General features: G+C 37.0%; 1 protein-coding gene and 1 long non-coding RNA gene across 2 annotated transcripts; one reads left to right on the top strand and one right to left on the bottom strand.

Moving 5' to 3' along the window:
- Window positions 1–27438: 27438 nt before the first annotated feature.
- Window positions 27439–39722, top strand: LOC103098254 (uncharacterized). Its single transcript, XR_457850.3, has 3 exons — window positions 27439–29854; window positions 31268–31681; window positions 32189–39722. It is a non-coding gene; the product is annotated as an uncharacterized LOC103098254 (long non-coding RNA).
- A 2246-nt stretch (window positions 39723–41968) lies between these two features.
- On the bottom strand, window positions 41969–61277 carry SMIM23 (small integral membrane protein 23). Its single transcript, XM_007474005.3, has 4 exons — window positions 61137–61277; window positions 56156–56207; window positions 55853–55920; window positions 41969–42328 (listed from the first exon to the last, which is right to left on the bottom strand). The coding sequence occupies exons 1-4, from the start codon at window positions 61221–61223 to the stop codon at window positions 42116–42118; spliced, it is 420 nt and encodes a 139-aa protein (XP_007474067.1). The 5' UTR covers window positions 61224–61277; the 3' UTR covers window positions 41969–42115.
- Between the last annotated feature and the right edge of the window lie 10812 nt (window positions 61278–72089).

The following is a 72089-nucleotide window of genomic DNA, read 5'->3' as shown; positions in this document are numbered from 1 at the left end:
GCTTAGAGTAGCTAAGTCTTTCACAGTTGACTATCATACGATATTGCTGTTACTGTGTACAACGCTCTCCCACTTTTTATTCAAGAAGCATTTATAAAACAAAATTGTACACACACAAAAATTGAGAAAATGGAAAAAGTTTACCATGCATCAAGTCAATCCAAGAAAGCAGGAGTTGCCATCATGCTATCAAAGCAAAAATAAACATTAAGACCAGTAAAAAATAAGCAAAATATATTATGCTGAAAGGAATCATAAATAACTATCTAATATCAGTAATTATCTTATTAACTACAAATATTTTAGCATCCCAATTCATTTTTAAAATATTTAATTTTATTTAATTAATTAATTAAGAATATTTTTCTGTGGTTACAAGATTCATGTTCTTTTCTTCCCCTCTCCCACCCTCCTCCTGTAGCTGATGCCCAATTCCACTAGGTTTTATATGTGTCAATGAACAAGACCCATTTCCATATTATTGATAATTGCAGTATGGTAATGGTTTAGAGTCAATGCTCCAATCATATCGCCATCAACCAATGTGATCAAACAGTTGTTTTTCTTCTGTGTTTCTACTCCCACAGTTCTTCCTCTGAATGTGGACAGTATTCTTTCTCATAAGTCCCTTAAAATTGTCCTGGATCATTGCATTGATGCTAGTAGAGAAGTCCATTACATTCGATTGTGCCACAGTTTATCAGTCTCTGTGTACATTGTTCTCCTGGTTCTGCTCCTTTTACTCTGCATCAATTCCTGGAGGTTGTTGCAGTTCACATGGAATTCCTCCACTTTATTATTCCTTTGAGCACAATGTATTCCATCACTAACATATACCACAATTTGTTCAGCCATTCTCCAATTGAAGGGCATCCCCTCATTTTCCATTTTTTGCCACCACAAAGAGCACACCTATGAATATTCTTGTATAAGTCTTTTTCCCTATTATTTCTTTGGGGCATAAACCCAGTAGTGCTATGGCTGGATCAAAGGGCAGGCATTCTTTTAGTGCCCTTTGGAGCATCCCAATTCATAAAGGAAACATATGAGCTTCAAGTAGATGTTGTTAGCAATACAATATTGAAAAGGAGACCAGTATTCTTCTAACAATTTTGAATAATAAGTTTTGGATAAGTCACATAGAAAGATAAAAGCAAAATGTGAACCTGAACAAATTTCTGAAGGAACTAGAATTAAAAGACATATTGTCTTTTAAATGGAACAGCAAAAGAAAATACATATTTCTCTGCACCATATGGAATTTTCAAAAAACTGACCAGGTTCTAGGGCATAGAGATATTGCAAACAATTGTTTAAAGGCAGAAATTGTTAATACACCCTTTATAAATTATAGTGCAATGAGAATAGAAATTAGTTTAGGGACACAAAAAATATATATACAACCCCCCCAAAGATACAGACCTAGTGAAATCCTAAATAGCAAGTGAGTCAAAGAATAAATCACAGAAATAGCTAATAACTATGTAAAATAAAATAACAATGATGAAACAACATATCTATATTTCTAAAGCAGCCCTCAGAGGGAAAAATTATATACTTATAATCATGTGAAATAGCAAAAGAGGATTAATGAACTCAATATACATTTTAAAAGTTAGAAAAAATTATAAAATCAATAATTAAATATAATTTATATGGTAAAAATTAAAATAAATGAATAAAATTAGAAAAATGAGAATAAACAAAAAACCTAAAATAAACACAGAAATGGAGATATTAAAAATCAAATATCTGGGCTTAATTTGTCGGCATCTGTTCTTCACAGAGGTGAACTTGGCAGAAAATAAGGGTTGACAAATGTTATTTCCCTTTCAGGTAGAGATCTCTCTTCCTCTCTGGGTTTAATAGAACACCAGAGAAAGATGAAACACTGAAAGAAAAATATAGGCCAAATATCATTATGAATGCTGACTCAAAAATTCAAAGCAAAATCCTATCAGACTATAGAGATTTTGTCAAGAAACCATTCACTATGATCAAGTAGGATTCATACTGGAGGTCACACATCAGGAAAATAATCAACATAATTAATCATATTAAAAACCCAAACATCCCAAACCACATGATCATCTCAATAGATTCAGAAAATGACAAAAGTACAACATTCTTATTCTAAAAACCCTATGAAGTATAGATGTAGAGAACCTTTTAAAAATATCATTAAGAAATATCTGTCTAAAACCAAAGGCAAGCATCATATGCAAAAGGGGTAAACAGAACAATTTCCAATAAATCTGGAAGTGAAGTAAGGATGCCCACTTTTCCCACTTTTTTATATCATTCTCGAAATGTTAGTAATAGCACTGAGACAAGAGAAAGGAATTAAAGGCTTAGAGACAGGTAAAAAGGAGATAAAATTATTCCTGTTTGCTGATGATATGTTGGTTTACTTGGAAAACCCCAGGGAATCAGCAGATACGAGACAGTTAGTTACTTCAGCAAAACCATAGGCTAAAAATAAATCCTCAAAAATCAACAGGATTTTAATATAATAAAAAAACACAAGGAACAACAAGAAAGGAAATCTTTTTTAAAAGCATTTTTGATTCATTTAAGTGTTTTTCCATGGTTACAATTCATGTACTTTCCCCACCCTTTCCCCCCTCACCTCCCAGAGCTGACAATCAATTCTACTGGATTATATGTGTATTATCACTCAATACCTATTTCCATATTATTCATTTTTGTAATAATCTTTTAAAAACCAACACCCATATAAACAACTGAAAAATCAAATGTTTTCTTTCTGCATCTCTATTCCCACAGTTCTTTCTCATAATGTGGGCAGCATTCCTTCTCATAAGCCCCTTAGGATTGTCCTGGATCATTGCATTGCTATCAATAGCAAAGTTGATGACATATGATCATCCCACAATATTTCAGTCTCTGTGTACAGTGTTCTGCTCATTTCACTCTGCATCAGTTCATGGAGTTCTTTCCAGCTTGTATGGAAATCAAGCAGCTTATTGTTTCTTATTGCACAATAATATTCCATCACTATCATATACCAGAATTTGTTCAACCATTCCCCACTTGAGGGACATCCCCTCATTTACCATTTTTTTTTGCCACCACAAAGAGCATGGCTATGAATATTTTTGTACAAACATTTTTCATTATTATCTCTTTGGGGTACAAACTGTAGCATTTAAAATAGTTGACTGCCATAAACTGTGGCAGTTAAAAGAGTGGGAGCCATAAACTATAATAATTAAAATTGTTGATGTCATAAACTGTAGTGAGTTAAAATGGTGGAAGATATAAATTGTGATAGAAATAAGAGAGAGTGAGTAAATTTGACCACAGAAAATATGTTTCACTACAGTGTCTTGGTTTTTAAATAAAATATAAGGTGGTCGCCAGGGAATATATTCCCAAATTATGAATATGCCCAAGTCAACAGGGTTTTATAGGGAATTTAATTAATAATACAATGAGGAATTAAAGAAAAGGAGAAGGAGAGAGGAAAGGAATTAATGAGAAAAGAATAGGTCGGCTCAGTGCAGGCCTGGCCAACCCAGGCCTAAGCCTTAGGAGAGAAACCAGTCAGTTATCACTCACCACAAGATTTGTCTTAAGCAAGGATGTCTGGGGAACAGAGTCTCCCCAGAGGGAGTTGCAGCCAGAGTCAGCCTCCCAAGGGACTTCTTCTCAAGAGATCTTCAAAGGGCCTCCTCCAAAAGGATCTATCTCCAAGGATCCAAGGATCTCCAAGCCTCCTCTTGCTCAAGAGATTCCTTTTCTTATATAGGGTTTTTTTTCCTATGTCACCTCCCCTAAGTTCTTCCATCTACCAATCACTGTAGATGCTTTCTAAAAGACAGCCCATCTGAATTCCAGTTAAGTCAACTAATCCCCTCAGTAAGTCTGAACCAGAGAAAACACAGCTGAGTCTACTAATCCCATCAAGAGAAAACCTGCCCGACCTTTTTAGGTACCTAGCATCCCATTGTATCAATTCTAAAAAACAGGCATGGCTCAAAGAACTCCCTGCCTCATCATAAGCATGGATCCAAGTACTTTCATTGTTTAGCAAGGAGTTTTCTCCTCTAAAGCAGTCTTTGGTATGGGTGGAGTAGAGGTCCTCCCATTTCTGATCCTGGCGAGTTCTCACATCAAAATGGGGAATGTTTCCAGTAGGGAATTTGTTCCAATGGAGGATTCCTCAATGTGGAAATTTTTAACATTCACAAGTCTGAGAAATTTCAAGATTTACAAAACCCAGCAGTGGTATGGCTGGATCAAAGGCTAGTTAGTTATTCTTTTAAAGCCCTTTGGGCATAATTCCAAATTGCCTTCCAGAATGGTTGGATCAATTCACAAGTCTACCAGCAGTGTATTAGTGTCCCAATTTTGTCACACCCCCTCCAACATTTATTATTTTCCTTTACTTTGAAAGAGAAATTTCATTGGAAATAACTACACAATGTATAAAACATCAGAGGATTAACCTCCTAAAGCATGTAAAAGACTTTTATGGATCAGTAACAAAGCAGTCCCTAAAAACATAAAGAAGAGCCTAAATATATGGAGGAATATTCAGTGCTTGTAGAAAGGTCTTGCCAATATAATAAATGACTATAGAATCCAAAGTACTTTATGCTTTTAATGCTGTATCATTTAAATGGCCATGGGGAATACTTTATTGAACTTGATTTAAAAAGTAACAAAATTCATTTGGAAAAGCAGATGATTTAGGATGTCAAGGAAAATTATTATTTTTCCATTTGAATTAGTTTATCTAGTCAATTTAGAACATTATTCCTTGGTTACAATAATCACATTATTTCCCTCCCTCCCCTGCAACCACCCTTCCCACAGCCCTCGCACAATTTCATTGGGTATTACTTGTGTCCTTGATCAGAACCTATTTCCATGTTGTTGATGTTTGCACTAGGATGTTCATTTAGAGTCTACATCCCCAACCATATCCCTTTGACCCATGTAATCAAGCAGTTGTTTTTCTTCGGTGTTTTTACTCCCACAGTGTTTCCTCTGAATGTAGATAGTGGTTTTTCTCATAGATTCCTCCAAGTTGTTCAGGATCGCTGCATTGCTACTAATGGAGAAGTCTATTACATTTGATTGTACCACAGTGTATCAGTCTCTGTGTACAATGTTTTCCTGGTTCTGCTCCTTTTGCTCTGCATCACTTCCTGGAGGTTGTTCCAGTCTCCATGGAATTCCTCCACTTTATTATTCCTTTTAGCACAATAGTATTCCATCACCAACAGATACCACAATTTGTTCAGCCATTCCCCAATTGAAGGGCATCCCCTCATTTTCCAATTTTTGGCCACCACAAAGAGTGCAGCTATGAATATTCTTGTACAAGTCTTTTTCTCCATTATCTCTCTGGGGTACAAACCCAGCAGTGCTATGGCTGGATCAAAGGGCAGATAGTCTTTTAGCGCCCTTTGGGCATAGTTCCAAATTGCCCTCTAGAATGGTTGGATCAATTCATAACTCCACCAGCAATGAATTAGTGTCCCTACTTTGCCACATCCCCTCCAGCATTCATTACTTTCCACAGCTGTCATGTTAGCCAATCTTCTAGGTGTGATGTGATACCTCAGAGTTGTTTTGATTTGCATCTCTCTGATTATAAGAGATGTAGAACACTTTTTCATGTGCTTATTAATAGTTTTGATTTCTTTCAGTGAGAACTGCCTGTTCATGTCCCTTGCCCATTTATCAATTGGAGAATGGCTTGATTTTTTGTACAATTGATTTAGCTCTTTGTAAATTTGAGTAATTAGACCTTTGTCAGAGGTTTTTATGAAGATTGTTTCCCAATTTGTTGTTTTCCTTCTGATTTTAGTTACATTGGTTTTGTTTGTACAAACACTTTTTAATTTGATGTATTCCAAATTATTTATTTTGCATTTTGTAACACTTTCTAAGTCTTGCTTGGTTTTAAAAACTTTCCCTTCCCAAAGGTCTGACATGTATACTATTCTGTGTTCGCCTAATTTGCTTATAGTTTCCTTCTTTATGTTCAAGTTATTCAACCATTTTAAATTTATCTTGGTGTAGGGTGTGAGGTGTTGATCTAAACCTAATCTTTCCCACAATGTCCTCCAATTTTCCAGCAGTTTTTGTGAAATAGTGGATTTTTGTCCCAAAAGCTGGGATCTGTGGGTTTGTCATATACTGTCTTGCTGAGGTCACTTACCCCAAGTCTATTCCACTGATCCTCCTTTCTGTCTCTTAGCCAGTGCCAAATTGTTTTGATGACTGCTGCTTTATAATATAGTCTGAGATCTGGGACTGCAAGGCCCCCTTCCTTTGCATTTTTTTTTCATTATTTCCCTGGATATCCTTGATCCTTTATTCTTCCAAATGAACTTTGTTATGTTTTTTTCTAAATCAGTAAAAAAAATTTTTGGAAGTTCAATGGGTATGGCACTAAATAGATAAATGAGTTTGGGTAGAATGGTCATTTTTATTATATTGGCTCGTCCTACCCATGAGCAGTTAATGTTTTTCCAATTGTTCAAGTCTAGTTTTAGTTGTGTGGAGAGGGTTTTGTAATTGTGTTCATGTAGTTCCTGTGTTTCTCTCGGCAGATAGATTCCTAAGTATTTTATTTTGTCCAAGGTGATTTTGAATTGGATTTCTCTTTCTAGTTCTTGCTGCTGAGCTGTGTTGGAAATATATAGAAATGCTGATGACTTATGCGGGTTTATTTTGTATCCTGCAATTTTGCTAAAGTTGTTGATAATTTCGATTAGCTTTTTGGTTGAATCTCTAGGATTCTTTAAGTAGACCATCATGTCATCCGTAAAGAGTGATAACTTGGTCTCCTCCTTGCCTATTTTGATGCCTTCAATTTCTTTTTCATCTCTAATTGCTACTGCTAGTGTGTCTAGTACAATGCCAAATAATAGAGGTGATAATGGGCATCCTTGTTTCACTCCCGATCTTATTGGGAATGCATCTAGTTTATCCCCATTGCAGATGATATTAGTTGATGGTTTTAGATATATACTGTTTATTATTTTAAGGAACGACCCTTCTTTTCCTATGATTTCTAGTGTTTTTAATAGGAATGAGTGTTGTATTTTTATCAAAGGCTTTTTCTGCGTCTATTGAAATAATCATGTGATTTTTGTTGGTCTGCTTGTTGATGTGGTCAATTATGTGTATGGTTTTCCTAATATTGAACCAGCCCTGTATCCCTGGTATAAATCCTACTTGATCATGGTGGATGACCCTTCTGATCACTTGCTGGAGTCTTTTTGCTAGTATCCTATTTAAGATTTTTGCATCTATATTCATTAGGGAGATTGGTCTGTAATTTTCTTTCTCTGTTTTTGGCCTGCCTGGTTTTGGAATTAGTACCATGTTTGTGTCATAAAAGGAATTTGGTAGAACTCCCTCTTTGCTTATTATGTCAAATAGTTTGTATAGTATTGGGGTTAGCTGTTCTTTGAATGTTTGATAGAATTCACTGGTGAATCCATCAGGCCTTGCAGATTTTTTCTTAGGAAGTTCTTTGATGGCCTGTTGGATTTCTTTTTCTGATATGGGATTATTTAAGAAATCTATTTCTTCTTCTGTTAGTCTAGGCAATTTATATTTTTATAAATATTCATCCATATCACCTAGGTTGGTATATTTATTGCCATATAGTTGGGCAAAGTAGTTTTTAATGATTGCCTTAATTTCCTCTTCATTGGAGGTGAGGTCCCCCTTTTCATCCTTGATGCTGTTAATTTGCCTTTCTTCTTTCCTTTTTTAAATTAGATTGACCAGTACCTTGTCTATTTTGTCTGTTTTTTTTCAAAGTACCAGCTTCTAGTCTTGTTTATTAGTTCAATAGTTCTATCACTTTCTATTTTATTAATTTCTCCCTTAATTTTTAGGATCTCTAGTTTGGTTTTCTTCTGGGGGTTTTTAATTTGTTTGCTCTCAAGGTTTTTGATTTGCATTTCCAATTCATTGATCTCTGCCCTCCCTAATTTGTTAATATATGCACTCAAGGATATGAATTTTCCTCTAAGTACTGCTTTGGCTGCATCCCATAAAGTTTGAAAGGATGTCTCACCATTGTCATTTTCCTCAATGAAATTATTAATTGTTTCTATGATTTCTTCTCTAACTAACCAATTTTGGAGTATCATGTTATTTAATATCCAATTAATTTTTGATTTGGCCCTCCATGTACCCTTACTGATCAATATTTTTATTACCTTATGATCTGAAAAGGTTGTATTTATTATTTTTGCTTTTCTGCATTTGAATGCCATGTTTCTGTGACCTAGTGTATGATCTATTTTTGTGAATGTGCCATGTGGTGCTGAGAAGGTTTATTCCTTTTTGTCCCTATCTATTTTTCTCCATATGTCTATTAACTCTAATTTTTCTAAGATTTCATTCACCTCTTTTACCTCTTTCTTATTTATTTTTTTGGTTTGATTTATCTAAATTTGATAGTGGTTGGTTCAAGACTCCCACTAATATGGTTTTACTGTCTATTTTCTCCTTCAATTCTCCTAGTTTCTCCATTAGAAATTTGGATGCTATATCATTTGGTGCATACATGTTGATTAGTGACATTTCCTCACTGTCTATACTCCCTTTTAACAGAATATATTTACCTTCCCTATCCATTTTGATCTGGTCTATTTTTGCTTTGGCTTTGTCAGATATCATGATTGGAACTCCTGCCCTCTTTCTATCAGTTGAGGCCCAAAAGGTCTTACTCCATCCTTTAATTCTAACCTTGTGAGTATCAACCCGCCTCATATGTGTTTCTTGAAGACAACATATGGTAGGGTTTTGGGTTCTAATCCAATCTGCTATTTGTCTATGTTTTATGGGTGAGTTCATCCCATTCACATTCAAAGTTATGATTGTCACTTCTGGATTCCCTGGCATTTTTATATCTTCCCTTAGTTCTAACCTTTCTTCTTTAGCTATAACCTTTTGAACCAGTGATTTACTTTAGGTCAGCCCCCCTAGTCCCCTCCCTTGATATGCTTCCCTTTCTAGCCCCTCCCTTTTTATGCTCCCTTCCCCTCCCCCCTCTCCTTCCCTCCCTTTTTATACTCCCTCCCCCTCCCCCTCCTTAATTTTCCTTTCTTTCTTACCCTGTTGGATAATATAGAATTCAGGATCCCAATGGATCTAGATGTTCTTCCCTCTCAGAGTTGATTTCACTGAGAGTAAGGTTTAAGTAATACCACTTCATGCTCTCTTCCTTCCTTCTCATATGAGAGTTCTTCCCCTCCCCTTCCCATGTGTGTCATTGTATGGGAAAGATTATTCTTTTTAGTTCCCCCCGCATTTCTTTAAGTAAATCTTAGTATCATCAATGATTCCCCCCTCCCTTTTTCTTTCTTTGACCCCCCTTTCACCAAATCTTCATGATGCCCCAAACTTTCCCTATGCATGATTCTTCTAACTACTATTATGATGCATACAATTTTTGAGAGTTACACAATACATTTTCCTCACATATTAATATATACAATTTGATGTAAATGTAGTCCTTATAGAAGAGAGTTTGACTTAAAGAAAAAGATAAGATTTATCTCCTTTTCCCTTTCTTTCATATTTACCTTTTCATGTTTCTCTTGCTTTCTGTGATTGGATGTCAAATTTTCCACTAAGTTCTGGTCTTTTCTTAGCAAATGCTTGGAAAGCTTCTATTTTGTTGAATGCCCATACTTTCCCCTGGAAGTATACAGTCAGTTTTGATGGGTAATTGATTCTTGGTTGGAGACCCAGCTCTCTTGCCTTTCTAAATATCGTGTTCCATGCTTTGCGGTCTCTTAGCATGTTAGCCACTAAATCATGTGTGATCCTTATAGGAGCCCCTCTATATCTGAAGCTCCTCTTCTTGGCTTCTTGTAGGATTTTCTCCTGTGTTTGGAAGCTCTTGAATTTGGTGATTACATTCCTGGGGATTGTCTTTTGAGGATTTAGTATAGAGGGTGTTCTATGAACCCTTTCTATTTCAATTTTTCCCCCTTGCTCCAGAACATGTGGACATTTTTTTTCTATAATCTCCTGTAGTATAGCATCGAGGTTTTTGTTTATCTCTGGTTTTTCGGTTAGACCAATAATTCTCACATTGTCTCTTCTTCCTCTGTTTTCCTGGTCTGTGACCTTATCAGTGAGATTTTTTTTTTAAACCCTTACCTTCCATCTTGGAATTAATACTGTGTATTGGCTCCAAGGCAGAAGAGTGGTAAGGGCTAGACAATGGGGGTCAAGTGACTTGCCCAGGGTCACACAGCTGGGAAGTGTCTGAGGTCAGATTTGAACCTAGGACCTCCCGTCTCTAGGCCTAGCTCTCAACACACTGAGCTACCCAGCTGCCCCCTATCAGTGAGATATTTTATGTTTTCTTCTAATTCATTAATTTTTAGGCTTTGCTTTATTAATTCTTGCTGTTTTTCAAGCTCACTGTCTTCCAGTTGCTTATTTCTGGTCTTTAGGGACTGGATTTGTTTTTCAGCTTGATCTACCTTTTTGTAGAGACTTCCAGCTCTTTCTCCAATTGTGAAGTCTTGTCTATCAGACTGCTGATCTCTTTCTCCCATTTTTCTTTCCAGAAGGTTTCCATCTCTTGGATAAACTCCAATTTGAGTTCTTCCAGAGCTTGTGGATAATTTCCATTTTGGGAGGCCTGTTTTGATTTTGTTTGGATTTCATCCTCTTTCTCTTCTTTTCCTTGGGTACTCCCATCATAAAAGTTTTCAATAGTCACTTTTTTCCCTTTCTTCTTGGAGGCTTGATTTTGGGCCGTGTGAGCCATTCTTTTGGTGGTTTTATTCCCTTTTCCTTTTTGGTCTGGGGTCTGGGTGATATGGGCGGATTTTATATGAATTTAGGTTCCCTCAGACTAGTTCTTCCCAGTCTCTGAGGTTCCTTAGAGTGCCGGCCCCTATGCTCAGCACAACCACCCCTGTGTTCCGTGTGCCAGCCCCTGTGTTCAGTGCGCCTGCCCCCGTGCTCTGTGGTCTCTTCTCGCCCGTGCCACTAAAGGGTAGAACTCTGGTATTCCCTGTCAGGTTCCAGGGAGCCTGGATTGCCCCCCCCCACTACAGCGAGGGGAAATGTTTTGGCCTTAGGCAGTTTTTACACTCTCGAGACTCCTCACTGTTCCCAGTTTGCAGGGGACCTGCAGTCTATGTGCTCTCCAGTTCCCAGGGTTCTCCCGAGAAACTGCCCTGAGAGGTTGTTTCCTAGCAGTCTTTAGATCCAAAGGACCCTAGTGTTCCCCCCAGACAGAGACATTCCTCACTCACTCACTGTCCCAGTGAACGCTCTGATACCCTACTCTGGTTTGGAGGGGGGGTGGGGGGGGAAGGGCAGCTCAGTTCACGTTTTTGTGCAAGCTTTTCCTCCTTCTTATAGTGTGGAATTGTTCAAATCCCACGTACCTTCATTTTTGTGGGGTACTGGAGAGTCCTTCCGTTCTTCCAAAGGTGATTTGATGCTCTTTTGAGGTAGTCTATTTCACTCAGTGCCGGGGAGAGGAAGCGATTCGCGTCTAGATTGCAGCCATGTTTACCCGGAAGTGTACGAAAACTTTTTAATTTGATGTAATCAAAATTATTGATTTTACATTTTTTGATTTTTTTAATCTCTTGTTTGGTTTTAAAGTCTTTCCTTTCCCAAAGATCCGACAAGTATACTATTCTGTGTTCACCTAATTTGCTTATAGTTTCCTTCTTTATATTCAGGTCATTCACCCATTCTGAGTTAATCTTGGTGTAGGGTGTGAGATGTTGATCCAAACCTAGTCTCTCCCATACTCTCTTCCAATTTTCCCTGCAGTTTTTTTTATCAAATAGTGGGTTTTGATCTCCAAAACTGGGATCTTTGGGCTTATCATAGACTGTCTTGCTGAGGTTATTTACCGCAAATCTATTTCACTGATCCCCCTTTTTGTCTCTTAGCCAGTACCAAATTGTTTTGATGAGAACTGCTTTATAGTATAGTTTGAGATCTGGGACTGCAAGTCCTCTTTCCTTTGCATTTTTCCCCCATGATTTCCCTGGATATTCTTGCTCTTTTGTTCTTCCAAATGAACTTTGTTATGGTTTTTTCTAATTCAGTAAAAAAGTTTTTTGGTAGTTCAATGGGTATGGCACTAAATAAGTAAATTAATTTGGGCAGGATTGTCATTTTTATTATGTTAGCTCATCCCACCTATGAGCAATCAATGTTTTTCCAATTGTTTAGATCTAGTTTTAATTGTGTGGAGAGTGTTTTGTAGTTGTGTTCATATAGTTTCTGTGTTTCTCTCGGCAGATAGATTCCTAAATTTTATATTTTCTGGGGTGATTTTAAATGGAATTTCCCTTTCTAATTCTTGCTGCTGAACTGGGTTGGAGATATATAGAAATGCTGATGACTTATGTGGATTTATTTTGTATCCTGCAACTTTGCTAAAGTTGTTGATTATTTCGAGTAATTTTTTGGTTGATTCTCTAGGATTCTTTAAGTAGACCATCATATCATCTGCAAAGAGTGTTACCTTGGCCTCCTCATTGACAATTTTAATACCTTCAATTTCTTTTTCTTCTCTAATTGCTACTGCTAGTGTTTCTAGTATAATGTTAAATAATAGAGTTGATAATGGGCATCCTTGTTTCATTTCTGATCTTATTGGGAAGGCTTCTAGTTTGTCCCCATTGCAGATGATGTTTGCTGATGGTTTTAGATATATACTATTTATTATTTTTAGGAAAGGCCCTTCTATTCCTATGATTTCTAGTGTTTTCAATAGGAATGGGTGTTGTATTTTATCAAAGGCTTTTTCTACATCTATTGAGATAATCATGTGATTTCTGTTGGTATGCTTGTTAATATGGTCAATTATGTGTATGGTTTTCCTAATATTGAACCATCCTTGCATTCCTTATATGAATCCTACCTGATCATAGTGAAAAACCCTTGTGATTACTTGGTGGAGTCTTTTTCCTAGTATCCTATTTAGGATTTTTGCCTCTATATTCATTAAGGAGATTGGTCTATAGTTTTCTTTCTCTGTTTTTGGCCTGCCTGGCTTTGGGATCAGTACCATATTTGTGCCATAAAGTGAATTTGGTAGAATTCCTTCTTTGCTTATTCTGTCAAATAGTCTGTTTAATATTGGGATTAGTTGTTCTTTGAATGTTTGATAGAATTCATTTGTGAATCCATCTGGACCTGAGGATTTTTCTTAGGGAGTTCTTTGATGGTTTGTTCAATTTCTTTTTCTGATATGGGGTTGTTTAGGTAATTTATTTCTTCCTCTGTTAGTCTAGGTAATTTATATTTTTGTAAGTATTCATCCATATCACCTAGATTGCCATATTTGTTGCCATATAATTGGGCATAATAGTTTTTAATGATTGCCTTAATTTCCTCTTCCTTAGAGGTGAGGTCTCCCTTTTCATCTTCGTTACTGTCAATTTGCCTTTCTTCTTTCCTTTTTTTAAATTAGACTGACCAGTACTTTGTCTATTTTATTTGTTTTTTCAAAGTACCAGCTTCTAGTCTTATTTATTAAATTGATAGTTCTTTGACTTTTAATTTTATTAATTTCTCCTTTGATTTTTAGGATCTCTTATTTAGTCTCCATCTAAAGATTTTTAATTTCTTTGCTTTCTAGTTTTTTAATTTGCATGCCCAATTCATTGACTTCTGCCCTCTTTAATTTGTTAATATGTGAACTCAAGGATATATATTTCCCCCTGAGTACTGCTTTGGCTACATCCCATAGGTTTAGAAAGGCTGTCTTATCATTGTCATTTTCTTCAATGAAATCATTAATTGTTTCTATGATTTGTTCTTTAACTAACCGGTTTTGGAGAATCATATTGTTTAATTTCTAATTAATTTTTGATTTTCCTCTCCATGTACCATTACTAATTATTATTTTCATTGCATTGTGACCTGAGAAGGTTGCATTTATTATTTCTGCTCTTTTCTACTTGTTTGTAATGTTTTTATGCCCTAATACATGGTCAGTTTTTGTGAATGTACCATGTGCTGCTGAAAAGAAGGTGTATTCCTTTTTGTCCTTATTTATTTTTCTCCAAATATCTACCAATTCTAAGTTTTCCAAGATTTCATTCACTTCTCTTATCTCTTTCTTATTTATTTTTTCATTTGATTTATCTAGGTTAGATAGAGGAAGATTCAGGTCTCCCACTAGTATAGTTTTTCTATCTATTTCATCGTTAAGCTCCACTAGTTTCTCCTTTAGAAATTTGGATGCTATGCCATTTGGTGCATATATGTTGAGTACTGAAATTTCCTCATTGTCTATACTGCCTTTTATCAGGATGCAATTACCTTCCCTATCTCTTTTGACTAGATCTATTTTTACTTTGGCTTTGTCAGATATCATGATTGCTATTCCTACCTTCTTTTTATCAGTTGATGCCCAATAGATTTGGCTCTATCCTCTTACTTTCACCCTATGTGTATCTACCTTCCTCATGTGTGTTTCTTGTAAACAGCAGATGGTAGGGTTTTGGATTCTAATCCACTCTGCTATTCGCTTATGTTTTATGGGTGAGTTGATTCCATTCACATTCAGAGTTACGATTACCAGCTGTGTATTTCCCAGCATTTGATTTCTACTCCTAATCCTGCCTTTTCTTCTTTCACTATTTCCTTCTACACCAATGTTTGTTTTTAATCAGTCCTGCTAGTTCCCATCCTTATTTTACTTCCCTTTCTACCCCTCTCCCTTCTTCTCCCACCTTATTTTCTTTGCAGTCTTTTTAAAACTCAGTGGACAGAGAGCCAGGACTGGAGATAAGAGGTCTTGTGTTAAAATTTGACATTAGACACTTCCTATTTGGGTGACCCTGGACAAGTCACTTAATCTCAGTTGCTTAGCCCTTCCCACTTTTTTTTTGTCTTGGAACCAATTCCTAGTATTGATTCAAAGATGGAAGGTAAGGGTTTTATTTTTTAAAGGAATTTTAACTATTACCTTAAAAATAGCTGGAATTAATACCCAATACACAAAATTCTGCAATTTAATTAGCATGGAGAAACTTCTAATTAAGAAGCTTTTTTCAGTGTTTATGCCTCAACTGCCTATGACTCAGTAAACAAATATTAGAAAGCTATGGAAGATTAAGTAACTTGCTCCAAGATACCTATCTAATAAATGTCAGAAGTGGGATCATAACTCAGGGGACTCCAAGCTTGATGGAGAAAAATAGTCCATAGAATCAGGAGTAGAACCCAGAGAAAAATGGAGAAGCAAGCATGGCTGATCTGGACACTTTCCTTGAAATAGAGTTTTCAGTAGGATCTGGCCAATCAGAGGAAAGGGTCTCCAGGGATGGAGGGATATTTCAGGGTGAGAAGTCTGCTGAGTCATAATGGACCAAGAACAGCAAAGGACCAGGAGCAGAACCCAGAGAAGAATGAAGGAGTGAACCTTTCTCTCTGTCACTTTGATCTTTCTGTCTTCCTTTCAATTTTGGTGGAGAATTGAGAAAAAAAGCCCGATTTATATTAAGATATTTACATGTAATAAATACTTTTGATATACTTCTAAGTTCATTTTAAATGTGTGTACCATGGTTCTCTGCAAAGAGGGAAACACATTTCTGTTTCATCTTTGAAACAATCACCAGCACTGTGCTACCCAGAGCTCACATAACCAAGACAGTGTGATGCTGTAAAAAAATGTACTAGGCTGGGCATCAGGGCTTGAGTCACAGCTTTGCTATAGATTATGTCAAGTAGGACAATCATTTGACCTCTCTGCACCTCGAGCTTCCTCATCTTTCAAATGAGAGAGTTGGATGTGATGGTCTTTAGGGCTCCTTCCAATTCTAAATAAAATTCTGATTCTTTAGGAATCAGAATCAGGAAACAGAAAACATCTCTGGCATTTTTTTTTTATCATTGAACTCACTCAACATTCACATGTTATGGGACACCAGGAATGGAGTTATGACACCTGTACATGTTGATAGGAGATTTAGGAAATACCTTTCTCTAGACTTTTTTAAAAAATCCTTACTTTCCATTATAGAGTCCATACTGTGTATTGATTCCAAAGCAGAAAAGTGGTAAGGGCTAGGCAAAGAGGGTTAAGTGATTTGTCCAGGGTTGCACAGCTAGGAAGTGTCTGAGACCAGGTTTGAACCCAGGACCTCCCATGTCTAGGTCTGGCTCTCAATCCACAGAGCCATCTAGCTGCCCCATATTTTCTTTCTTTTAAAAAATAAAACATAAACAAAACAAAAAAACACTTTCTCTTTTAATATCAGTTCTAATTCAGAAGAGTGGCAAGGACTAGATAATTGGGGTTTAGTAACTTGCCCAGGGATACATAGCTAAGAAGTATCTGAGGTCAAATTTGAACCCAGATCCTCCTGACTCCAAGCCTTGTGCTCTATCTAACTACCTGACTGTCCCTTTAGACTTTTTTCCTAAAGAATCACAGAATTTTATTTAGAATTGGAAGGAGCCCTAAAGACCATCACATCCAACTCTCTCATTTGAAAGATGAGGAAGCTCGAGGTGCAGAGAGGTCAAATGATTGTCCTACTTGACATAATCTATAGCAAAGCTGTGACTCAAGCCCTGATGCCCAGCCTAGTACATTTTTTACAGCATCACACTGTCTTGGTTATGTGACCACTGGGTAGCACAGTGCTGGTGATTGTTTCAAAGATGAAACAGAAATGTGTTTCCTTCTTTGCAAAGAACCATGGTACACACAAATCAGCTTGTCATTCTGGGCTATAGAATGATACAGAGGCAAGAGGTCTGGCTATGGGGTCAGAGAACTTGGCTTTAATCTTGGTCCCAAGCACTTTATCTCTCTGAATCTCGGTCTCCTCTGTAAAATAAGGGTTGAAGTAGATGGCTTCTAAGGTCCCTTCCAGTTCCATTCTCCTCCATGATTGCTCTCTGCTAGTTTAGTCACCAATAGAGTCCTGGGGCCAGTACATGCAATGTGGCAACTCCACTTAGTGAAGGTGGCATAGGATGATAGAATTTATTTTTTATTTTTTAAAATTTTATTTAATTAATTAATTTAGAGTATTTTCTTTTCGAGGTTACAAAAATCATGTTCTTTCCCTCTCCTCCCTTCAGCACCCCCTCCCATAGCTGATGAGCAATTCCCCTGGGTTTTACATACATCATTGATCAAGACCTATTTCCATATTATTAATATTTGCACTAGGGTGATCATTTAGAGTCTACATCCCTAATCATATCCCCATTGAACAATGCAATCAAGCAGTTGTTTTTCTTCTGTGTTTCTACTCCCACAGTTCTTCCTCTGAATGTGGATAGTGAGTGTTCTTTCTCATAAGTCCCTCAGAATTGTCCTGGCTCATTGTATTGCTACTTGTTGAAAAGTCCATTACGATTGATTGTACCACAGCATATCCATCTATGTGTACAATGTTCTCCTGGTTCTGCTCCTTTTGCTCTGCGTCAATTTTTGAGGTCATTCCAGTCCACATGGAGTTCCTCCAGTTCGTTAGGATAATAGAATTTAAAACTGTAGTTCACCTTATTTTATAGAGGAAACTGAGACTCAATGAGACCAAGTGACTTGCCCAGGGTCACACAGGTAGCAAGAAGCAGAGCCAGGATTCAAACCCAGATTTCCTGACTCTAAACCCAATGCTCTTTTTACTTTACCATGTTGAATTAATACAACTCTCCTGATGTCAGTCAAGCATTTAGTCTGAGATTATTCAGTTCATTATATTCCCTGTTTATATTCTTATAATGGTTTTTTAATGTTTAATATAGTATAATCAATCTAAGCCTTTTTAGTAAATGAATATGACTATCCATTCCTGAAGCTGCTTTGGATTTTCTACAGATGATAGTTGTTTCCCAGGATTATTGCATCACCTCCATTTGTACACCAAGACTGATGTAGGAAACTTTGTGTAAGTACACACTACTCCATCAAGAAGCCATTGTGTCACCATGGCTTTTAAAGATGTTCAGCTCAGGGTAGCATATTTGGCAAAGCCTTCATGGAACAAACTTCCATGATTTATAAGGTACAAACATGAAGTCTCTAGGAAAGTTGGTGAAATAATTTACAGGTCACCTTTATTTTTCCTACCATAGATGATTTGACTCACAGGTTCCCTTTATGTCACCCTGTTCATAGTCTAGATATTATTAAGAAGAAATAAAGTAGTTACTATTCAGTGGGATGAATAGCTGATTGGAAGTCACTGGAAGTCATTTTTGCATATTTGATTTCAAGTGAAAAAAGGAAATAACAGAAATATACTTCTAGGACTTTAAGAGTTTCAAAGTACTTTCTATGGGGCAGTGAGGCGGCTCATTGGATAGAGAGCCAGACCTGGAGTTGGAAGGACCTGGATTAAAATCTTGCATCAGACACTTCTAGCTGTGTGACCCTGGACAAGTTAACCTCAATTGTCTAGCCCTTACTGCCTTTCTGCCTTGGAACCAGTGTTTCTGAGACAGAAAGAAGGTAAGGATTGTTTTTTTAGAGTACTTCATACAAGTTTCTTATCTGAACTTCACAACAAATTTCGTGAGTGAAATCAATACTGTACATATTATTCTGGTTTTTACAGATCACAGATTTTATAAGTGAGGAAATGGAGGTAGAGTGGTCAGCTGACTTGTCAAGGTCAATTAGTCAGTGTGTAGAACACAGTGCACCCTCACCTTTGCTCTTAACCCACTGTGGCATTGTATAGACGTGACTATTTTTAAGATATCCATCAACAGAGCAAAAAAAACCAAACAATATGAGCAGACAATAGATAGAGAATATTATGAGATGTAAAATGGGTAATTTTGATTATATTAAATTAAAAAGGTTTTACACAAACAAAACCAATGCTACCAAGATTAGAAAGAAAGCACAAAGTTGGGAAAAATTTTAGAGCAAGTGTCTCCGATCAAGCCCTCATTTCTTAAATATAGAGAGAATGGAGTCAAATGTACAAGAATATGTCATTCCCCAACTAATCAATGGGATACAAATAGGCAGTTTTCAGATGAAGAAATTAAAGCTATCTGTAGTTAGATGAAAAATGTTCTAAATTGCTATTGATGAGAGAAATTTAGATTAAAACAATGGAGGTACCACTTCACACCTATCAGATTGGGACCAGAAAAGAAAAATGACAAATGTTGGAGGAGATGAGGGAAAATGGAGATACTGAGGCATTGTTGGTGGAGTTGTGAACTGGTCCAATCATTCTGGAGCTTTGGAGCAATTTGAAACTACACTGAAAGGGCTATAAAATCATGCACACCCTTTGATCCAGCAATACCATTACTAAGTCTGTATCTCAAAGAGATTTTTTTTTAAAGGACCTATTTTTTACAAAATTATTTAGAGCAGCTATTTTTGAGATGATAAAGAATTGGAAATTGAGGGGATGTACATCAATTGGAAGATGACTAAACAAGTTGTGGTAAATGATGGTGATGGAATGCTATTGTGATATAAGAAATGATGAGCAGAATGATTTCAGAAAAATTTGGAGAGACTTACATGAACTGATGCAAAGCAAAGTGAGAAGATCCAAGAGAACATTATACATGGTAACAGCAATATTGTACAATGATCAACTGTGAATGACTTAGTCATACTCAGCAATACAATGATCCAAGACAATTACAAAGCACTCATGATGAAAAATGCTAACCACCTCCAGAAAAAGTGTGGATAGCATCTGAATGCATATAAAAGCTTATTATTTTTCATTTTATTTTATTTGTGGGTTGTATTTTTGATATATATATATATATCTTCTTCTATAACATGACCAACATGGATGTGTTTTGTATGATAGCGCATACATAATAGATCAAATTGCTTATCATCTCAGAGAGGGAGAAGAGAAGGGAGAGAATTTGGAGCTGAAAATTTTAAAAAATGAATGTTAAAAATTGTTTTTGCATATAATTGGGAAAAATAAACTATTTTAAAAAGAGATGTATTTGGGGAAAAATACATTGCATCAAGGTGATATTCATATTACTATGTGAACTGTTAACTTCCAATACAGGAATGATGGAATCACAGAATCTTGGGAGCAGGAGTCTTAAGTCTATGGGGTTAACACAACCATTCTACCTTCCACCTGAGAACTCTCACTTCACGATGTCATTTCATTGATGATTCCTGATTCTTAACTTCAGGATATATCTCATATGTTGGGAGATACAGCAATGACCTTTCAAAGTCTCCACCAGTGACTTCATCTGCAGAAAGTTATTGCTTCTGGTGTGTTAGTCACAGAATCTTGGGATCAGAGTGTGTAGATCTGAAAGGTACCCAGAAGTTACCTACTCCAATTCCTCATTTTCCCAAAGAGGAGATTTTATTTTTTTTTTAATTTTATAGTATTTTATTTGTTCATTTCCATGCATTTTTCATTAAAGACAAAGATCATTTTCTTTTCCTCCCTCCCACCCCCTGTGGCCGACGCGTGATTCCACTGGTATCATATGTGTTCTTGACTTGAACCCATTGCCATGTTGTTAGTATTTGCATCAGAGTGTTCGCTCCGAGTCTTTCCTCTGTCATGTCCCCTCAGCCATTGTAGTCAGGCAGTTGCTTTTCCTCGGTGTTTCTATTCCCTCAGTTTGTCCTCTGCTTTTGGATAGTGTTTTTTTCTCCTTGATCCCTGCAGATTGTGCAGGGACATTACACCACCACTAATGGAGAAGTCCATTATATTCGATTATACCACAGTGTGTTTGTCTCTGTGTACAATGTTCTCCTGGTTCTGCTCCTCTCGCTCTGCATCACTTCCTGGAGGTTGTTCCAGTTCACATGGAAATCCTCCACTTTATTATTCCTTTGAGCACAATAGTATTCCATCACCAACATATACCACAATTTGTTCAGCCATTCCCCAATTGATGGGCATCCCCTCATTTTCCAATTTTTGGCCACCACAAAGAGCGCAGCTATGAATATTTTTGTACAAGTCTTTTTGTCCATTATCTCCAAAGAGGAGATTTTAAAAAAGGAGGGAAGTGATTTGCCCAAGATCATACAGCTAGTAAGTGGCACAGTTAGAATAACTAACTGCATTTTCTAGTTCTGGTTTTGTGGGGTATGTGTGTGTGTGTGTGTGTGTGTGTGTGTGTGTATGTGTGTGTTGTATGTGTGTGTGTGTGATTATCATGTATTTTCAAAGGAAAGAAATGTTTTTCTGTGACTGAACTCAGCCACATGCTGAAACATTTCTGATTTAGGGATCTTGCCTTATTAGGCTCTGATTTAAGTTGTGGAGCCCAAGGGACTAGCCTGGCTAGAATACTTACACTTGAGCACTTAGCACAAGTGCTGTATTTAGTAGCCACTAATTCCCTTTACAAAGAACTTCCCTAGTGGGGTTTGAATTGCATTTTCAAGGGCATTGCCAGACAGGTCAATCAGTTCCAAGCCATTAATAAATAGCAATTCCTGATATGCCTATGGCAGTGGTCTTTAAGGTTTCTTTATTGGGCACCCCATTAGTTAAAAAATTTTTGGAGCATGTAACCTTAATATATGTATTTTTGCTTATTTCTAAGTATATTTCTATAATAATGAGTATTATAAGCATTATAAAACACACAAAAAAAAGAAATTAAAAAAAGATGAAATCAGGATAAAATAATACGTGGTCCTCATGTCAATAGGGAGCCCCTGGAGTTTCCTGATTAAGGGGAATCAGGATAATGGAACCTGTGATTTAGGCAAATCCCTGGCAACTATGTGAAAGGTGGATTGGAAAAGGAGTAGATTTGAGAAGCTAAAAAGATTTTATTGTCCAGTTACTTAAGTAGTAAGTAGCAGAAGTGGAATTCAAACCATGACCCTCAAATTTCAGACCCACTATGTTTTCTACTATACCGTACTGCTCAGGCCTCCATGTTCTAGATAAATGAGGTCAATTAAAGGATGGACCTTTCCAATGACTATAAGAATTGTATCCATAACAGAAAGCCCTTTGTTAGGGAGATAAAACTAAAAGAATGCCTATATATGCCAACATATTATGGACATATTTTTTTATAGTTGCAAAGAACTATAAATGAAGTAGAAGCTCACTGATTGAGGAAAAGTGAGACAAATTGGAATGATTTAATGTAATATTATTACTATGCCATGCAGATTGAAGTCAGCAGAATGATCTGATTCAGAATGAAGGGAGCAGAACAAGGAACACATTTTTTTTATTATAAAATTGATATTATAAAAATGAATAATTCTGAAAGACTTAGGAACTCTGATCAAGTAAATGATCAATCCATATTCTAGAGGACTGATAAAGAAGAAGAATATTCATCTTGAGGCATAGAGATGATGAACATGGAATAAGAAATGAAGTTTTGGACCTGGCCAATATAGGAAATTTTTTTGCTGCTCTATGCTTATGTATAGGGGATTTCTTCCTCCCTCCCTCCACTTCTCCCTCTTATTTCTTTTCTCCTTCCCTCCTATTCTTTCCTTTCTTCCTCCTTCCTACCTTTCCCCCCTTGTTTTCTTCTTCTCTGGTTTCTCTCCTCCCTCTCTTCCTCCTCCTCTTTCTTTCTCTCTTCCTTCTTTCCTTCCTCCCTTCCATTCTCCCCTTCCTCTCACCTTCCCTTTCTTCTTTACTTTTCCCCTTTTCCCCTCCTTCTTTCTTATGTTTGAGGGAGATAGGAAAGAAAAAAGAGCTTGATTATTTAAGAAACATTTATCTTAAGGAAAACTAAAACAATGCTGTATAATTTTAATAATCATGTTTATTACTCTTTATACCTTTAAAAGGTAGAAAATAAAGTGCACTTTCCTCTTTTTTCTGTAGAAACTGGGAGAGATTTTAGCTATGAAACATTGTATACATTGCCAGATTTGGTTGATACATTGGTTTATTTTGCTCAGCTATTTTTCTCCCTTTCATTCTTTTTGTTATTGTTACAATGGGTAGTTCATCAGATAGAGAAGGAAGGAGGAATATATTCAGAAATGAAAGTAATATGAAAACAAAAGACAATATTAAAAATATAGAATGAAAAAAGACCTGAACATAGGCTAACATGATGTGAACCAGTTATAATTACAGTAAGAAAAGAGAAAGCAGAATCCAAATACTTGAGAAGTCTGTTATAATGGAAAGAACACTGGCTTGGAATCAGGAGATTACAAGTGGAGTTGGCTCAATATGTATCAGTAGTGTCATATGGCAGCCAGAAACACTAATGCAATGTTGGCCTGAATTAAATAGAGCATCATAGCTTCCAAGAATAAGAAGGTGACAGTTTTGATACAATCTGCTCTGGTCTGGTCAGACTATATCTGGAAAATGAGAGTCAGTTCTGGGACCCTCAGTTTAAGAAGGACATTGAAAAACTAGAGCTTAAACAGAGGAGGGCAACCCAGATAATGAAGTGTTTTTTTAAATTCATGCCATATGAGGATTGGTTGAGGGACCTGGGCATGGCTTGTTTGGAGAAAAGAAGATTCAGATGGGTGATAGCATCTGACTTCAAATATTTTAAAGGCTGTCATGTGGAAGAATAATTAGATTTATTTACTATGTTTGGTCCCAAGTGGTAGAATCAGGAGTAATGGGTGAAAGATACAAAGAGGCAACTTTAGGTTTGAAATCAGAAAGAAAAATCCTTACAATTAGAGATATTGATATGCAAGATGATTTCTTATGAGAAGGCAGATTTCCTATCATTGGAGGTCTTCAAGTAGAGGCTAGATGACTATTTTTTGTGTGTGTTGTGGCATTTTTCTTTTGGGGGTGTTAGCTGAATGAGATAGCTATTGAGATTCCATCAAATTCTTAAAATCCATGATTCTATGATTCTTACCTGAGCTCTAGATTTGACCCTTCCATTTATTGTCTAGGTATCTTTGGGCAAATCACTTATTATTATTATTTTTTAAACCTTTACCTTCCATCTTAGAATCATTACTGTGTGTTGGTTCTAAGATAGAGGAAAGGTAAGGGCTAGGCAATGGGGGTTAAGTGACTTGCTCAGGATCACATAGGTAGGAAGTGTCTGAGGTCAGATTTGAATGTAGAACCTCCCATCTCTAGGCCTGGCTCTCAATCCACTGAGCTACCCAGTTGCTCTCAAACCATGGAGTCATCCACTGTCCCCCAAATTACTTAATTTTAATGAGACTCTGTTCCTTTTTTTTTTTAGATGGAGAGAATAAGAGAAGCTCCATAATTCAAGAAAAAGCACTGGAGATCAAATGCTTACAGTCTAATAGGCTGGAGGTGGTTTGGACCTATTTTGTTCATTTTAAGAGAGTAAATATACAGGAGGGAAATGGTAATACACTAAGTCAAAACCAAGGATTTTTTTTTTTTAATAATTGGAGTATGCCCAAATACAAGTATATGAATATGGAGAAAGTGGTGAGGGTGGGAGGTAGGCATCTAATGAGCCTTGTATCAGTAGATTGAACACACATATACATACAAGGAATTTGGTGTGGAAATGCATAAAATTCAACAGGGTATTGGATGGGGACAGTGAGAGGAGAAAGGGAAGTTTGAGAAGGAAGGAATAGTTCTAAGAAAAATTAACTTCAAGGATACTTATTTGCTACAAGTGAGTACCTCTATGCAGAGCAAGGGTGGTGGTGTGGATAATTCATAAGTAGTGGTTGTGATAAAAAAAAAGAAGAAAAGAAGAGTATCAATGAAATATTTGAAAATATAGAGAACAGAGCAAGGAGAAGGGAACACAGAAAAGCATAACAAATAAGTTTAAAAAAACTATTATTTTAATTTAATATGCATTTAAGAATGTATATGATAGAAACTCATAGTTTCTTACATAATCCTCTTTTTCTATTATTGGTATATAGAAATGTTCATGCTGGTTGATATTTGTTAAGGTCCTATTTAAAAAAAATATTTTGAGAAAGACCAATGGATTTGGTGTAAGAGGATCTGGACTGAGAGTTCTTGCTTTGCTACTGAGCTGTGAGACCTCAGACAAGTCACTGAAGCTTCTTCAGTATTAGTTTCCATAGGTGCAAAATGAGGAAATTGGACTAATGACCTTTGTGGTCCTTTCAGCTCTAATCCTCTAAACCAAAATCTTTTTTTAATAAAAAAATTTTATTTATTTATTTATAAAACCTTTACTTTCTATCTTAGAATCAATACTGTGTATTGGTCCGCAGGCAGAAGAGTGATAAAGTCTAAGAAACTGGTTTTAAATGCCCATGTTCACATAGCTAGGAAATGTCTGAGGTCAAATATGAACCCAGGACCTCTTGTCTCTCAACCTGGCTCTCTATCTACTGAACTATCAAGCTGTCTATGATCCTATAATTAACAATAATATAAGCCCACATGTATATATGCTTTGAGTTTGAAAAGCACTTTACATATGATATTTCATTTGATCCTCACAACAATCTTTTGAAGTAGATGCTATTTTGATCCCCATTTTACTAATGAAGGAACTGAGTCACAAAGAAGTTAGATAATTTGCCTGGGTCACATAGCTAGGAAGTGTCTGAGGCAGGATTCAAACTCAGATCTCAGCTTTAAGTCCAATACTCTGTCCACTATCCACATAGCTACTTTACCATCCCAACAGGATCACTTTTATTGTAAGGAACAAAGAAGATAATGTATGAGAAAATAGTTTGGCATATGCCACACAAATATATAATGGTATCTATATCTATATCTATATCTATATCTATAGATATAGATATAGCTAGAAGCCTAATGGTTTGGGTAAAAGCCCAATATTTAACAAAAATTGTAGGGAAAATGGGAAAGCAGTCTGGTAGAAATTAGGTATATGCTAGTATCTTACACCACTTACCAAAATGAACTCATTTCCAAATGGCAACATAAAGGGTGACATCAAACAAATTAGAGGAGCAAAAGAAGAAACCACCTGCCTGATCTATGGATAAGGCAAGAGTTCATGACTAAACAAGGGACAAGTTAAGATCACATGAGGTAAAGTGGACAATTTGATTACATAAAATTAAAAAGGAAAATAAATTCAGCTAAAACCAGAAGAAACACAGGCTAATGGGAAAAAATCTTTGTAGCAAGTTTCTCTACTAAAGATCTCATTTCTGAGATATGTAGGTATTGATTCAATTTTATAATAATGAAAGTTATTTCTCAATGGATAAGTGGTCAAGAGATATGAGGAGACACTTTTCAGAAGAAGAAATTAAATAATTTAATAACCACATGACAAAATTATCTAAATAACTGACTGGAGGAAATGAAAATTAAAATAACTCTGTGACTCCCTTTCATACCTATTAGTAGGTAAAGTTGACCAAAAAAAAAAGAAATAAGAAAGAAAAAAGAAAATGCTGAAAGGTCTGTGGAAAAGCAGATATATAAAGACACTATTGGTATAACTGTGAATTGATCCCACCATTCTGGAAAGTGATTTGGAACTATGCCACCAAAGTTATAAAACTGTATAAACCTTTTAACTTATGATACTAATATTAGATCTGTACTTCAAAAAGAGAAAAAAAAAGAAGGAAAAAGATCCCTTAAAAAAGGGCAACTAGGTGGCTGAGTAGATAGAGTGCCAAATCTGGAGTCAGGAAGACTCATATTTCTGAGTTCAAATCTGGCCTCAGACATTACTAGCTATGTGACCCTGGGCTTAACTCTGTTTGCCTCGTTTTTTTCATCTGTAAAATGACCAGAGAAGGAAATGACAAGCCATTCCAGGGTCTTTGCCAAGAAAATCCCAAATGCAGTCACAGAGTCAGACATGATTGAAATGACTGAACATCAATGAATAAAAATGTTTGTAGCAGCGCTTTTTGTGATGGCAAGGAATTAGAAATTGAGGAGGTTCCCATCAGTGGGAAAATGTCTAAATTAGTTTTGGTATATGAATGTCAAGGAATATTATAGTGCATAAGAAATGAAGAAGAGTATGGTTTCAGAAAAACCTGGGAAGATTTATATGAACTGATGCAAGATGAAATGAAGCAAGCCAGGAAAAAAATTATACAATAACAATATTATTGTAAAAGCAAATAACTTTGAAATACATTATAACTGATCAACATGATGACCCGCCCTGATTCCAGGACTCCCAATTTGAAATGTAAATTAAGACACATTTCTTTTTGTAAGCAGCCAATCAAAGGTTGGTTTTCCTTGAATATATGTGCCTGTAAGTGGGGGAGAAGTTGTTATTGTTGTTTTTTCCTTCTCAGTGGGAAGGAGGGGGGAAGGAGAGAAGATAGATTTTTATTGATTAAAAAATTAAAAGGAAGGCATCAGAAAGCTCAAAATTTATATTATTATAAACTATGAAGATATATATATATATATATATAATACATATATGTATTATATATATATACCAGACTAGATAAGAACAGGTCAAATAATTCTCTTACAACTCAGAGTGAATGACAATTTTTTTTTCTTTTGAGCATCGAAATTGACTGGTTAATTTTTTCCCTCCTCATTTTCGCTTTTCATGAACCTCCTCTGTTCAGCCAAATGTAGCATTTCTGTCACCACTGAAACCTGGAAGAATGTAAAATGATGCCAGGGAGCTTGTTGGATCATCTTGGATGAAGCAAAAATTGGTTAGGTTTTTCTGTCACTGTACACACACACAGATAGACTTACAGCCCTGAGCTCTAGCAAAGAGCTGTTCCAAAGTTAGTTGTTTCAAAGGACATGGAGCAGAGCTTGCCTAATGAGTAAGCAATATTCTTTAAAATTGGTCAAAGCATTAAATTCTAAGAGATTCTATGCTGTGTGTACCCAGAAGCCAGTTTTTCCAAACCTCCCTCAGTGTAGTCTGAAGCCTTAACAAAAACAAAACCAACCAAACCAAAAGAACCACTTTTAAACTCATAATTTATCTGTGGACACACAACTTTCCTAGAGGACAGCTCTCTCTCTTTCAAGTCTAAGGTCTGACTGTTTGATTTACTGTGAATGCCTACTTGGTACATACTGTAGGAAACGCTTTTTATCCTTAAGGAACTTACAATCAAGGTGAGCTTGGTGAGTGTCAGTACTCACATGTTCATGTAAATTTGAGGTTTGGTAAACCACAGAAGGATATAAGAAATGCACATATTGATTCTGTGGCTATGATTCAATTGCCCAAATGCTGTTTGACCTGCCCTTCTATTTGTAATCCTGGAGTCTAGGAGGTCAGATCAACTTAGCTAACTCTTTCGGCCAGCTTTCAACAAATTGTGCTACCTACTTCTTGTGTCCTACTCACATAAAAAATCTGGAATGATTTTTACCAAATATGAAAATCTGTATTATTTCCCCCATATTGCCTTTTTCTTGGACATATTATTTTCCACTGCATCCTTTGAAGGTTCAGAAATATCTTCCTTCTCTGTGTATCTTCTTATTTATTCTCAAACATCTTATTGTTTGTGACAGTAAAACAGGAAAATTTAGAGGTACTTCAACCAAACGGTCTTCTTTGGAATTCAACTTTTCTTTGTAGCTTAGTGGTCAGTATGGGACTGACTATAAAGGGTCAGGGAACAGTACTAGAACAATATAGTCATGCATGTTACACAAAGGCTTAAAATTATGCCTTGTTGCATTTGAGAATGTTGCCTCTTCTCTGATGAAGGCTTTGAGCTCATGTTGTGACACATGCCACATGAATCACTGCAAAATATATATATATATATATATATATATACATATATATATATATGCCAGAGAGAAGGGAATTTTCTGGTATTAAATATGTGTACATTTGTCAAAAAGCAGTATTTGAAAATGTCCTTTGCTGGTTTGCTCCCTCTATTTTGGGCATTAGGTGGCCCCCTACCTTCCCTTCTCTTAATCCCAACTCTGGCAGTCATGACAAATTACATTTGGGGAAAAAATGGATTTTGGCCAAACCATTTACATAATTCGCAGTTGGTATGAAGAATTTGGAAGAAAAGAGAAGGGTTGGGATGGTTGGAGCCAGGTTGAATATTTAGCTGCTCAAAGTATCATCATCTGTTTTTGCTTCTTGGACTCTATGATGGTGGAGATAATAATCACATTACTGAGCATATAATAATCAATGAATTCTTGTGAAATCAACTGAATCAATCCAGCTGGTCCTTGTTAGTGCTATCTATTACCTTTGCACCAAATTAAAACAATTTTTTGGTGGGGAGGTGGGGTTGTTTTGACTTTGAATGAGAAATTATTGGTCAGTATTACTAAGAGCACAGCCATACCTGCTTCTGATATAAGGCCAGAGGGATCCAGATCTAAGCTTCAAACATCCAGTGATGCTCAATGGCATCTGATTTCTACTTTATTGCTTATTTGGCTTGAGTAGAAGCCTAATTAAGCTTGTACATTTTTTTCCTCTTTAAAAATAACGGTTTACTAATAGAGCACTAATTTTAAAACTTGTGCAATGTTTTAAATGACATTTTTACCCTGGCATCCTCATTATACAAAGGCTAATGCCTCTTACATAATACAATTCAGGGGCCTTTGAAAATAACTATTTCCAGCAAGAAGATGAAAGCACACATTAAGTTCTGGGGTTCATTACACAACAAGGATAATGCACAACTCCAGTCTTTAATTTGATCTAAAGCTCAGGAAGATGGAGGGCATATCTACATAGTACCAAAGGAATTGGTTGGCCAAATCAGAGTGTGTCAGTGGGGAATGTTGTGCCTGAATCAAGTGTTTTGGTAAAGCGCCTAACTGGATTAATTTCAAAACTGGTCAGTTTACCCAGATAAATCAAAGGCTTGTAGATGTAAAGCTGAAAAAAGGGACCTTAGAAGTCATTTAGTTCAATCTTTCATTTTACAGATGAGGAAATGGAGGCTCAGAGAGATCAAGTAACTTGTTCGAACAAGATCCAAGTAAGTAGTTTGACCATCATTGTCCTCTAGCCCAGATTCAAATAGCTGAATGACTGAATAGAATGAATAATTGACCCCTTTGTGGTCATCATATAGACATAGCTACAACCAGATTTTATTTTTCTTGAAAAGCAAAATCATCAGAACTGATTATTCAGTTAAAACAGCTGATCTTGCAATGCAATGATCCAGAACAATTCTGATGGACTTATAAGAAAGAACACTATCCATATCCAGAGGAAGAACTGTGGGAAAAGAAACATAGAAGAAAAACAACTGCTTGATCACATGGGTCGATGGGGCTATGACTGGGAAAGTAGACTCTAAAAGATCACCTTGGTTTAAATATCAATATCAATGACACATATAAAACCTAGTAGAATTGCATATTGGCTATGGGTGGGGAGGGAAGAGAAAGAACATGAATCATGGAACCATGGAAAAATTTTCTAAATTAATTAATTAAATAAATTAACTTAAATTCTTAAAAACAACCCAGCCGATCTTAAAATCTCATGAAAACATAACACACACACACACACAAGCACAGAAACATGCATACACAAACTCCAATGCACACAGGTATGGTGGAGGAGCACACAAGCATGACATAGTAGATAGAGAGCCTAGTTCTGAGTCAGGAAGACCTAGGCTTAAGTTCTTCTCTGCAGTGTCAGATTCAAATAGAAACAGGGACACTAAACCTTATATAGGAAGCCCTGTTGGTACATATTGACTTAGAAAACCATCCATTAATATTATATATATTCTATTTTTTAGTTATTTTGTTAAATATTCACCAATTACCTTTTTTAAACCCTAGCCTTCTGTCTTATTATCAATTCCTATTTTTTTTAAAAAAACTTTACTTTCTGTCTTAGAATCAATATTGTAACTGGTTCCAAGGCAAAAGAACTGTAAGGGCTATCGGGGTTAAGTGACTTGCCTAGCATCACCTAGGTAGGAAGTGTCTGAGGTCAGATTTTAACTCAGGTCCTTTTGACCCCAGACCTGGTGCCCTATCCAATTTGTCACCTAGCTTTCCCCTTCCTAACTGCATTTTAGTACGGTTTGGTCATACTCAGAAGGGCTGCTGTGGCTCCCAAGTTGTGTGTTTGATACTATGGAGTTCCTCTAACATATACTGGCCATAAGGCACTTAACCTCAGTGTCCTAGTTGGCCAAACCGCAGAGCAGATGTTGTCCTGCTTTGGTAGAGAGTTTCCTCACTAGGGAGTTTCTTATACCAATGAAATCACAGATCTGATTTATGTGGTGTATGTGCGTGTGTGTGTGTGTGTGTGTGTGTGTGTGTGTGTGCACGAGTGACTGTAATACAGACCTCAAGAGACCTGATCGTTAGACTGAATTTTTCACTTTTCTCATGTCTGTGTTGGTTTTGTGTCAATACAGTCTAGGTAGCAGCTGTTTGGGAAAAGGGTCCCAAGCTTTACTTTGGTACTGAAGCCAGAAAAGGTTATGAAGAAGCAACTTCAGAGGACCTCAAGGGACAACACAGCAATACGTAGTGTGATGATATCACTCCTGCCCAACTCTGTGTAAAAGCAAGTTACAGACACAAGCAAAAATGTGGCCTGGAGGTGCCTCCGAGAACCGAAGGCTAGGAGTGACTGACTGGCTGAACAAACAAACGAATGAATGAATACATGACCAGCTCTCACTATTGACGGATTGGACGGCTGATTGACCAGTCCGCGTGCTGATTGAGTCTTCTGATAGCTGCCTACTATGAGGGACTGGAGACTAAGAGAGCCCTTTAAGAGGTTATAGCTCCTGCCAAGAAGTTAATATAGGGTGCTTTCACAGGTAGTGTCTATTGGTTACTCACGGCAGCCCTGGGAGCGTGATGAGAGCATGATGCTCCTATTTATCTGAGGGATATTAGCAACGCAGGTCTTCTTATTTCAGAGAGGAATGATAACTCTCCTAATTGCCCATTATATAAATTTGAAGCAGGATCTGAAAACCCAGCTGTGTTTTCTCTCTCTTACATCATCACTAGTCATAAAAATTCTGCAGTTGGGATTCTGCTGATGATTTGGTCAGTGACGCTAATGACTGAATTAAATTCAGTGGGAGTGATTTCAGAGCTTTAGCTGTGTCTACTAAACTGATAGCAACTCAATTTTCTGTATATGATAAACAGGTAGACCTTTCCTTGTATACACAACACACACACACACACACAATTTTGCCCTGGAAAGGGAGGATTTTTATTTAATCTCCTGACAATTTACCTTTTTTAGAGAAAAAAGTTTTATTGATGCTTTTTAAAAAATACAGCAGTAATTTCCTATACTCCTTCTTTTGTAGAACCCTTCCTAGTAACAAAGAAAAACATTTCTGCAAAACTGATCGACAAGAGAAGCATTCCTGGCAAGTATGGGCAACATTCTGCACCTGTCACCTCCTACCTCTCTACTGAGCATATTTCAGCATCTGTTCGTTGTGACTGAGATTGCTGACCATGAATTCTTAACCAATAATTGACTCTTTTTGAGCAAATACTCATTTTGAGCAGCTGTGGCCAGCTATGGGTTGGCAGGGATGAATATTTAAGAGAAGAGGAGTTGGTTAAGACTCCCTGGAAGAAAACGGCCTGAAAGCAGGTTGATATCAACTTAGATTACAGTATCGGCACATCACCAAGTTTTAATTTTGGTAGAACTCAAACACCAGTTTTTGTTGAGACTTCAACAATTCTTGAAACCACAAAGGGCCCGGCTTCCCTTGGTGTATGTCTGAAATATGTCAGGCAGGTGTTTCAAAAGTACTCAGGCTGCAGGGAAATAGACCCTGATGTAATCTGCCTAATTTGGCTCTTTGAATTACTTTCAAGAACACTTGCTGTTTGTAATGGAAACAGCTCTCGGACCACTTCAGACAGGACTTTGTAATGTGAGCTGGTAAAACTCTGCAGGTGCAGTGAGCAGCTTTTTCATTTTTCATCTCACATTTGTTTACTTTAATGTGTTACTGAAAAAGTGACACAGAAGTGGTTTAACAAGTCATTTTTCATTTGAAAAATGTTTTCTTATTAAGAAAGTTAACATCTAGTACACTGCAAAAGAACTACCAACTACAGGAAACCACATGTTGCCCGAGAGAATATGTTTCCTGAGACTTCAACTCCCCAAAGACAGTTGTTCAGGATTCTGCATACCTGAGGCTCTTTGGCGTAGGCATCAATTAGAAAATGGGAAACAGTGTTTTCCTTGCTAATTCTTGGCTACCGAATCGGGGTTACTGAAAGCTTTCTGTTTTTACCAGCATTAGGCAGCTTGAAAAATGTAAAATTATGAATTAAACTTTGTTTGACCAGGGAAGAAAAAATGTTCCCAGGATGCTATACCTATCTTGGGGAATGATGTGGAACTGCGTCTTATCCTGGGTTTGTGTTTTCCCAGCACCCATCACTAGGGCCCCCAGAAACTATGGAGGGTAGGGGAAGCAAGATATCTGAGCTTTTGGGACAGGTAAGAGGAGGAAAAGAGGAGAAAAATAAAGTGTCAAATTCTGAGGGAAAAAAAAATCCTAGAAGGATTCCCTCTTCCTCTTGTGGTGAAAATGGAAGAATAGTGGGTTGGGTCCATACCATTTACTCTGAATCTTTCACACATTCAGCATGTATCCTTTGAACATCTTTTGAAAGTGAAGATAATTATAATAAGAATTTGGGGACCTCTCCAGCCCACTCATATGGGTCATTTGTGCCCAACCTGTCACAGAAACTTCTGATCTCAAATTGGTCTGATCAGTCATGATCAGATATACTGTACATTGACCCTGACATATTGATGTCATTTTAATTCTCTTCAAGCATAGAGGATGACAACCAAATAATAATAGTAATAATAGTGTCTAAACAGTCCTTTAAGCTTTGCAAAGTGCTTCTCACATATTATTTCATATATTATGAATAATGTTCATGATCCCTATGGCAACTCTGGAAGTTTAAGTACTATTATTATTCCCATTTTATAGATGAGAAAATTGAGAAAAGTGAGAAAAATCAAACAGTTGGTCCAGGGTCATACAGCTAGTTAGGAGAGACAGGATTGGAATTGAAGACTTCCTAATTCCAAGTCCAGCATGCTATTTACTGTACTACTTAGTTGCCAGTTAGGATGCTACTAATTTTCTATCCATAGGACATTTGAATGATTTCTTTATAAAAACCTACAGCTAGAAAGGGATCATAGATCATGGAGTGACCTTGGTTTCATTTATAAAATGAGATAATTGAAATTAGATGGTCTTGAAGGTCCTTTCAACCTCTGACACTCCATGATCTATGATCTATCATGAATTAAGAATTGATGAACTAATGGAAAGATCCTTGGACTGTTAGAAAATAGAATCCTGTTTGAGTGGAAGCTCCATTAGGTCTGCCTTGCTTTTAATAACAGGAATGGGGGAAGAGGAGTGCTGCCCCAGGTTATAGATGAAAACCCTCTCTTCTCTTCCTCTCCTCCTTTGCCTTAGGCACAGGATACCCATCATTAGTGATGACAGTCACAGCAACAGATATTTAGGTGCCTGGGTGGGGAAAATGTCAGTTTTGGCTCCATCCATCCCTACCCTCAATTGTTCTTGTGACAGTGAGATTTGGGCCAAATTAAATTTAGTGCATTTCACAATTTTGTTTAGCAAATTAGTGGATAAAGGGGACAAACCAAACACAGATTTTAATTTGACACCATCCCAAATAAGGCCTACGTGCTTAATGTGAACCTTCCTGGCTTGCAAAAAGAATACTTCTTTTGGTATTTCCATTGTCCAGCCAGGCAGGAAAGGTCATCTCACTTTATCAAGGTCGGTCCTCATGGAGCCTTCCAAATCAGACTTGTGGAGTTTAGATTACAGAGCAGAAAGTCAGCCTTCAACAAGGTATACCAGTAACACAGTTTCAACATTTAGTTCACCCAAATGGAATGCTTAGGAAGACATAAGCCATAGAACATGGAGCTTCAGGGATCCTTAGGGATCTTGTTTCATTTAACAGATGAAGAAACAGGTACAGAGGAGAGCGCCAATGGCACAGTTGACTTTCCAACACAGGTAGCCATGCTATTGATACTTTAAAAGCTTTGTATTTAGACTCTATGATTTTTGTTGGTTCATGATGGTTTTACCAGCTCAGTCCCCATCAAACAACTAGTAATGGAGCAGCAAAAGCAATAAGAAACTCAGTGACAAGAGTCCTATTTTAAACTTGCTGCTCGGTAAGGGTTAGGGTTAGGGTTAGGTTTTTATAGTCCAGCCCTCCAACGGTCTGAGGGACAGTGAACTGACCCCCTGTGTAGAAAGTTTGGGGACCCCTGCTTTACAGAATGATTTGCTTCTATCATAGCAGTCAGTCCCTGATTAGTACAAATAAAGAATCCCCTAATGTAGTCTTATTATTTGAATTTGACTGTGCATTTCCACTGGGTTGGAACACAAACACAAAAAGTTTAAAAAAACTCTTACCTTCCATCTTGGAATCAATACCATGTATTAGTTCCAAGGCAGAAGAGTGGTAAGGGCTAGGCAATGGGGGTTAAGTGACTTGCCCAAGGTCACCCAGCTAGGAAGTATCTGAAGCCAGATTTGAACCTAGAACTGCCTGTCTCTAGGCCTGACTCTCAATCCACTGAACCACCCAGCTTCCCCCTCCTAACCTATTTTTTACATAATTAAAGCTTCAAATAGGGAGAACATGAACACTTGACCACTTCAGTGGATTCTTAATTTTTACTAATCGGAACCAAGCTATATTTCATCTGATGTTCACAATAATAATACCTGCAAGGTAAGTGTTATTATTATCTCCATTTTACAGATGAGGAAATTGAGGTGCTGAGAAATTAAGTCATTTGTCCAGGTCATACAATTAGAAAGTGGGTGAGGTAGGGTTGAAATTCAAGTCTTTCTGACTCTGAATTCTCCATTCTAAGTGTTCTCTTTCCTATTAAAATGATCACTTGCTTATTATCTGATTTCTTTTAAAAACTAACCATCTCCAAATCCATTAACTAAGAAGTCCAGGATGTTAAAAGCCATCTTACTTCTTGGCCATTTATACAAAAATGAACAATTCAGTTCAATACAACAATCAATTGTTAGATTTGGAGCTGAAGGGTTAGAGAAAACTGTCATCCTGTTTTCAAGGAGTTTATAATCTAGTATGGAAGACCTACAAATAAGTCATTTTCTTATTACTTACTACTTGGTATTCAGGGTTATTAGGAAGTAAGTATAGTGTCAAAATAGAATGAATCAATATAAAATAGATTTTACAAATTAAAAAAATTATTTTGGGGAACTTTCTTAAAACGAAGTGAGCCATAGATAGAGTCTATCATTTAGAAAAACTTTCACATACCTTTTTCATTAACTCTGTATGCAAAGGTGGTATTCACAGAAACTTCCTGATCTGCTGTCCTGATCTGCAATGGAGTTGTGCCCAAACCTTGATGTTTTTGGAGTACTCCTGGCTTTGGTCTCAAGTAACCTGAGGGCTCTGTTTGGTCTCTTAGTTCTCATCATTTCAGTGGTGTTGATGATTATGAACAGAACTGAAAGAGAGCCTCTCCTAAGACTTGAAAAGGAAAAAGAACCTCTGCTTTTGTATTTTGCTTCTTCCAAGTGTGTCATGACTCTGTGAACACTTCCTTAGTCTTCTAGTGGAGGGAGAGAGGGGGTTCTCCTCACCCTTTTTCTCATCCCTCCCAATAGCTACATTATACAAGCTACATTAGCATGATGGACTTGTCTAGGTGATCCTAACACTGTCTCTAGTCTATAGCTACTGCTTCTGCTTCGTAATTTTTTTCTCTGAGTACCAGTGACTAAATAATAATCATAACTTTGATGTTTCTAGTTTTGAAGGCTACTTTGTGAGCTCGAGAAGTTCCAGAGTTCTGGAGCAGTCCAGAGACTAGTTTCCCAGCATTTACATCTGATCCTCACAACAACCCTGGGAGATGGATACTATTATCACCCCCATTTTACAAATGAGGAAACAGGTATAAATATAGTAAATGATTCTCTCAGGGTTAAACAATTGGTAAGAGTCTAAGGCTGGATTTGAACCCATGTTTTCCTGACTCTAGATCCAGGACTCTATTCACTGCTTTTCATATTCCTTCCACCACCTAGTATTTACCCAAACCTAGGCTTTTCCCTTCAGTAGCTTTTGGTATCATCTCCAAGGCTAGGTACTCCTTCTCTTCCACTTATAGACCCACAGGGCCAGGAAGAGGAGCTGCCACTGCCCCTTTTGGGGGCCTAGAACCCCACTGCTATTTTCAGACCTTTCTCCTGCCACCATTGCTCAGCAACCCTTTAAAATTCACTCCATTCTGCCCAAATCCTAGCTACTGTTATTGATGAATCTCCAGACTCTCTGTTTTCCTCAAAATTTTATTCTCTGGCTCACCATTTTTTTACTCCTACTCCCCTTTGAATACTATGGTGCCCCTGTCCCTACCCAGAATGAGTGAATCGCTCAGGGAGACATACTCTTTGATAGGCTAAGATTAGATGCAAGTCAACCAGCCCTGAAGATAGGTCTTTTTGAACTGAGCTCTTGTCCTTAGCTTTGATGCGAATCTTGGCAGCAAAATGCTTTCTCTTCAGCTAATTATTTGTGGTGGTGGTGGGGTGTGTAGCTAGATGATTCTTGGGGCTGGTTGGGAATCTATGTCACTCACAATAAGTCACCATCAGTACTTAAGGTGGGTTGGAAACCCCAGCATTTTGTGAGAGTTTTGGAGATGGGAAAGGGTATCGGAAAGGGCTTTGGGAAAAGGAATTGCCTTTTGTTCTTATTGTCCAAAATATCCTTAGGAGGAATGGCATCTTCAGCATTCCTCCAGTAAAGACTTTATTATCTGCTGTGTGTCAGGTACTTGTGCTAGGTGTTAAGGAAGCAAAAAATAAAGTTTTCTGCCTTCACAAGAAGCTAATAGTAACTTTCTCCATGCCCACAATTTTATTAATTTGGCCCCCCAGTTCCTCAAGCTTCTCAAACCCCATGACCTCTGTCTTCAGTCTACTTCGTCCATATAAAGAAGTGGTCATATCTTAGGCCCCTCCACTCCCCATCCTTTAAAAAAGATCTAAAATACCAAGCTGACCCAGGTGCCAAATTTCTTTCTCCAAGGTACTTAGGCATTGTCCTTGCTTTTTATACTCTTAAATTGCTAAGCACAGGCGCTTGTGTAAAGTCAGCCTTTGGCCCTAGTTTCACAGATTCTGACAAAGTGGGATCTCATTGAATGTATAAGATGAAGAGAGAGAAAACAAACTAACCCCCAAAACAAGACCTGAAAACAAACCCAGGATGGAGTTCAGGTTAGCAAAAGAGAGACTAGAGGAACAACAACAACAGAAATCCTCAAATTTGTTGGTTAAAAAGAAGAGAATAGAGAAAAAAACATCTATTAACATTAAAGACAGAGCATGAAATTAATGACATGTCTTAATTGACTGCGACGCTGAATTTATTTTTTAAATGCCTGAAACAAAGAAAAGAAGTTTTTGACAATTAGGAAGCCATGAGATCCTCACAATCCAGATGACTGTTCTTTTCTCACCAGAGGGTTTAATAAGACAGAGGGCAAGCCCTATCCCCCCCCCCTCCAGGGCTTTTGTGTGACAGAAACTGAAATCAGGCCCCTTCTCTTTTTTCCCTCTCATCTCTGAGAGCGTGTTTTCACTGGAAAAGTCTTCATTAATGGTTTTAAAAAAAGCTGTTCCAGATGCTGTAATGTTTGAGATGGTCTTATAAAAATAACATTAATGATTTCCGCCACTGAAGGGAAATCTTCTCTGTAAACTAGTGCCATTGTCTCTCTAAAGCTTCACTCGAAGATATCATTTCTCCAGGATGGATTCCTAGGATCATAACTCACAGTTCAATAGCACTATAGGGTTTACAAAGTGATTTACTAAAAAATAGCCTTATAAGTAATAATAGTCAGAATTTAAGATTTACAATGTGCTTTACAAATATAATCTCCTTTGATTCTCACAATAATCCTGGAATGTAGGGGCTATTATTATCCTCATTTTTATAGATGAGGAAACTGAGACAGAGAGAAGTGACTTAGTCCTTCACATAATTTGAGACTGGATTTGAACTAAGAACTTCTAAACCAGGTCCAGTGCTCTATCTATTGTACCAATCAGAATAGAAATCTGTCCATCCATTCATCTAACATCCATCTATCCATCCATACATCCATCCACAAGAACTTAAGAGCCTACTACGTAACAGAAACTGAGGATACAAATAAGAACTAATTAACAAATCATACTTTTAAGGAATTTACATTCTAAAGTTAATATGATTTCCATTTTAATGATGGGGGAATCAGGTCTCAAAGGGGTTAGCTGATAAATTCAAGGTTATATGGTCTATCGCTGTGTGACTGAGTTTAATCACTTTCTCTCTCTGGCCTCATTGTAAAATTAAGGAGTTGAATCAAATAGTGCCTTTCAGGTTGAAATCCTTTATTTCAAGTAGTTGATTTTTTTATTTGAAAGTTCCATCTATTTGAAAGGGATGGTCACACAAGGAGGAGGGTCCAGGAGGCAGGTCACTCAGCATCCAAATACTTATTCTAGCAGCACCAAGAAGTTCATATCAGACTGAATAAGGATTAAGATATCCAATATCTTAATATTGGGGGGGATAGCAAGGTGACTGAGTGGATTGAGGACCAGGTCTGGGTTCAATTTTGGCCTTAGAAACTTCCTAGCTATGTGACCTTCTGGGCAAATCATTTAACCTGTTTCCTAGCCTTTACCACTCTTTTGCCTTGGGACCAATACATAATATTGATTCTAATAAAGAAAGTAAGGGTTTAAAAAGAAAAAAAGAAAAGTCTAGAGAAAGGTATTTCTATCTATCTATCTATCTATCTATCTATCTCTATCTATCTATCTATCTATCTATCTATCTATCTATCTATCTATCTATCTATCTATCTGCCTTTCTATCTATCTATCTATCTATCTATCTATCTATCTATCTATCTACCTTTCTTTCTTTCTTTCTTTCTTTCTTTCTTTCTTTCTTTCTTTCTTTCTTTCTTTCTTTCTTTCTTTCTTTCTTTCTTTCTTTCTTTCTTTCTTTCTTTCTTTCTTTCTTTCTTTCTTTCTTTCTTTCTTTCTTTCTTTCTTTCTTTCTTTCTTTCTTTCTTTCTTTCTTTCTTTCTTTCTTTCTTTCTTTCTTTCTTTCTTTCTTTCTTTCTTTCTTTCTTTCTTTCTTTCTTTCTTTCTTTCTTTCTTTCTCTTTCCTTCTTCTCTTTCTTTCTTTCTTTCTTTCTTTCTTTCTTCTTTCTTTCTTTCTTTCCTTCTTTCTCTCTTTCTTTCTCTCTTTTTCTTTCTTTCTTTCTTTCTTTCTTTCTTTCTTTCTTTCTTTCTTTCTTTCTTTCTTTCTTTCTTTCTTTCTTTCTTTCTTTCTTTCTTTCTTTCTTTCTTTCTTTCTTTCTTTCTTTCTTCTTTCTTTCTTCTTTCTTTCTTTCTTCTTTCTTTCTTCTTTCTTTCTTTCTTTCTTTCTTTCTTTCTTTCTTTCTTTTTCTTTCTTTCTTTCCTTCTTTTTTCTTTCTTTCTTTCTTTCTATCTATCGATCTATCTAATCTAATCTAACATCTCCATGCATTAGATGATTCCTAGACCTAGATATCCAACCCTAGTCTCTCTTCTAAAGGCAGAGGTGGGAGGAGAAAATACATTAATATAGCACCAACTTGGTTCCAGGTACTGTGTTAAGTGCTTTTTATAAATATCTCCTTTGATTCTAATAAGAACTTTATGAGGTAGGTGTTATTATCCCCTCTTTATAGTGGAGGAAACTGAAGAAAACAGAGGGTAAGTAACTTGCCCAGGATCACATAGGTAGTGTTTAAAGTTAGATTTGAACTCATTTTCCTGACTCCAGGCCTCTCCACTACCTAATATATCCTTAACTAGGTCTTCTATAGAAATTCTGAACCTAACACATTCAGATTAGAATTCATTCTCTTCCCCCTCCCAAACCTTTACCCTTTCTCCTATATTTTTGCTAAAAGTATTACCATCCTTCTAGTCACTCAAAAATTTTTCACTATCAGTCACTATCTCTCCTATCTCCCTCATCTCCCATGTCCAAACAGCTGCCATATCTTATTTATATTCTGTCAAATCATCTCTTCTCACACAGCCAACATCCTAGTTCAAGTTCTTATTACCTTGCCTCTGGACTATTGAAGGAGTCTCCTAATTTGCTTCCTTGTCTCCAGGCTCCACTCTTGAAACCATCCTCCATAGAGTTGTCAAATAGATATTCCTAAAGCATAAATCGTGTATTACTACCCTCCTCATGAAACTCTACTGGTTTTCTACAGTCTCTAAGTCATGAAACTTAGGAAAAAAATAAAACCTCATCTACCTGGCATTTAGAGCTCTTTGTATCCTGACTGCATCCCACCTTTCCGGTCTGATTTTTCCTCACTCTTCTTAAACCATGCTCCAGTCAAACTGACCAGTTTATACTTCCCTGTACAAGACATTCCATTTTGTGCCTTAGTACAGTGTGTCCCAAAGCCTGGAATACGCTACTCATCTCTACATCTTAGAACTCTTTTCGGTGTTCCACTAAAGTGTTACTGCCTATAAGAGAGCTTTCCTTGTTTCAGCAAGAGTTAGATCCCCTCTTTCAAAATTATTTGGAATCTTCAAGTATTTGTACTTGGTCCATCTTCCCCATGTCTAGTAAGATTTAAAGTTCTTTGGGGACAGGAAACCTTTTTTTTTTTTGGTATCCCTATCACTTAACACAGTACCTGGTACATAGTAAGTAGCTAATAAATACTGGTTGAATTGATTTCTTATTCACCCCTGTTTAGCTTCTGCTGAAATATCTATAAACTCTAAGGAAATAATATCTATTTCTCTTGATACATGCTAATAGGGGGGGTGGGTAGGAGGTTCTACAATCAATATTAGACAAGACATGGTTTCTTTTATTCCATGGTTCCATAGATGGAATACTATCATGATTTGCATTACCTATATATTGGATGGCAAACAAAATTAATGAATTACTCTTGGAGGCAAGTGTTCTGCTTGGTTTTCAAATTATTTTATTCTTTGTTTTACCACATAGAGCAGTTAGTAACCAAGCCTGTTCTTGTCATATTGCATTGCAGTCAGAAGTGTTTTCATCAGCTCCATGAATAGGCCATTCCAGCTTCATCGCCAGAATGCTCATAAGTGATTCGTGAGGGTTACACACTTTTCATCTGGCCCTAGATCCCGTAAGTGATAATCTAGCCATTCTTCCAGGTCTTTCACCCGTTGTTCCAGGGCCCTTACTTCTTGTTCCATTCTCTCCTGAAGGGTGTCCAGGTTCTCTCTCAACCATAGTCCCATAGCCCTCACTGGTTCCTTTGGTTGATTCTTGAATTGATCATCAAAGCTCTGAAAGACAGAATGTTAAAATATTTCCCAATCTTATCAGTCCATAGAGATCTTTGTGCCTCCCCCATCCCATTTAGTCATGGCTTGATGACTGGCCGGTCAACCTTAAGTCCAGAATAGTAAACATACATGCCAGCCTCTTATCACCATCTTCCTTCCCAATCTAAATATAGCAAAAGAGAGTGAAGAAACCCAGGATAACATAGTTTCTAGGAAGTTTTCTTGAACTGGCTGAGTAATATATTCATTACTAAGAAGGACTTTCTGCAATCTCATTTTCAAGAACTTCACACAGACAAGTCAGGGCCATGGAGATAATGATGGTCTACTAATTCCTACACTGGTACTAAATATATGAAGTACTTTATATGCATAACCCATCTCCCAAACAAGGTGAGGAAGGAGAGGAAGGGTAACCTGTGATTCCTATTGCCTGTGGATTATGATTCTAGATTGCTGGAAAGAATGCTAAGGCAACCCTGCATAAAGGGGTGACGTTGATGTGAGAGTTTTGGGAAAGAAAGACGTTCTCCATTTCAGTTTTGAAAAAGGCACTCATGGTTCTAGATTCTTTTAGGAACTTAATTGAGTCATGTAGAGAAGAGGGAAGATGACTTTGGAAGGCAGCCATGGGGGTAAAGCTGGCTCTTCAACATGTCCTTGATTCTACTTTGCTTCCTTAGGGAATTTTCCCTTAGGTGAGATCAGGTCTCTCTTGGTTGAGCCAAGATCTCATCCTGATCTTTTATAAAGATATATAAAGACCTTGATTCACTGATTGGGTATGTTCTTGAATATTTGAATTGAATATTCTGATTTTGGCTTGATATTTGTTTGGATAAGTAGATTTCACTTATTATTCCTTTGTGATGCTCTTTTGCTTAACTAAGAATTTTATGAGAAATGGCCAAATTGTAGATATAAGCTTAAAGTAGACTTCCTCTTTTTAAGGAAAAGCACTCAGGAAAGCTAATGATTTTTCTTTTCTTTTTTGCTTTTAAACCTAAAATGTGTGCCTCTAGACCAGAAATATTTTGGGGAGGAGGAAATAGATATAATTTTAGTTCCATACTTTCTTTCTTAGGGAATAACAGATTAATCAGCTTTGTGCTCTTTCTTTTGCTCCCTATCAGGCTGGGATCATGGTATCCCATGGAAAGGGTAAGATTCCAGAAATGTCTATCAATGTTTTCCCTCAAACTGCCTGTCTATACATTTAGACATTCCATGTGGAAATACACATTTTACATATGTAACGTGTAATCTTACTTTATGTGAAAAAATAAAGTCACTAGCTTCCCTGGTTAGTATCATTTGAAGGGGGAAGAGTATGTCAGGCTTACACCCACAGCCTGAATGCTTTCCACTGAAAACTAGTTATACAACAGGCTGTCACAAATAATAATAGTGAGTTCATCCATTTGTCTAAAAAATGTTGAACAGAAATCAAAGAAATTATACAGATGAGAGTATACAATAAAACATGCATGAATGAATAAACTTTTGTTGATAAGACAGAGATGAGATTTTGGCTCAACCAAGAGAGAAGATTTGATCTCAGCCAAGGGAAAATTCTCTGAAACCTCTAGGAAGGCAAGCTAGAAATCAGGTTGATTTCTAGAAGCTAGAAAGCTAGAAAATAGGTTGAGCCAGCTTTGCCCACAAGGTTTCCAAAGTCTGTCTATTTGTCTGTCTTTCCCCATGGATCTTAAATTATTAATTTCCCCAAAAGTCTGGAAACACAGGAATTCTCTCCTGAAGCAGGAATAAAGAAAGGTGTTCCTCCCTAAAGTTCTTAAACCAATTTTGCACCTCATGCAGTCACACAGGGTCAGAATTGCCAGAAAGTGGGTTCTTCTACTGATCCAGAATCACAATCTGTGAAAATAGCTGTGGGGTATGACTTCAGTCTTTACCCAACTCTTCCCCACTCCTCGCTGCATCCCCCAAAGAGGAGTAGAGTTATGTACCTAATGCTATGTGCAAGACTGCACGCAGCTCATGTGCATCCATTGCAAGTTTGGAGAGACCATTAATTTTTTAAGGGGTATGTGCATGTGAGAAGGAATGTAAAAGGCATTGCCCTCATGAGAATTGAAGTGACTCCTCCTCCTGCCACAGGCAAAAGCAAATTAAGAAGGTTTAGTCATAGCAAAGAGAATGGAACTTTCAGGGTAGACACCATGAAGACTGGGAGCAGGTTTAGGACACCATGAGGGAATGGAATAGGACACCTACAGGTTGAGAGAGAAAGGCCCATGCCAGAAAGTGGGAGTGAGACTTGGTGACCGCCAGAGTGATGGAGCCATCAAGGATCTCAGTGTGATGCTGAGACATACAAAGTAGAAGCAATTTCACCAATGCTTTATAAAGATGCAGGCTAGAAGTGAGAACAGAATAACTAAATGACTACAAATAAATGATTAATTCATACCATTGCAAAAATTAATACCATAGAGGGGCAAGTAGGTGCCTCAATGATGGATTGTGAGTCAGGCCTAGAGATGGGAGGTCCTGGGTTCAAATTTGGCCTCAGCCACTTCTGTGTGACTCTGGTAAAATCATTTAACCCCTATTTTCTAGCCCTTACCACTCGTCTGCCTTGGAACCAATGCACAGAATTTAATACTATGCCTATAGAAAGATAGTTTAGAAGAACACAGCAAGGGGGCAGAGTCAAGATGGCAGCCTAGAAGGAGCAGAAGTTCAGACCTCTGAATACCCTTCCTTACTCATCACAAATGGAATGTTCCTAGGGGACTGAAAATCAAACCTAACAACAAGAAAGAGCAAAGGAATCCTCCTGCTGGACTCAATTCAAAAGGTAACCCCCCCCTAAAGCCAGAATCCAAGAACACTTGGGTTTAAAGTGAAGGCAGAAGGAAGGTCCCAGGACCCCTCCCTCCCCCTGCCCACCTAGAGCGCTGAGACTCAAGCGGCAGCGGGAACTTTTGGGCGGGCAAAGGTGCTGGTCTGGAGGGCTGTGCCAAGATCAGAGCATCAAACACAGATGGCAGGGAAGGAGTTAGAGAGGGAGCATAGAGCTGGCAGCCTGGCCAGAGCTGTGTAGATCCTCCATATTTGCTACAGCCTTACAGGAGGTCTTGGCCTCAGAGCACACCCAGCCCAACCAAGAACTTAATCCCATCAAAAGTCTTCAGAACTCCAGGAAGTCCAGGCTCCACACCTCTCCCTCAATGACTGCTGGACTTTAATCCAATCAAAAGCCTCCAGAGAACAGGGAAGCTCAAACTCCCAACAACCCTCCCCCAGAAACTGCGCCAAGAGATCTTCTGTCAAAGCTCCAAGAGGGGAGACTGACAGAAGCCCCCAAAAGCAAAAATGAGAGGAGCAAGAGCACAGACAAATATGGGAAGCAAAGAAGGGGTGGATATGAGCAAACAACAGAAAAAGAAGAAAGAAATTACAATAGATAGCTTCTATACAGTGAATGGAACAGAGGGGAAGGGATCAGCAAATGATAAATCAGAAATCCCAGCAAATTGGATACAGGATTTGGAAGAACTCAAAATGAAACTCAAAACACAATTAATAGAGTCTGAAGACAACTTTAACAGCAAGATAAGTCATCTGGAAACAGAAAACAGTGTCTTGAAAGCCAAAATTAATCAGCTGGAAAATGAGGCAGAGGCAATACCAACTTCCAGTCAAGATGGCGGCGTAGAAGCAGCAAAAGTTCAGACCTTGGAAACCCTTCCTTACCGATCACAAACAGAGTGCTCCTAGGACACCAAAATTCAAGCTGAACAACAGGATAGACCTGGGGAACCCTCCTCCTGGACCTGGATCAAAAGGTATCGCACCCCAAAAGCCAGAACCCTAGATCACTTGGATCTAAGGGGCAGACAGAAAGAAGGTCCCAGAACCCATCCCCCCCAACCCAGAGTGCTGAACCCATGGCAGCAGCGGGAACCTCAGGGCTCTGAGGACTCACCTTGAAAGCAACCTGAGCCAGTCTCTGGGGCGCCCAACACAGATGGCAGGGAAACAGAGAGAGAAGGGGGAAGCCTGTAGCACCCTGGCTGGGTCCTTCCATCTGAGTCTCAAGGGAGGTCCCAGCTTTAGGGCACCAGTTGAACCCAATCCCATCAGGAGCCCTCAGAGCTAGTGAAAGGACAGAAAACTCAGGGCTGGCAAAGGGGTTGCTCTGAAGAGCTTATCTTGAAAGTAACCTGGGCCAGTCTCCGGGCATTCAACACAGACTGTGGAGGAGGAGGTTGTTTTTTTTTCTTCCCTTTTTTGGCTTGGGGATCATTCGGCCCACACCACCTGAACCTAATCCCATCAGGAGCCCTCAGAGCTTCTGAAAGAACAAAAACCTCAGGGCCGGTGACGGGCTTACCTTGAAAACAACCCAGGCCAGTCTCCAGGCATTCAACACAGATTGTGGAGGAGGAGGTTTTTTGCTTCAGGACTCATTTGGCCCAAACCAGGTGAACCTAATCCCATCAGGAGCCCTCAGAGGCCAGGCAAGCCACGACCCCTTCCCCCTTAGAGAGCAGGGTCTTCTGAAAGAACCAGCTGAACCTAATCACATCAGGAGCCCTCAGAGGCCAGGGAGGCCATGTACCTCACCCCTTAGAGAGCAAGGTCTTCTGAAAAAACAGAAACCTAGAGGCTAGGTCAAGATGGCAGCCTAGAAGGAGCATAGACTTGGCAGCCTGGCCAGAGCTTTGGAGATCCTCCATATTTGCTCCAGCCGCCCAGGAAGTTTAAAACTCAGAGTAAACCCAGCCCAACTAAGCTGAACTCAATCCCATCAAAAGTCTCCAGAACGCAGGGAAGCCCAGGATCCCCATCCATCCTCATTGACTGCTAGACTTTAAGCCAATCAAAAGCCTCCAGAGGACAGGAAAGCTCAAACCCCCAACAATCCTCCCCCAGAGATTATACCAAGAGATCTTCTGTTAAAGCTCCAAGAGAGGAGACCGATAGAAGTCCCCAAAAAACAAAAAAATGAGAGGAACAAGAGCACAGACAAATACGGGGAGTAAAGAAGGGGTGAATTTGAACAAACAACAGAAACAGAAGAAAGAAACTACAATAGACAGCTACTACTCACCAAATGGAACAGAGGGGGAGAGATCAGCAAGCGATAAACCAGAAATCCCAGCAAATTGGATACAGGCTGTGGAAGAACTCAAAACACAACTAAGAGAGGCTGAAGACAATTGGGAAAAGAACTTAAAAATTAAGATAAGTCATCTGGAAACAGAGGCACTTGAACTAAAACAAGAAAATAGTGTCCTGAAAGCCAAAATCATCCAGCTGGAAAATGAGGCAAAAGAGATGAAAGATGAGGTAAAGAGGATGAAAGACGATCTTCAAAGAAAATCAGACCAGAAGAAAAAAGACGACCAAAAAGCCAGAGATGAAATCCAATCTTTAAGAACCAGAGTAAAACAACCAGAATCAAGTGACCTCACAAGGCAGCAGGACACTATAAAACAAAATGAAAAGAATGAAAAAATTGAGGAAAATGTGAAGCATCTCATTCACAAAACAGACAATTTAGAAAATCGTTCAAGAAGAGACAATTTAAGAATAATTGGACTACCAGAAGACCACGACAAAAGAAAAAGCCTGGACATAATACTAGAGGAAATTATCCAGGAAAACTGTCCCGAGATCCTAGAACAAGAGGGGAAAATGGAGATTGAAAGAATCCACAGATCACCCCCTGTATTTAATCCCCCAACTGACAACACCAAGAAATATTATAGCCAAATTCAAAAACAATCAGATGAGAGAACAGATATTACAAGCTGCCAAGAAGAAGCCATTCAGATAGCATGAAAACATGGTGAGGATAACACAGGATCTGACTGCATCCACACTGAAGGACCGAAAGGCATGGAATATGATATTCTGGAAAGCAAGGGAACTAGGTCTACAGCCAAGAATAAAATACCCATCAAAACTGACTATATTCTTACAGGGGAAAGTATGGTCATTTAACACAACAGAAGAGTTCCAAGCATTCATAAATAAAAGACCAGACCTGAACAGAAAATTTGAAGTCCAACCACAGAACTCAAGAGAATCATCAAAAGGTAATTAAAAAAGAGGGGAAAAAACAACAGCAACAACAACAAAAATTTTTAAGAGACTCAATAAGTTAAAATGATATGTATCCCTATAAGAAAAGAGGTCATTGGCAACTCTTAAAAACTGTTGCTATCACCTGAGCAGCTAGAAGAACTACACTCAGAGGGAACAGTGACAAACTGTATAGGATGAAAGGACCAGACATAAATAGGTGTATAGATATATGCATGCATAAATACATATACATGTGTATGTATATATATATATATACACATGACTAAAGCTAAAAAAGAAAAGAGGTTATGACTAAAAGAAATGGGAAAAGAAACAAAATGGGGGTAAATTTATATGTCACAAAGAAGCTCATGGCGGGAGTGGGAAGAACATCGATACACTGGCAGGGTAAAGAGGTTGGAGATAGGAAATACTCAACTCTTATGTACTTTTAAACTGACCCAAAGAGGGAAGAACAATCCAATCCATTGGGGAAGAGAATAGATTTGCGCCCTATAGGGGAGTAGAAGTGTAAAAAACAGACTGGTGGGGAGGGAAGCAGTACAAGGGAGGGGGAGGGTGGGGGGGAAATTTTAAAAAGACTACAGGGGAAAATAAGGGAGGGAATAAGAAGGGAGGGGGGTAGAAAGGGAAATACAAGGGGGACTGATTTAAAGTAAATCACTGGATTAAAAGTTAGAGCTGAAGAAGAAAGGTTAGAATTAGGGAAGGATATCAAAATGCCAGGGAGTCCACAAGTGACAGTCATAACTTTGAACGTGAATGGGATGAACTCACCCATAAAATGTAGACGAATAGCAGAATGGATTAGAATCCAAAACCCTACCATATGTTGTCTTCAAGAAACACACATGAGGCGGGTTGACACCCACAAGGTCAGAATTAAAGGATGGAGTAAGAACTTCTGGGCCTCAACTGATAGAAAGAAGGCAGGAGTGGCAATCATGATATCTGATAAAGCCAATGCAAAAATAGACCTGATCAAAAGGGATAGGGAAGGTAATTATATTTTGTTAAAAGGGACTCTAGACAACGAGGAAATATCACTAATCAACATGTATGCACCAAATAATATAGCACCCAAATTTCTAATGGAGAAACTAGGAGAATTGAAGGAAGAAATAGACAGTAAAACCATATTAGTGGGAGACTTGAACCAACCATTATCAAATTTAGATAAATCAAATCAAAAAATAAATAAGAAAGAGGTAAAAGAAGTGAATGAAATCTTAGAAAAATTAGAATTAATAGACATATGGAGAAAAATAAATAGGGATAAAAAGGAATACACCTTCTTCTCAGCACCACATGACACATTCACAAAGATTGACCATACATTAGGTCACAGAAACATGGCACACAAATGCAGAAAAGCAGAAATAATAAATGCAGCCTTTTCAGACCACAAGGCAATAAAAATAATGATCAGTAATGGTACATGGAAAACCAAATCAAAAACTAATTGGAAAACAATACTCCAAAATTGTTTAGTTAGAGAAGAAATCATAGAAACAATTTCATCGAGGAAAATGACAATGGCGAGACATCCTTTCAAACCTTATGGGATGCAGCCAAAGCGGTACTCAGAGGTAAATTCATATCCCTGAGTGCATATATTAACAAACTAGGGAGAGCAGAGCTCAATCAATTGGAAATGCAAATAAAATAACTCAAAAGTGACCAAATTAAAAACCCCCAACAGAAAAGCAAACTAGAAATCCTAAAAATTAAGGGAGAAATTAATAAAATCAAAAGTGATAGAACTATTGATTTAATAAATAAGACAAGAAGCTGGTACTTTGAAAAAACAAACAAAATAGACAAAGTACTGGTCAATCTAATTAAAAAAAGGAAGGAAGAAAAGCAAATTAATAGCATCAAAGATGAAAAGGGGGACATCACCTCTGATGAAGAGGAAATTAAGGCAATCATTAAAAATTACTTTGCCCAATTAATTATATGGCAATTAATACACCAATTTAGGTGATATGGATGAATATATACAAAAATACAAACTGCCTAGACTAACAGAAGAAGAAATAGAATTCTTAAAAAATCCCATTATCAGAAAATGAAATCCAACAGGCCATCAAAGAACTTCCTAAGAAAAAAATCCCTAGGGCCTGATGGATTCATCAGTGAATTCTATCAAACATTCAGAGAACAATTAATCCCAATACAATACAAACTATTTGACATAATAAGCAAAGAGGGAGTTCTACCAAACTCCTTTTATGACACAAACATGGTACTGATTCCAAAACCAGGAAGGTCAAAAACAGAGAAAGAAAACTATAGACTAATCTCCCTAATGAATATAGATGCAAAAATCTTAAATAGGATACTAGCAAAAAGACTCCAGCAAGTGATCAGAAGGGTCATCCATCATGATCAAGTAGGATTTATACCAGGGATGCAGGGCTGGTTCAATATTAGGAAAACCATCCATATAATTGACCACATCAACAAGCAAACCAACAAGAACCACATGATTATCTCAATAGACGCAGAAAAAGCCTTTGATAAAATACAACACCCATTCCTATTAAAAACACTAGAAAGCATAGGAAAAGAAGGGTCGTTCCTAAAAATAATAAACAGTATATATCTAAAACCATCAGCTAATATCATCTGCGATGGGGATAAACTAGATGCATTCCCAATAAGATCAGGAGTGAAACAAGGATGCCCATTATCACCTCTACTATTTGACATTGCACTAGAAACACTAGCAGTAGCAATTAGAGAAGAAAAAGGAATTGAAGGCATCAAAATAGGCAAGGAGGAGACCAAGTTATCACTCTTTTTGGATGAAATGATGGTCTACTTAAAGAATCCTAGAGATTCAACCAAAAAGCTAATTGAAATAATCAACAACTTTAGCAAAGTTGCAGGATACAAAATAAACCCACATAAGTCATCAACTTTTCTATATATTTCCAACACAGCTCAGCAGCAAAAACTAGAAAGAGAAATCCCATTCAAAATCACCTTAGACAAAATAAAATACCTAATCTCCCGAGACAAACACAGGAACTATATGAACACAACTACAAAACACTCGCCACACAACAAAAACTAGACTTGAGCAATTGGAAAAAACATTAACTGCTCATGGATAGGATGAGCCAATATAGTAAAAATGACCATCCTACCCAAACTTATTCATCTATTTAGTGCCATACCCATGGAACTCCCAAAAAATTTCTTTACTGATTTAGAAAAAACCATAACAAAGTTCATTTGGAATAACAAAAGATCAAGGATATCCAGGGAAATAATGAAAAAAAAAACACACAAATGAGGGGGGGGCCTTGCAGTCCCAGACCTCAAACTATATTACAAAGCAACAGTCATCAAAACAATTTGGTACTGGCTAAGAGACAGAAAGGAGAATCAGTGGAATAGACTGGGGGCAAGTGACCTCAGCAAGACAGTATACGATAAACCCAAAGATCCCAGCTTTTGGGACAAAAATCCACTATTTGATAAAAACTGCTGGGAAAATTGGAAGACAGTGTGGGAGAGATTAGGAATTGATCAACACCTCACACTCTACACCAAGATAAATTCAAAATAGGTGAATGACTTAAACATAAAGAAGGAAACCATAAGTAAATTGGGTAAACACAGAATAGTATACATGTCAGACTTTTGGGAGGGGAAAGACTTTAAAACCATGCAAGACATAGAAAGAATCACAAAATGTAAAATAAATAATTTCAATTACATCAAATTAAAAAGCTTTTGTACAAACAAAACCAATGTAACTAAAATCAGAAGGAAAACAACAAATTGGGAAAAAATCTTCATAAAAACCTCTGACAAAGGTTTAATTACTCAAATTTATAAAGAGCTAAATCAATTGTACAAAAAACCAAGCCATTCTCCAATTGATAAATGGGCAAAGGACATGGATAGGCAGTTTTCAGATAAAGAAATCAAAACTATTAATAAGCACATGAAGAAGTGTCCTAAATCTCTTATAATCAGAGAGATGCAAATCAAAATAACTCTGAGGTATCACCTCACACCTAGCAGATTGGCTAACATGATAGCAAAGGAAAGTAATGAATGCTGGAGGGGATGTGGCAAAGTAGGGACATTAATTCATTGCTGGTGGAGTTGTGAACTGATCCAACCATTCTGGAGGGCAATTTGGAACTATGCCCAAAGGGCAATAAAAGAATGTCTACCCTTTGATCCAGCCATAGCACTGTTGGGTCTATACCCCAAAGAGATAATGGAGAAAAAGACTTGTACAAGAATATTCATAGCTGCACTCTTTGTGGTGGCCAAAAATTGGAAAACGAGGGGATGCCTTTCAATTGGGGAATGGCTGAACAAATTGTGGTATATGTTGATGATGGAATACTATTGTGCAAAAAGGAATAATAAAGTGGAGGAATTCCATGGAGACTGGAACGACCTCCAGGAAGTGATGCAGAGAGAGGAGCAGAACCAGGAGAACATTGTACACAGACACTAATACACTGTGGTATAATCGAACGTAATGGACTTCTCCATTAGTGGTGGTGTAACGTCCCTGAACAATATGCAGGGATCTAGGAGAAAAAACACTATTCATAAGCAGAGGACAAACTGTGGGAGTAGAAACACCGAGGAAAAGCAACTGCCTGACTACAGTGGTTGAGGGGACATGACAGAGGAGAGACTCTAAACAAACACTCTAATGCAAATATTAACAACATGGCAATGGGTTCGAATCACGAACACATGTGATACCCAGTGGAATCACGTGTCGGCTACAGGGGGTGGAGGGTAGGAAAAGAAAATGATCTTTGTCTTTAATGAATAATGCATGGAAATGATCAAATAAAATATTATAAAATTAAAAAAAAAGAAAATGAGGCAAAGGAGATGAAAGATGAGCCAAAGAAGATGAAAGATGAGGCAAAGGAGATGAAAGATGAGATAAAGAGGATGAAAGATGACCTCCATAGAAAATCAGACCAGAAAGAGAAGGATTACCAAAAAGCCAGGGATGAAATCCAGTCTTTAAGAACCAGAATACAACAACTAGAATTAAGTGACCTCACAAGGCAGCAGGACACTATAAAACAAAATGAAAAGAATGAAAAAATTGAGGAAAATAAGAAGCATCTCATTCACAAAACAGAGGATTTAGAAAATCGTTAGAGGAGGGGCAATTTAAGAATCATTGGTCTATCAGAAGACTATGACAAAATAAAAATCCTGGATACAATACTACAGGAAATTTATTCAAGAAAACTGCCCTGATATTCTAGAACAAGAGGGAAAAGTGGAGATTGAAAGAATCCACAGATCACCTCCTGTACTTAATCCCCAACTGACAACACCCAGGAATGTTATAGCCAAATTTAAGAACTATCAGACCAAAGAAAAAATATTACAAGCTGCCAAGAAGAAGTCATTCAGATACCATGGAACCACAGTGATTATAACACAGGATCTGGCTACATCCACACTGAAGGATTGAAAGGCATGGAATATGATATTCTGGAAAGCAAGGGAACTAGGTCTACAATCAAGAATCAACCACCCAGCAAAACTGACTATATTCTTACAGGGGAAAGTATGGTCATTCAACAAAATAGAAGACCACAGCATTTAAAAGTTGATCAGTAAACCTTAGAGGTCATCTAGTCAAGACCTCTTCTGTTCTAGATGAGGGAGACCAAGGGTTCAGAGAATCAAACAGGCTGTCAGCAACAAAGCTGGCATTTGAAGGCAGGTCCTTTGGTCTCAACTCCCCAGAACATCCAAATCTATGTAAATCCATGAAAGTCTAAGGAGAAATTCCAGACAGAATGTTGCACTGACTTCAGGACAATTCTACTCATGAGACAGAGACTTCCCTAATTGATGCTGTGAGTTTAAGAGGAATAGTTAGAACCTATATGGAGCATCATAGGATCATAGAATTAGAACTGGAAGAGAACCTTGGAGGCCATTAAGTCTAACTCCCTCATTTTACAGAGGAGAAAACTGCATTTTTTTTTCAGGATCACCGAATGAGCAAGTTCTTGAAGTGAGATTTGAACCTGTCTTCTTTACTTCAGACCCAGTGCTCAAACCACTACATGCTGTTGCCTCTTGGGTGACACATATTCCGCTGCTTTGCTAAGGTCTTAGATACCATTCTATGTAAATAAATTCATTTACTTTTTAATTCCTTTATTCAGAAAAACTGAAGATTCTTTTCAAAGTCATGAGCCAGATTCTGATCTTCCAAGCCAAAGAGGCAGAGTTCTGGATTTGAGGTGAGAGGATCTGGGTTCAAATCCCAGCTTTGCTGCTGATAGCTTGTTTGACTCTGAACCTGGGCTCCCTCATCTAGAAAAGGAAAGGTCTTTACTAGATGATCTCAAGCTCTACTGCAGTGATTTTCTAAACTATCTTCCTACCAGCAGAGTATTAATTTTTGCAGTCATGACAATTGCTAACATTTGTTTCTGGTATGAGTTAATCATTTGTTTGTAATATTAGAACACTTTCTGTCTTCTTCTTGGTATCTGATCAAAAGTATTACCTTCATCATTCATACAGTCCCTGAGCATTCGTTGAATATCAATTAAGTTAAAAAGATTACTGTTTTTTTCTTTTTGGTTATTCATTTGCCATTCTTCAGGGATCCCCAGTCAGAATCATTGCCTTCCTACTTCTTCCCAAAGAGAACACCTATAGAACTGTGTAAATTTGAGCAAGCCATCCAATAGATATGCATTCCTGTTTGATTATTTACAAAGTGGGGATAATATGACCTGCTCAGGATTTGTGAGATTCATTGAGAAAATGATTATGAAGATGTTATCTCCTGTCCCATAAACAGGTTCTTATAAGGAAGAAAGCTCATATCTGCTACCCTATTCATCCCATTTGTTCTTACTAGCCCCAAGATGCCAAGAAAAGTCACACTTGCCTCTTTTATTCTCTCCCAGCTATTATTCATTCATCAATCAATATGTATTAAGCATTTAGTATATCTGAGTTATAAGTGCTTCAAGATCAAGAATGAGTATACAAATCACACCATTTTCATACTGAAAATTTAACAACCAGCTTTTATGAGGCATTCAAACTGGCTTCTTGCACACATCTGATCTCAGATCATTCAAGCATTATATATTTTTCACCATTTCATGTATTCATCTTTTCTTTAAAATGAGGTTAGCTAAATTCAGACAGTATATGACAAAGTGCGGAATGTGTGATGTTGATGATAAATGAGGGGAAAATGAGTAGAAACGATCATATAAAAGTTGTTAGGGAAAAGTTTATGAAGGAGGTTGTCTCCTAATTGGATAGTGACAAAGGGAGAGGGATGCACAATGGGAATGAGGATGGCTTGGGTGTGGATCCTTAAGGGTAGAACTGCCATTCCGGGGGAGACTTAGGTGAATGGTTTACTTCAAACCTAGATTCTGAGTTCAGTACCTTGGAAGCTTCATGACTCCTAGAGTAATTGCATTCTTGGATCCCTTTTGTGCTGTCTGCGCTTTTTTCTGGAGCCAAGACACAACATTAAAATTTGGTTTTACTAGAAGGAGCAATAAATGGCATAAATATAATTCATATTCATGCCTGAGTTCTTTCATCCCAATCCCAACACTGGAGGATGGAGAGGGGACAGAAGGAATCCTTTGCCTAAGCCAGACTTCTTCCCCAAATAGATCTATATTCAAATTCCCCCACCCCGACTCTTCTACAGGGATGTTTAGGGAGCTCAAGTCTTCTTACCTGATATCCACATGGCCACATAGAGCGACAAAATCAGCAATATTAGGATGCTCTGCAGTAGAGAAATGGGGAAAGGGAGGAGAGTCAAGGTGAGCAGTTAGTTTCCTCAGGACCTTTTTAAAAAAACAAAAAACTCTCATTTCTGTCTTAGAATTGATACTGAGTATCAGTTCCAAGGCAGAAGAGTGGTAAGGTGGGGAGGGGGTAAGTGACTTGCCCAGGATCACATAGCAAGGAAGTGTCTGAGGCCTAATTTGAACCTAGAATTTCCTGTCTCCAGGTCCAGCTCTCTATCCACTGAGCTACCCAGCTGTCCTGACTCATATATTGTTGCATTACTTAGTAATAACACATAGTAAATATGGGTCTTTCTCTGAGAACTTACTAAGTACCAAATAAATTAGTTCAAATTTATATAATCACAGCAATAACTTTGAAAGACTTAGTAACTCAGATCAATACAATGACCCAGCACAATTCCAAAGGACTCACGATGAAAAAGGCTGTCTCCAGATAGAAAACAGATGGACTCAGATTATAAAGTGAAGCATGTATTTTTTCTCTTTATTTTATTACCTTCTATTTGGGGGTGGAGTGGGGGGGAGGTGGGGGAGGAGAATATTGCTAATGCAGAAACTTGATTTATATGTCTATATATATTTCTAATGTTTTTTTTTTCTTACCTTCTCAATAGGTGAGGGGGAGAAGAGAGTTTAGAATTGAAAATAAAATAAAACTTAATAAAAAAATTAAATCACTTCAAATTGATAAGTATTTGTTGAGCATTTACTATATAAAGGACTCTGTACTAGGTGCTATAGAGATATAAAGAAGTGCCAATATAGTCCCTTCCTTCAAGGATTTTGTAGTCTTATTTTAAAGATAAGATGAAGTGTCGGAGAATGCATTTAATGCTAGAATAATCTGAGATTTCCTCAGATGGGTGCTAGAGCCAGACTGAATGTTTCACAAAAAGCTGATTGTTAAATTTTCACTATAAGTATTTATACCTTGGAAACTGGCTAAAGCTAAAAATCAGGACTTGATTGGTTTGTTGATTTTTTTAGACTTAAATAGTTATAAAGAGGTATAATCCAGATAAAATTGCATCTCTGAGAGAAGGAAGGGAAAGGAAGGAGGGAGACAAATTGATCTTATAATTTCAGAAAATGTATGTTCAATATTGTTAATACATGTAATTGGGAAAATAAAATCTTTGAACAAAAATATACAAAAAAGTGATGAAGAAAATGTTAATGAGGTAGACTAAACTTAAAAATGCATCATGGGCATATATATTTTTTTATAGATCTAGTCATTAAATATTTATCAGCAAACCCCAGGTAAGGGGTGGGGGACTCAATCTGTTACCTATGATTTAATGGATAACACCTGAGAAGGTATTGAGGTACATTATTAACCTTCTGTCTTGGAATCAATAATGGGTATTGGTTCTAAGGCAGATGAGTGGTAAGGGTTAGGCAGTGGGGGTTAAGTGACTTGCCCAGGGTGTCTCACAGCTAGGAAGCATCTGAGGCCAGAATTGAACCTAGGATGATCTCCGGTCTCTGAGTCTGGCTCTCAATCTACTGAGCCACCCAGCTGCCCCCTATTGAGGTACTTTAAAAATTAAATGACTTGTCTAGAGTCATTAAATAAGTGTCAGAGGCAGGATTTGAACCTAGGCATTCTTGACTCCCAAGCACTTTGTCTATCATACCACAATGCCCTTCCTACTCTGAAGAGATATTGACCAATCAGTCAATATCGCTAGGTGCTGGGCCTGACCCTGGGGATATAAATACAAAGAATGAAAAAATCCTTACACACAAGGAATTTGTATTCTAATGGGAGAGACATCAAATACAAAGACATGCATATATATATATATATGTATATAAATAACATATATACATATGCATACATAGAGCATAAATAAAAAGTGACTAAATACAAATATTTATAGAGTAGTTGAATACAAAGTGGGTTTGCAGAGAGAACACTAGTATTTGAGAAAATTGAGAAAAGCTTCTGGTAGAAGATAGTACCTTAGCGACATCATAAAGGCAAGGAGGGATTCTATTAGATTCTATGGATGTAAGAAGGCAGTGAATTCTAGGCATATAGAATGACCAATACAAAGGCATGGAAATGGGAGATGGAGTAGCAAGCATGAAGAAGAGAGAGAAGACCAGTTTGTTAAGTTTGTCTGGATCAGAGTGTAGGAGGGGTAGGAGTGTCCAATGATTAGATTGGGGCCAAGTTGTACAAGGCTTTAAATGCTCAATAGAAGAGTTCATATTTTATCCTTGAAGCATGAGGCAGCCACTGGGGTTGATTAAAGAATTACTTGGTCAGATTCTTGTTTAAAGAAAATGACATTGGCAGCCGTATATAGGATGGACTGAAGTGACGGATTTGAGACAGAGAGGCCATCTGGCAAGATGGTGCAATGACCTAGGCATGAGGTCATGAGAGCCTGAACTAAGAGAGGTAGCTGTGTAAGTGAAGAGGAGGAATTAGATACAAGAGATATCGTGAAGAAGAAATTGCAAGAATGGATATGTGAAGTGAGGGGTAGTCTGGAGCCAAGGTTATTGTCAAGGCTTATGGATTTAAGAAACTGAAAGGAGAGTAATGTTTTGAATAGAAATAGAGATATTTGGAAGAAGAGAAATTTTTTTGGGGGAAAGATAATGACTTCTGTTTTGGACATGTAGAGTTTGGGATACCTCTGAGGAAGCCAGTTTGAAATGTCCAGTAGGCAAATGGTGATGTAATCTGAAATGTGGGAGATAGACTAAGGGCTGGGTACATAGATCTATAAGTCATCTGGATAGAAGTAATTAAATCCATGGAAGTTGATGAGGTCATAGAGGGTATATAGAGAGAAGATTATCCAGGATGGTGATGTCAGGAGCCCTTACAATTAGGGGTCATGACGTGGATGATGATCCAACAAAGGAGACTGAGGAGTGGTCAGACATGTAGAAATATCAAGAAAAAAGCAATTCCTACTCTTGAAGATTGTACATTCCATTTGGACAATTTTCAAAAGATGAATTATTGGGGATTAGTGACCATGTGAAAAAATGCTCCAAATCATTAAAAAAAAATGCACATTTTAAAAATGAGGTTTTATCTCATTCCCAGAAAGCTGGAAATGATGAAAAAAAAAACAGAAACAATCATTATTTCAGGGACTATGGGAAAACATACACATTAATCTACTGAGGGTGGGGGTATGAATTGCTGTCAACATTCAGGAGAACAATTTGGAATGATGCAAGGGAAACACTAAATTATTCATGCCCTTTAATACTGCTATTGGTTGTTCACCCCAAGGCAGTTAAATACAGAAAGAAATGTATAAAATCTGTCTGTCTGTCTGTCTATCTATCTATCTATGTTTCTAACGATATATATGTATCTTAGCAGCAAAGGACTGAAAGCAAAGTGGGAACTCATTAAATGAAGAATGTATGAATAAACTGTGATATTTGGATGTTATTGTGCAATAAGAAATAACATTTAGAAAATTCAGAGAAGCATGGGTTAAGATTTATATCAACCAATACAAAATGAAATAATCAAAACAAGGATATTATCTACAACTATAATAATGTAAATGAAGAAAAGAAAGGAGAAACACGACTACTTAAAAAAAATAATCTATGGTTCCAGATAACAAATTATAAATCTCCTTACCTTTGACAGGGATTATGGGGCAGAATGTGGTATTCATTGATTACCTCATCTCTGTATTGGTAATATTTCCAATATTTTTGCTTAACAGAAGCCAAAATCTTGGCTACAAAGCAGGATTGAATTCTTGGGAAATTTTCTAGCTAAATTAACTCATCACCCTGCCCCACTTCCTCCAGATATTCCTCTACTGGACTCTGAACCACTCCCATTTTTAAATTTCCTTTTGCATATTGTCTTCTCTCATTCTATGGAAAGTGCCTTAAAGGCAAGTCAGAAGAAAGAGCCTACACTTCAGAGTCTGGAACATTTAGCTCAGATGACTCCAATAGAAATTTCCTTTTTCTTTTTAAAAATTAATTTATTAATATCTTACATTAAAATTCTCAGATATTTCCCTTTCTCTTTCCCTTCCCTGCACTAGAGAAGCATCATTTGCATACACACACACACACACACACACACACACACACATATATAAAACTATACCTTGCTTATTTCTGTTTATTAGTTCTTTCTCTGGAGGTGGACATGTGTAATATTTTTTTAAACAATATTGCTGTTGCTGCATAGAATATTCTCATATTCTTTTGTGGTAGGTGCTAGGAGAAAGGCAACTAGCTGGGTCATGACCTGGATAGAATACTGGCCTAAAGTCAAGATGATTTGATTCTGCCTTAGTTGCTTTGCTAGCTGTGTGGCCCTTTCACTTACTCTCTGTCTCAATTTCCTTACTTACATCATGGCACCTTCCTGTATCAGATGAGACCATATTTGTAAAGCTCATCTCAAATCTTAAAATGCTATCTGTTTGTTGTTCAGTTGTTTAGTTGTGTCTGATTCTTTGTGACCCTATTTGGGGTTTTCTTAGCAGCAATACTGGAATGGTTTGCCATTTCCTTCTCATTTTACATATGAGGCAAACAGGGTTAGGTGATGTGCCCCAAGGTCACACAGCTAGTAAATGTCTGAGACCGGATTTGAACTCAGTAAAATGAGTCTAACTTCTGACACAAGTGGGAGGCCAGATTCGAACAGGAACTGAACTCTTCGATTAAGTTTTAGTAATTGATTTCAATGGTAAATAAAAAACTTCAGTATTCCTATAAAAAAAACAAAAACAAAAACTTCAAGCCTAGTACTCCATCCACTGAACCACCCCAATTGCCTAAAGACCAGGAAAACACAGTAAATAATCAAGAGCTGAACCGAATAAATATTTAAGTACCAAAATACATGGCACAGACAAGAAATGTTAGATCTAGGCTAATGTCACCTGTTTTTTCTCCACAGAAGCAGCACCAACTCTTCTGGATAACACCGCTTTTCTTTTCCAAATGATGCCTTCCTGTCCGACCTGCATATTCTAGGAAAAAAAACAGAAAAGTCAAATAATTTCAACAGGCCTCCTGCCAACTACATCTCCCTAGCTGGGTTCCCTCCCAACACACTACCTCAAGCCTCTCGCTCAGGACTTTCATTCCATCCCCATGATGTCATAGAAGGTGATGGCATTAGGCAGGGCTATAGTCAAGTGGGCAGGGCAGGGGAACTTTCTAGAAAACCCAGTCTTGTCCCTGGGCTTGTAGAGGTTTAAAGTAGGGAAGGAACAAGATTAGGAAATAGGAACATTTTGGTTTGGGTGTTTCTTTGCCAATTCCCTGTCCATTCTCCCCAATCTTTTTCTCAGTGACAATGTCTCAATCTCATTTAATTATCTCTCTCCTAAAAGTTTGCTTTTTTCCTGTTTCTTTAACTCAGGCTTTAGTATATGAACAAAAGCTAATCACCTTTGCCAATATGTTCATCGTCTGAAGGGGTCTTTGGATAATATAGAGGGCCACATATTATATTTTATCATAAAAATGTCAGTTATTTTTTTTTTTATCATAGCAAAACAAAGACCTGTTAGGTTGTTGTATAGGAAAAGATTAATAGTTTAAGTCTTGATAGATTGATTTTTTTCCCACTCTTTACATCAATTATTTTTGTCCTTACATCATAATCATTTGTTCTGATTATACTCCTCTGAACAAACCCCTCATGTTCTCTCACTTGGCACATCTAAATCCCTAGACAATGAGCTTTTCATTGCAAAAATAAAAATGGGCAAAGCCAACCTAAAAGCTAATGACAGTGAATACTAATAAAAGTTCTGACTTGATTTGCACATCATAGACCCCCATCTCTCTAACAAGGTGGGGGGAGATAAATTTCTTCATCTCTTCTTAGGGGCTGACAGGCCGTTATAATTATACAGTATTTGTCCTCATTCTTTTTCATTTTCCTTACATTATTTTAGGCATTATGCATAGTTTTACTGGTTCTACTTATTTTGCTCTATTTAAGTTCATGAGTGTCTCCCTATGTTTCACTGAATTCTTCCTATTAATTACTTCTTGTGCTATAATAAATCCCATTATATTAGTCATTTTGAATATCTATTTTTTTCTTCATTCTTTGCTACCGCAAGAGTGCTGCTAAGAATATTTTAGAATATAGGGGAGTCTTTCTTTCAGCCTTGTGTATATACTCCAGTGGGATCTCAGGGTCAAAAGATAAGATTATCTAAGTTTCCTTACATAGTTACAAATTATTTCCAGAATGGCTAGATGATTTTATTGCTCTATCAACTGTGTGATTCTGTCTTCTCATAACTCCTGAAAACATTTCCTATTTTTTATCTTTGTCAATGTTTTTTTAATTAAATTTTTTTTTAATTTGGAAAATTTTATTTAATTAGTTAATTTAGAATATTTCCCATGATTATAAGAATCATGTTCTTTCCCTCCCTTCCCCCCACACCCCTCCTGTAGCCATTTGTCAATGTTCTGAGTGAGGTAAAACTTCATTTTTTTTTTACAGGAAATATGTTTTTCTCTTAAGAGTAATTTGGAGGGGGCAGTTAGGTAGCTCAATGGATTGAAAGCCAGATCTAGAATCTGGCCTCAGACACTTTGTAACTGTGGGATCCCACTGCCACTCACCCAATACATAGAATTGATTCTGAGTCAGAAAGTAAGGTTTTTGTTTTATTTAAAGAGTGATTTGAGGGGGCAGCTGGGTAGCTCAATGAATTGAGAGCTAGGCCTAGAGATGGGAGGTCCTAGGTTCAAATCTAGCCTCAGACACTTCCCAGCTGTGTGACCCTGGGCGAGTCACTTGACCCCATTGCCTAGCCTTACCACTCTTCTGCCTTGGAGCCAATACACAGTATTGACTCCAAGACGGAAGGTAAGGGTTTAAAAAAAAAAAAGAATGATTTGAAGCAATCTTTTTTAGTCTCTGAGAACTGTTTAAGCATATCTTTTGATCATTTATCATTTGGGAAACAGCTTTTGATCATAGTTTTGGGGGGGTTTCCTGAATCTCTAGGAAGTCAGACTACTTTCAAATTTACTTCATCCAAAGACTTTTTACTTAATTGATCATTTCCTTTCTTTTTCTAGATACATTGATGTATCCCTCATCATTTGTCATGCATTTTATGAAACAAAAAAGCATTTAGAATATACATGAACATGGTGAAGAGAGATCCAGATTGTGCCTGTGTCCTCTGAAGAGCAATTTGGTCATAATGATGGGACTGACGAGAGCTTTGGTCACAAACGCTCAGTTACGTATCTCCCTGTAGACATTTTTTTAACTAGTTGACAATAGGGATGGACCACCTTTACCATCATGTGGGAGCAAATACACATATTTGTGGATACTGTCTCTTCTATTTCCCCATCCTCTTGGCTCTTTATTTCTCTGACTGGATATACTTATTTAGGCATAAAACAACCGATAATTACTAAGGAGCCTTGGAGATGGAGATCTACCATTCCAGAGCCCTGACCTATGGATGGTCTGCCTCTGTTTCCTTATGTGCCCTGGGCAGGTCTTTAGTGATTGGTGTTGAGAATATCATAACATGGGTAGGTTTTCATGAGATCGCAGTCCTCACAAATGCTGTGATTAAGAAGGTCAACTCATGGTCAAGTCTGGGGCATCAGAAATCAGCCAAAAGATATGTCTACCCTGTTTTCTCCAGTTTGCTGGGATTGTTGCCCATCATAGCTGTTTACTTTGCCAATGGCTTGAGCTATTCTGCACCAATCCATCTCCTCCATGGCTGGGACTCATAGTGGTTTGGTAGACCATTAATCCCATCATATGAGAGGATCTGGCTCTGCTTTATCTCTAGTTACTTCTGGAACTTTCAAGGTGAAACAGACAGTGACTCCAACCAGGATGAGGGAAACTTATTTCCAGCTTCCTAGAAATAGTTATAATGATTGATTTTGTTTGCGTGAAGACATTTTGATTTTATATAACCAACATGGTCTATTTTGTCTTTTTTTTCATTATCTCTCTATCCCTAGTCTGGTTAAAATTTCTACATAGTTACAAAAAAATTAGAAAGTTTATTTAACAAGAACCTTTTAAGGGCAGCTATGTGGCTCAGTGGAGAAAGAACCAAGGGAGATGGAGATAGAGGTCCTGGGTTCAAACCTGGCTTAAGACATCTCCTAGCTATGTGATCATTGGAAAAGTCACTTAACTCCAATTGCCTAGCCTTTATTTGTCTTTTGCTTTGGAACTGTTTCTTTGTATGAATTCTATAACAGAAGATAAGGGTTTAAAACAAAGAGGAAGCCTGTAGTAAGACTTCTAAAAAATCATAACAGTATTGTAAGCATTGGACCATGTACCAGACATTGTGCTAGGTGCCATGGATACAAAGACAAATATGAGGGGGAAACTAGGTGGTTCTGTAGATTGAGAGCCAGACCTAGAGATGAGAGGGAGAAGGCAGAAGAGTGGTAAGGGTTAGGCAATGGGGGTTAAGTGACTTGCCCAGGATCACACAGCTGGGAAATGTCTGAGGCCAGATTTGAACCTAGGATCTCCTATCTCTAGGTCTGGCTCTCAGTTCACTGAGTTACCCAACTGCCCCCTATATTTTCATTTTTAACACTGATTTTTAAAAATTTTAAATTCCAAACTCCCTTCCTCTTTCCACCCCTCCTCCATCCATTGTGAAGGCAAGAATTGTGATATCAATTATCCATGTGAAATCATACAAAACATTTTCCATATTAGCTATATTACAAAAAAAAATAAGAAAAATAAAGAAAATGAAAAAATTGTGCTTCAATCTGCTTTCAGACTTCATCAGATCTTTCTCTGAACATGGAACACTTTTCATCATGGTCCTTCAGAATTATCTTCCATCATGGCAATACACTGTCTTGAGTCTAAGGGAAGGGAAGGTTTAAAAAAAAAGACAAATATGAACCAGTCCTTGTCCTCAAAGAGCTTCCCTTCTACTAGAATAACAGAAGCAATTATAAAGATAATTTAGTATATTCCCCTCAATTCACAGAGCAGTAAAGAGAGGCCTGGGGAGACCCAGAAGCTTGCCCAAGGTTCTAGTAATAGAACTAAAATTGGGTCCAATGACTCTCAGGAGAGTGTTCTTTTACTTCTATGAAATTAAGGAACAACTTCTCACCAGCTCAAAGGTACTTTAAAGATGCCATCTATGACCATGCTTGAAGAGCTTTTCTGTGTCCAAAGCATTGAGCTGACTGGATGGACTTTTTCCTAGTGGAAACATTTCAAATGTCAACTACAGATGCATGGTGACTGCAATTAAGGTAATTGCAGCACATCAGTTGTAATAAATTACAGAGTCATGGAAAAGCATATGACTAAAAACATTTTCTGGGAAACTAAATTGATTTCTCCAGGAAACTCTTCTGAATAGCAGCAGACAGCTATGTGACCTTTTGCCATTACTTTGATATAAGTTTTCCTGGAAACTCAGCAAGAAGGAGTGTGAAGAGAAAAGATGTTGAGGGTACCGTTGGGGTAGGAGGCATCCCTCCTGGGCAGCTAGGACCAACTTTCTGGAACTGTTATACTTTAGAGGTCATTTGAACATAGATTTGGTACTGGAGAGGATATAACAGGACACCTACTTTAAGTCTGTTGTTTTACAGATGAGAAAACTATTTTTTAGAAACAGGTTGAGATGCCAGAGGTCTTAGATTCAGTGAATGGCAGTGCCAGTGCCAGGATGAGGACATGAACCCAAGCCCTCTCATTCTAGACTCAGAGTTTTTCTTGTGGATCCACAGTGGTTCCGTTCCCATGTCCCAAATCAAGACCAGAACATATATGGTTGAATCCATTCTGCATCTCCTCCTCCCCTTATCTTGAGAGCTGATAATCTGTTGTCACTGAAAAAGATTCAGAAATAACCAAGTCCTGCCCAGAGGAAATGAGAGGCAGTGATAGTTCTTACATTAGGACTCTCTTTTACTGATGAATAGCTTTAATTATTATGATTTTTAAAAGAGAAGTTTTTGTTTTGAGATTTCTGGAAATATGTCCACTGAATTCTTTTCTCTGGGACTATCATTATGATCATTTGGAAAGCTTTGACTATTATTAAAGCACTACTTAATTATACAATCATAGAATGTCAGAGTTGCAAGAGTCCTTAGAGATGATTTAACTTAACCCTTTCTCTGAATTGTTATTCTTTTCTACAAAATTATTTAAAACTATATTTTTAACATTCATCAAAATTTTTTGAAAAAAAATTTTTTTGAATTCTAAATTTTTTCTCTTTCTTCCACCTCTATCCCAAAATGCAAAAAAATATCATGATGATTATATTTATGAAATAATATAAAACATTTTCATATTAGCCATGTTGCAAAAAAAAGAGCAAGATAGAGTGAGAAAAATTATGCTTTAACCTGTACTAAAACTCCCTCAATTCTTTCTCTGGAGGTGAATAGTGTTTTCCATCATAAGTCCTTAGGAATCATCTTGGATCATTGTATTGATTATTGTAATGATCAGTTGATCATTGCCATTACTGTGTACAAAAAAATTATTCTAGTTCTGCTCACTTCATTTTGCATCAGTTCATATGACTCTTACCAGGTCTTTCTGAAATTATCCTACTTACTATTTCTAATAGCAAAATTGCATTCCATCACAATCATAAACCACAACTTCCATTCCTTAATTGAGGGGCATCCCTTCAACTTTTAATTCTTTGTCAATACAAAAAGAACTGCTATAAATATTTTTGTACATATTCCTTTTTCTTTTCCTTCCTTTAAAAAAAAATCTCTCTTTGGGATATAAACCTAGTAGTGGTTATTGGTGAGTCAAAAGGTATGCACATCTTTATAGTCTTTTGGGCATAGTTCCAAATTGTTCTTCAGAATGATTGGTAGAATTGTCATTTTGATTATTTTTCACTCGGCTTATCCACAAACAATGAATATTTCTCTAATTGTTTAGATCTATCTTCATTTGTATGAAAAATATATTGTAATTGTGTTCATATAAGTTCCTTTGTCTTAGCAGGTAAACTTCCACATCCTTTGATCATTTGTGAATCAGGGAATGACTTATGTTCTTATAAATTGACTCAGTTCTTTATATGTTTGAGAAATGAAGCCTTTATCACATTAACCTGTTGTAAAAATTTCTCCCTCTCCTCTACCCCCTTCTTCCTTCTATTTCTGCCTGCATTGGTTTTGTTTGTTCAAGAAAATTTTTAACTTAATATAATAAAAATTATCCATTTTACTTTCTGTTGATCCTTTTTCTCTCTTGCTTGGTCATAAATTTCTTCTGTATCTATAGATATGACAGGTACAATTTTCCTTGCTCCCCTAATTTGTTTATGATGTCACCTTTATCTCTAAATCATGTACCCATTTTGACCTTTTGAAAGGTGTGAGATGTTGCTTTATACCAAGTTTCTGCCAAACTGCTTTCTTGTTTTCCTAGCAATTTTTGTCAAGTTGAGTTCTTGTTCCAAAAGCTTGGATCTTTGGGTTTATCAAATACTTTAGTTTGATCAAACATACTATTATGCACCTAATATATTGTACTGATCCAATACTCTATGTCTTAACCAGTATCATATAATTTTAATGATTGCCTCTTTGTAATATAATTTAATTGGATATTGCTGGCAGTCTTCCTTTACATTTCCCACCCCTCATTCCTTTGATATTCCCACCAGGATAGCTATTCACCAAATAGCAGGATTCTCTCTTTTCATACATTACATATAAAATAATTTTTCTGTAGTTTGATTGGTATGACTCTGAATAAGTAAGTTAATTTAGGTAGAATTGTCATTCCCCCAAAAGCAATGAACATTTCTCCAATTCTTTAGATCTATCTTCATTTGTATGAAAGAATTTTGTAATTGTGTTCAGATAGTTCCTGGATTTGTCTTAGCAAGCAAACTTCCAAGTATTTTATATTGTTTGCACTTATTTTAGATGGAATTTCTCTTTATATCTCTTCCTGCTAGACTTTGTTGGTAATATATAGAAATACTGATCATTTATTTGGGTTTATTTCATATCCTGCAACTTTGTTGAAGTTGTTCATTGTTTCAATTTTTTTTTAGTTGATTCTTTAAGTATACTATCATGTTACCCATAAACAGTGAAAAGTTCATTTTATCATTGCCTATTCTAATTCCTTCCATTCTTTTTCTTCTCTTTTTGCTATAGTTAGCATTTATAGTACAATATTGAATAAAACTGATGATAATGGACATCTTTGCTTCACCCCTGATCTTATTGGGAAGGCTTCTAGTTCATTCACATTATATATAATACTTGCTGCTCCTTTTAGATATGTATTATTTATCATTTTAAGAAAAGCTCTACTGATTCCTACGCTTTCTAATGTTTTTAATTGGAATGAATTTTATTTTTTTGTCAAAAGTTTTTTCTGCGTCTGAGATAATCTGATTTTTGTTGTTTTTTTACAAAATGGATATGGCTGATTACGCTGTTTGTTTTCATAATATTGATTCAGCCTTGCATCTGATATAAATCCTATCTGGTTACAGTTTATGATCTTCATGATATATTGCTCTAATCTCCTTGTTAGCATTTCATTTATTTATTTATTTATTGTGTCAATATTCATTAGGGAAACTGGCCTATAGTTTTTTTCTTTGTTATTGATCTTCCAGGTTTAGGTATCAACACCATATTTGTGTTAGAAAAGGAAGTTCTTAGAACTTGTTCTTTGTTTATTTTCCTAAATAGTTTATTTAGTATTGGGATTAATTGTTCTTTAAATGTTTAGTAAAATTGTTTTGTGTATCTCTCTGATTCTGGGGATTTTATGCTCATTTATGGCATGTTCAATTACTAAGATGGTGTTAAATATTCTGCTTCCTCTTCTGTTGATGGGGGAAATTAATATTCTTGTAAATAATCATCCATTTCATTTAGATTGTCAGATTTGTTGGTCTATAGTTGGGAAAAATTAGCTCCCAATAATTGCTTTAATTTTATCTTCAATTTTGATAGTAGTAATTTTGTTTTCTCCTTTTTAAAAATCAAATTAACCAATGATTTATCTTTATTTTCTTTTCATAAAATCAGTTTCTAGTTCTATTTATTAGTTTAATGATATTCTTGCTTCCAATTTTATTTATCACTCCTTTGATTTTCAAAATTTCTAATTTGGTGGTTAATTGGAGATTTTAAATTTGTTTTTCCCTCTCCTCTCAGGTTTTTTATTTGCTTGTCTATTGATCCACTCTTTCCCTATTTTTATTGATTTCAGCATTTAGAAATATAAAATTCCCACAAAGTATTACTTTGACCACATCCCACAAATTTCAATGTTGTCTTATTGTTGCCATATTCTTTAATGAAATTATTTATAATTTCTATGATTTTTCCTTTGACCCATCATTTTTTAGGATTAGATTCTTTTGTTTCCAATTAAATTTTAATCTGTGTTTCCATGGGCCTTTAATGAACATAATTTTTATTGCATTATGTTCTGAAAAGGATGCACTTAACGTTTCTGCTTTTCTGCATTTGTTGTGAGGTTTTTATGCCCTAATACATGGTCAGTTTTTATGGAGGTGCCATGTATAGCTGATAATAAAGTATATTTCTTTCTCTTCTCTTTTAATTTTTTTCAAACGTCTGTCATAAATTTACTAAATCCCTTATGATTTCTCTTTCATGTATACATTTTTTTTGCTTCTCTTGAATCTTATATTTGAAAGTCAAGTTTTCTATTCAGTTCTGATCTTTTTATCAGGAGAAATTTCTATTTTGTTAACTATCCAGTTTTTCCCTAAAGAATTGTATTCCATTTTTATGGGTAGATTATTTTTAGTGGTAATCCTGACTCCTTTGCCTTGCAGAATATCATATTCCATATCTTCTACTTCTTTAATTTGGAAGACACTAAATCTTTTTTTTTTTTAAACCATTACCTTCTGTCCTAGAATTAATATTGTGTATTGGTTCCAAGGCAAAAGAGTGGTAAGGGCTAGACAATCTGGGTTAAGTCACTTGCACAGGGTCACACAGCTGGGAAGTGTCTGAGTTCAAATTTGAACCTAGGACTTTCCATTTGTAGGCCTGGCTCTCAATCACTCGGAACCCCTGGAAACACTAACTCTTGTGTGATCTTGGCTATGGCTATGTGATTTTTAAATTGTTTATAGCAACACAGAATATTTTCTTCTTTACCTGGGAGCTCTGGAATTTGGCTATGTATTCTTGAGAGTTTTCAGTTTGGATCTTTTTTAGGAGGTGATTGGTGGATTCTTTGAATTTCTCTTTTATATTCTGGTTCTAGAATATAAGGGCAGTTTTCCTGGAAAATTTATTGAAATATGATGTTGACACTCTTTATTTTTTGGATCATTACTTTCAGTTATCTCAGCAATTCTTAAATTATTTCTCTTCAATTTGTTTTCTAGAACAATTATCTTTCTGATGCGATATTTCACATTTTCCTTTATTTTTTTTATTTTTGACCTTGTTTTTATTGTTGCTTAATGTCTCACGGAGTCAATAGTTTCCAGTTGCCTAATTCTAGTTTTAAAAAGTTTTTTTCTTCATTGAGCTTTTATAGCTCTTTTCCCATTTGGTCAATTCTGCTTTTTAAAAAGTTGTTCTCTTCAGGGAATTTTTGTGCTTCTATTACAATTTGACTGCTTCTATTTCTTAAAATGTTATTTTTTCAATTTTTTGATGCCTCTCTGATCAAGTTGTTGGCTTTATAGTTTTTTCTGTATCACTTCTTTCTTTTTTTTTTCATTTTTCCTCCGTTGCTCAACTTGATTTTTAAAAATCCTTTTGAACTTTACTAGGAATTCTCATTTTATTTGCATCCATTTCACTTTTTTTTTCTACTTTGAAGCTTTTGTTGTAGCTACTTTGTCAACAATATCTTCTGAATTTAAGTCTTGATCTTTGCTATCACTATAGTAAATTTTTATAGCAAGGTTCATTTTTTGGTTGTTAGTTCATTTTCCCAGACCATTTCTTGACATTTAACTTCATGTTATGTTAAAATTGGACTTTCTTCTGTGATGTAGAAGGCACTATTTTCCAAGCTTCAGGTTTTTTGTGCTGCTGTTTTCAGATCTAGTTATTGGGATGGGATCTATAAATTTTTGGTGTTTCCAAGTTGGTATGATCCAAAGAGAGGAGCAGTTACTGTTCTCCTGACCCATGTTCTGGTCTTTACCAAGGAAGGGATTTTTCTCTCTGTAATTAAAATGTGAGCACTCCTCTTGGCCCTAGAACTGCAACCTAGAACTGCATATAGGCAATACAACAGGGTTGCAGTTCTAGGGCCAAGAGAAGTGCTCACATTGTAGTTACAGGGAGAAAAGGCCAACAAAGGGTCTCCTATTATCTTTTTCTGATCAGTTGTCCAAATCCTTACCTTCTCTGGACTAAGAGCTCCCAAAGCCACTCCTGCCATTGTTATAGCTGCCTCCAAATTCTACTGGTTGTGAGCCCTCTCTGTACTCTGGGCTGACCCCCTCTCCTGGGGTCATAGATAGCTCCTGATGTCCTTCTAAGTTGACTTGTACTGAAAGAATGTTTCACCCTACAGAAATCCTTTACTAGCTCTGTCACTCCAGAATTCAAGGTGAGGCATCGTTTTTGGGTTTTCTACTGACTTGCTGCCTTGGATCCTATCTTTCTACAACATCCTTGATGAGTGGTCTCTAGCATCTCTATTCAAATATCTTCAATGCTAGAGACCTTTTTATCTCCCAAGTTCAGTCCATTCCATTTTTGAATAGCTCTGATTGTTAGGTAGTTCTTTCTAATTTAGAGCCAAAATCTCCCTCTCTAAACTTTCCTCTCATTTATGTATTTCTTTGCATCATAGACCTAGATTTGAAAGGAACCTC

This window comes from Monodelphis domestica, chromosome 1 (genome assembly GCF_027887165.1).
Source record: "Monodelphis domestica isolate mMonDom1 chromosome 1, mMonDom1.pri, whole genome shotgun sequence".
Lineage (NCBI taxonomy): Eukaryota > Metazoa > Chordata > Mammalia > Didelphimorphia > Didelphidae > Monodelphis > Monodelphis domestica.
Note: the sequence above shows the minus strand (reverse complement) of the source record. Positions and strands in the feature narration are given on the sequence as shown.

Coding starts and splice junctions, on each gene's coding strand:
- SMIM23 (XM_007474005.3), bottom strand. CDS start 61,223: ATGCAGGTCGGACAGGAAGGCATCATTTGGAAAAGAAAAGCGGTGTTA. Junction 56,208..61,136: donor CTTCTGTGGAGAAAAAACAG/GTGACATTAGCC, acceptor TCTCTACTGCAG/AGCATCCTAATATTGCTGAT. Junction 42,329..55,852: donor GGAGTCATGAAGCTTCCAAG/GTACTGAACTCA, acceptor TCTGTCTTTCAG/AGCTTTGATGATCAATTCAA.